Source organism: Melitaea cinxia, chromosome 19 (genome assembly GCF_905220565.1).
Source record: "Melitaea cinxia chromosome 19, ilMelCinx1.1, whole genome shotgun sequence".
NCBI lineage: Eukaryota > Metazoa > Arthropoda > Insecta > Lepidoptera > Nymphalidae > Melitaea > Melitaea cinxia.
Genome location: NC_059412.1, coordinates 3,600,936 through 3,673,024, shown reverse-complemented (window position 1 = coordinate 3,673,024; position 72,089 = coordinate 3,600,936). Strand labels below are relative to the sequence as shown.

At 37.3% G+C, this 72,089-nt stretch overlaps 4 protein-coding genes across 4 annotated transcripts; 3 read left to right on the top strand and 1 right to left on the bottom strand.

Annotated features, from left to right (window-relative positions):
• Positions 1-3,031: 3,031 nt before the first annotated feature.
• Positions 3,032-3,765, bottom strand: LOC123662956. Its single transcript, XM_045597721.1, has 3 exons — positions 3,546-3,765; positions 3,234-3,446; positions 3,032-3,116 (listed from the first exon to the last, which is right to left on the bottom strand). Exons 1-3 carry the CDS (start codon positions 3,715-3,717, stop codon positions 3,088-3,090), a joined length of 414 nt encoding a protein of 137 aa, XP_045453677.1. The 5' UTR covers positions 3,718-3,765; the 3' UTR covers positions 3,032-3,087.
• A 5,455-nt stretch (positions 3,766-9,220) lies between these two features.
• Positions 9,221-10,568, top strand: LOC123663082. Its single transcript, XM_045597821.1, has 4 exons — positions 9,221-9,263; positions 9,607-9,707; positions 9,822-10,115; positions 10,350-10,568. The coding sequence occupies exons 1-4, from the start codon at positions 9,221-9,223 to the stop codon at positions 10,368-10,370; spliced, it is 459 nt and encodes a 152-aa protein (XP_045453777.1). The 3' UTR covers positions 10,371-10,568.
• Positions 10,569-33,063: 22,495 nt separating this feature from the next.
• LOC123663081 (E3 SUMO-protein ligase ZBED1-like) lies at positions 33,064-33,720 on the top strand. The gene has a single exon (XM_045597820.1). It carries the CDS (start codon positions 33,064-33,066, stop codon positions 33,718-33,720), a length of 657 nt encoding a protein of 218 aa, XP_045453776.1.
• A 6,419-nt stretch (positions 33,721-40,139) lies between these two features.
• Positions 40,140-42,912, top strand: LOC123662589. The gene is made up of 3 exons (XM_045597410.1): positions 40,140-40,575; positions 40,879-41,181; positions 42,833-42,912. The coding sequence occupies exons 1-3, from the start codon at positions 40,140-40,142 to the stop codon at positions 42,910-42,912; spliced, it is 819 nt and encodes a 272-aa protein (XP_045453366.1).
• Positions 42,913-72,089: the final 29,177 nt, after the last annotated feature.

The following is a 72,089-nucleotide window of genomic DNA, read 5'->3' as shown; positions in this document are numbered from 1 at the left end:
ATTCATCTTGTTGTTGTTGTTGTTGTTGTTGTGCACGGGCTATTTTCCGCAACTCGACGTCTTGATGCGCCTTTTTTGCGTGATCGGCTGGTGGGCACTATTCGTGCCAGCCAAGCTCCTTGAGGAAGCCTAGCAGACCCTTCACGTTGCCGACGACTTCCTGGAGCAACCTCGGTGTCCCAAGGTGTAGTGCCCTGTAGTTCGCCACACCACCGCATTCCAGCAGGATATGTGAGGCCGTTTCCTCTGCCTCCAGGCACGCTCTGCACAGGGGGCTGTCTGTAACACCTAGATTGTGTAAGTGCTTGTTAAGCAAGGCATGTCCCGTAAGCGCCCCGACCAGTAGTCGGAGCTGGGCTCTTCCATAACCGCGAAGTTTGCGGGACAATCCTGGGTTGATCGTCGGAAGAGCTTCCTTGGTCTGCCTGCAGGTAGTTAGGTTTGTCCAATATTCTTGGTGCATTACCTTGGTGTTGTGTCGCAGCTGGCTGCGCAGCCATCCGAATGGCAGAGGCAGAATGGGTTCGGGTCCGTGGACCCTCATCTCCGATCCATTCCTCGCCAGTCGGTCGGCCGCGTCATTGCCTCGCGATCCACTGTGTCCCTTTATCCATTGAAGGGTAATGGTGTTTGTTTCACTTATCTTCGTCAGAGCTCGATGGCACTCGTATATTAGCCCTGATGTCATAATGTCGCTCTGTAGGGCTTGCAGGACCGATCTGCTATCGGAAAGTATACGGATTGGAAAACCCTGTACCTCTCTAGACTTGATCGCTGTTGCTGCCATTATGATTCCCATACATTCCGCCTGGAAGACGGTGTTGTGGATTCCTAATGGCGATGAGATGTGGATATTCAGGTCTTCTGAGTAGACCCCAGAACCTGTACCTGTTGATGTTTTCGACCCGTCTGTGAAGATTCTTAACTCTCTAGGGTTGAGGCCTTCACCTGGGTCTTCGTGTAATTGTATTCTGTATCTTTTGTCGAATACGTACTGTTTGGGTATCCTGTCGGTAACCGCTTCGACGAGCGGTTCCCTGTTTGCCAGTTCGCCAAGTATTCCTGTATGTGCTACCTTTACGTTCCTCCAAAGGTTTAGCTTCCTGAGTCTTACCGCAGCCGCTCCCGCCTCCTGTTGGATAAACAGGTGCAGCGGCGGCAGGTTCAGTAGGGCTTCCAGGGCGGCTGTCGGAGTAGTCCTCATGCAGCCCGTAGTCGCCATGCAAGCTAGCCTTTGAAGTCGTTGTAATTTTGCTTCACCGGTGATTAGTCTGGTTCTCGGCCACCAAACCACAGCACCGTAGCTGATAATTGGCCTGATGACGGACTGGTACAGCCACAGAGTGACTTTTGGGGATAGACCCCATTTCTTACCTATCATTCTGCGGCACTGCCAGAAGGCTATTGTAGCCTTGCAATTTTGCTGTTGAGATGCTTGCTCCAGTTCAGTTTACTATCTAGAATAATTCCTAGATACTTTACCTCCGAGCTGAACTGTAGCTCCGTACCGAACAGTCTAGGGGGTTTGTAGCTCACCAATTGCCGTTTGTTAGTGAACATTACCTGTTCCGTCTTTCCAGGATTGACGGTGAGTTCGTTATCTATGCACCATCTCTCCACAATTCGTAGCGCCTGCTGTGTGACATTGCACACGGTACTGCTGACTCTGCCGCTGATTAGAATAGCGATATCATCAGCGTACCCGATCGTGAAGTAGTTGTGCTGGTTCAGTCTGGTTATAAGGTCGTTTACCACTAGGTTCCACAGTAGTGGGGAAAGCACCCCTCCTTGTGGACATCCTCTGGCTACCAGTGCATGTTGTGCCTCAGTTGATGTAAGTTTGATGACTCTTTTTCTGAGCATGTTACCTATCCAGTCAATCATCATCGGGTGTACCCCGTGCTTAACTAGGGCCGACGAGATGCTGTTGAAGTTAGTCTTGTCAAAGGCTCCTTCTATGTCGATGAAGGTGCCAAGACACATAGCCTTGTTTTCAATGGCCTCTTCTATTTTACTGACCACTGCATGTAGAGCTGACTCTGTTGATTTACCTTGGCTGTACGCGTGTTGGTTTGGATGTAGGCGTACTGTAGCTAGGGCGTTTTCTCTCAGATCCCGTTCGCACAACCTTTCCAGAGTCTTCAACAGAAAAGATGTAAGACTTATAGGTCTGTGGGATTTGGGTTCAGAGTAGTCACTTTTTCCCGGTTTTGGGATGAAGATTACCTTTACCTCCCTCCACTGCCTCGGCACGTAGCTGTGAGCTAAACAGGCCGCCAAAACAGTGGTAAGCCTCTGGATCAGTCGGTTACTTCCCCACTTTAGAAGTGCCGGGAAGACCCCGTCCAACCCTGGGGATTTGAAGGAGTCAAAGCTGTTGATAGCCCATCTGACTTTTGATGGGCTTACTACCTTGAGTGCATATTCCCAATGCTCCTCTGTTGGGGCTACGTCCTCCTCGGGCCAGTCCACCGACTGCATGATGTGGCACCCTGGGAAATGTGTCTGAACCAGGATGCACTCTGCTTCTTCCGGCGTGCTCGTGAAGGTGTTGTCAGGCTTTCTTAGGGAGCCCTTCAGCTGGCTGGATTGGTTTGCTAGGACCTTCCTTACCCTATTGGCCTGTTCGCAGGTTTCCACGCTGCTGCAGAATTTGCGCCACGAGTCGGTGCTTCTGTACCTTAGTCGTTTCTTGTATCTGGACTTGGCTTTCTTATCCCTGTCCCAGTCCAGATCGGCGCATGTATTCATTGCTCTGTTTAGAAGTCGCCTTACCTTTTTCCTGAGTCTTTCCAGTTCAGGCCCCCACCAGATTACTTTATTCTCCGGTGGCAATGATAAGGGACATGCAGTTTGGTAGGAGTCTATAATGTTGCTAGTCAACGTATCTACCTGCTGTTCTATATGTTCTGTTCCCACAAGCCGGTCTGGGCATGCCTGCTCACTGAGCAGCTGCTCCAGTCTCTCAGCGTAGTGCACGCGGTCAGTTTTGCGTGGGTTACGCCTAGGGGTTGCTGGAACTGTATTTACCTGCACATCGAAGCGTATCCATCTGTGATCTGAGCACGATGCCTCATCGGATACGTGCTAGTTGGAGATGGTCTCGGAGGCCGCTTCTGTGGCAAGAGTTAGGTCGATGATTGTCCTGCTACGTCTGTTCACGAAAGTGGGTTCAGAGCCCACATTCATGATCTGTAGGTTTGTCGTCATCAGATATTCAACTAAGAGCTTACCTCTTTCGTTTGTTGTTTTCATTCCCCATAGGGTGTGATGTGCGTTGGAGTCAGTGCCTATAATTAGTTGCAGCCTGGCCTCTTCGCAGTATGTTATCAGCCGTGCCATGTCGTGCGGCGGTGGCGCATCAGCCTCCGGCATGTAGGCCGACGCGATCACCATCTCCGGCAGGCTGTGGTCTTGCGTACTATGCAGCTGTATGGCGCACACATCTCTAGAACAGAATCTCGTTAATGTTTGCGCCTGTATATTGTTGGTGATGTAAATACAGGCCCTGCTGTTTTCCGAGCCTGTATGTGGAATTAGCTTACCTCCAGAGTTCCGGAGTCCGCATACAGTGCCATTCCTGACCCACGGCTCCTGGATCAGTGCAATGGCTGTTGTGTTAACCTCCAACCATTTTCGCATTTGAGCCGTTGCTGTCATGCTATGGTGGAGGTTTGCTTGGAGGACTTTACAGGATGGGTGAGCTGGGTAAGCCATCGTCAGACAGCATCCCTGCCTCCTCCATCACTGTCTCCCCTATGGCCAGGTTGTCCAGGCTTGCCAGACAAGCCCCCTCCTCCGACTCCAGAAGCAGCTCCTCCACGACCACTGCCTCTTCGGTCTGGGGTTTTGGGCTCGACCGCCTCACAGGGGGTGGCTCGGGGATAGCCGGGATTGCTCCCGACCCTTCACCCTTCGCCTGTTCTCCGCTGTTTTGATCCTCCATGAGGTCGTCATGCTCCGTTGGCAGGTGCTCGGTAAATTTACCTTTCGGACCCTGGAACTTCACGTACACCGACCCCAGCAAATAGCAGAGTCGGCGCTCACGTTCCACCAGGGTCTGCACCACGTCCTCAGGAGCGCTGAAGATCAGGAACGTGTTACCGTCCTGTCTGTCAACCTTATGGAGGATCCAGCTGTCTACCTTGGCCCACACATTCTGGAGCCGCAGCGCGCGTCCCACCTTCCAGATGTCCGGTTGTTCACCCGGAAGGAGGACGCCGCAGCGGACCAGCCTGACAAGGTCGCACTGCCGTTTGACCATTAATTTGGTGCCCGTGGGCAGGGCGAGCTCCGAAACTATACGTGTGAGGTACCCCACGGTTTCGCGGTTCTCACACCACAGTTTCAGAGCTCCGTCGGCGTATATCGGTTTACCCTGAAAAACGGTTCACCGGTTCATCATCGGTCGCTTCTACAAGATCCTTGAGAAGGCGCTCTTGTAGAAGAACCTGTACTTCATGTGCGGCCTGTGCAGTCAGGTGCTCTCCGGTCACAGTTGTCACCGCAACCAGTAAGTCCGACTGCACTGCCGCTGAGTAGGGGACATGGGTACCATCAGCCAGCCTCGGCTTTTTGGGACCACCCCTCGGCGACTGAGAGTCGTCGAGGCGAGCCCTTTTACCTGGTACTGGCTTTTATTTGGTACCTGGGATGCACATCCATTGCCCGCTTTACCCTTCGCCTGCGCCTTGCCGCGTTGGGCGCGACCGGTTGCCTGGTTACCCTGGCCACCTGCCGCCCCCTTCGCGAACTTGACGGACCCCTTGGTTTTGGGTTCCTCGGCTTGGGTTGTTATATCGCGCTTGGGGGCTCCCGCCTCCGATGCATGCCTCCTCTGACGTTGGCGTAGCTTCCTGTTCATGCGCCGGGGCTTAGGTTCACTCCCTGGTTGGGAGGACCCTGTACCCCCTGCGCGTCCCGCCGACTTGCCGGGTTTCCCCTTGGCTTGTCGGCGGTCGACCAGGGTCCACGCCTCGTCAAAGCGTTTTAGGGCAGCCACCTCTCCTGCCGACCGGGCTCCGGGTTGCCCCAGTGCCCTGTCGGCGTCGAGGATAGCGCCTGTTGAAGGCGCCGTCGACGTGGACGGCCTCGGTTCCTCCGGTTTCCCGGTTTCCCCTCGGCCACCCACGGACCTGCGCTTTGTGTGTGGTGGCGCCACCTTGGCGACACCACCCCCGCGTGTGTGTGTGTTTGCTGAGGTCAAGGTCGACTTCGCTGCCTTGCCTCCGCTAGTGAAAGAGGGCTGTCCCAACTTCATGGTGCCGCACCCCTGTTGTGTTTGTTTGACCCGTAATGGGTGTTTGGTAGACGGCCCCGCATTCGCGGTACCCGCCACCAGTAAGGTACCATCCGGTTTCCCTTCAGGTCCCTGTGAGGGTTTGGATCTATTGTTGTCCATGTTTAATAAGAAAGAAATTTCATCCACTGCGCTCCCTACCCTCCATGGAGCCCGCAACGTTGGGGATGCCGTATCGACACCGGGGCTACGCAGTAGATATAGATGTGGTAGGTTGGATTCCAAACGCGACATCGGGAGCTACAGATGCCCGGCTGGTGACCGCGATCCCACGGCCCCCAGTGGTTCCGAACACCCTTGCCCCGTCAGCATGGCCGGTCTCCGCGTCCTCCCAGAGGACCCCCCCCCATCTCGCCAGCGTAAAGCACCCGGCTCATCCGTGCAGTTACGCATGTCCATTTCCCCGCAGTGGCTAGCTACGGGGCTACCGTTTAGCCTGAAATCCGGACCAAAGAGGGCGTGTTGTCTCCCGCGGTAACTAACCCAGACCCCGTTCGACTCAGCCCCCCAGGACTCCTTCATCCTTGCGTACGGCGATCAACTGCGCAGGACACACGCAGGTAGGCAATTGTAGTTGATCTACCGGGTCACCTACTATACCCGGCAGATGGCCTGTCATACTTGGCTACAGCAGTCCGGGGTAGATGGTAGTTGCGGCGCCCGTTATGACTGCTGCATTTCCAGGGTGTGCGACCCACTCCAGAGGAGCTGACGCCCCAGGAATGGGTTCGCCCCCAAGCCCGTACGTCGGCGAGCTGAGGGCGACGTGGACGCGTATGACAGACTTGACAGGGGCAAGCCAGCTTATCGCCGCACCCTTAAGCCTACTCACTCCCTGCCCTACACCCCAAATATTATTCATCTTATATTAAATATTATTTATCTGCAGATCTTTCTGTTAAAAAAAAATGCATTCCCTTTTCAAAATTAAATACCCTGATTTAGATGTTAAATATCACTTTTACTGGCAATATTTTGTTACTAATTTTAACTTATCTTTCGGACGGCCAACTGTATATGCTTGTACTAGCTGTGAAGCAATAAAAACTAAGTTGCATAATAAAAGCTTGAATGATAATGCTAAAAGAACCTATAATGGTGAGCTTATGGTTCACTTAAATAGGGCTAAAAAGCAGATACAAAATTGTACAAAATTATCTAAAGAGAATAATAAAATTCTTTCAATAAGCATAGATTTTATGGCTGTCACTGATTTGCCACGTATACCTGTACAGGATATTTACTACTACAGACAGCTTTCTGTAAATACATTTGGCATTTATAATTTCGCAAATGATAAAATACATACATACGTATATCATGAAGGTACAGGCCACAAAGGTCCTGATGAAGTTTGTTCTATGCTGCTGCATTACTTTAACAATTTTTTGGACCAAGACTATGATGAACTAAACCTTTTTTGCGATAACTGTGCTGGGCAGAACAAAAATCATTCAATGATAAGGTTCATGATGGCTCTGGTTGAAACAAAGGTTTTCAAAAAAAATAATTTATACTCTCCGATCCGGGGCCACTCCTTTTTGCCCTGTGATCGTGGATTTGGTATAATAAAAAGAAAGCTTAAAACTATTGACAGAATCTACACAATAAATGATTATGTTGAAAAAATAATATTAAAATGCTCTAATATTCATGAAAAATTTATTGTATATTTAATGAGTCAAAATGACATTTTGAATTTTCAAAGTTGGTATCAAAAATTCTTTTATAAAACTAAAGTGGCAAACAATACTTTGCCTGGTCAAATTAAAGAAAAGTTTAGCATTTCCAAGTATCATGAATTTAATTTTAATTCTGATGAGCCCCATTGTGTGACAGTTAAAGAATTTATTAATGGTTTTATATCATTTCAATTTATCTTAAGAAAAACCAATGTACCTGATCTTCAATTACCAACAGAAAAACTGTATTCTGAAACTGTACCAATAAAAAAGAATAAAATGGATGATCTAAAAAAGCTTAAAGATTACATTCCAGATGAAGCAATGGAATTTTGGGGTGCTATTTATGATTGGTCAGTGGAATAATGTAATAAAAATTTAATTCGGTGATTAACTGTTGTTTTATTTTAAATTAATTTTTGTATGAAAATAATAGTGTTAGTTGTTAAAAGGGCACAATGTCATGTTTATTTCAAAAAGGACACTTGTCCTTGATTTTGTAATACATATTTCTCAAAAACTATTTATCAAAATGATTTTTTTTTCAGACAGTTTTAGGATTATAAGTATTCTATCTCATGTGCGAAAACTATTATCCTCTTCTATGTATTTAAAAAAATATAATGTTTTTTGTGTCTCCTGTAAAATTTTAACCTAGAGAATACAGTGTGACAAGTGCCCTTTTAGAAATCATCGATTCATATTGGGTTAGTACAACAAGACAAGACAACATTCAGAATAAAAAACAAAACAAAATTTTATTAAAAAAATCAATAACTAAAAATAAAATTAAATAGAATAAAAGTAAAATCAATAATCAAAAAAAAAAAAATTCAAAAATTCAAAATATTTTAAAAACTAAAAAAAAAAAAAAAAAAAAAACAATGCGTGATAGAATTACAATTATCTAATGTGCGACAAGATATAAAGCACAACACGAGCATATTGTTTTACATATATAATTAAATTCATTTACTTACGCCGTTTTATTTTCCATATTAGATTTTTTAAATTAGATATACACTTTTTATCTTAGCCAAAAGGCCGAGAACATTGTTAAATAAAACATGTGTCACTCGTTTGAAATTATACAAACGTTGGCTCATCCCGGTTTGGCACGATTGGTCAATAACCTTGTAAATTCAACTTTACGACATAAGAAATAAGAATGATATTCAGTTGTGATTATGGTTGATAATGTTTCTCTACTCGACAAGGCGAAGTCTTCGGAAGAGAATTTTGTCTCTCGTAGTGCGCATGTTAGGGTAATCGAGAAAATACTCGATGTAGACATTATCTCTCTCTCTCGTTAAGAGATATCTCGTTGTATGCATGCTAGGCCGGCTGGTTAAGTAGATAGCAAGTAAAATATTCTTATAATAGGCATCAAATATACCTTGTTGGCATGAAAATAAATGCCATTACAATTACACCGAACCCAATTTTTAAAATAATGTGTAGGTATAGTGATATTCACATCTGAAGTAGGACAAAAATCGAAGAAAAGGATGTCCGCGTTTAGTTAATATTCAACGTCTAATAGTCAAAAAAATATTTTAAGTTTGAATCAATCAATTTAGCAAAGTTTACACTACAGTTTGACCGCATTACATTTTGGATGTTTTCTTACATTTATTTATTGCGATTTTTTTAAAAAGTGGCTGTTTTTTCCCATATTTTATTACTATGGGCGCGCGCAATCGCAATTAATTCATGACGCGCGCTCCTAAAAATTCAGTCGCCCAGCGGAGCTCAAGGAGTGGTCACGTCAGTTTGCCGAGCGACGCTTCTTAAATATTCATCGCGATCTAGCGTGTGCGTATACAGCGGCACAAAGCCAAAGGGATGTATGTATACTTTTTAAAATTTTGATTTACTAGATCATATTTATTGATGTTCGAAAGAATTTAATATTACATAGTTTTTTTTTTTTGTTTTAGTGAAAATGGGGAAGCGAAAAGACAAATATTTTACGAAAAAGTGTAAAACTCGATTTAAGAAAAAAAGAATTTCACCTAAAAAGTAAGTACTAACTTAGTAAATTTAGAATTGGGTTTCATCATCATCATCATAATTAGCCTTCCGTCACAAATTTTTATAACTTTTAATTATTTTTAAATTGCGTTTAATCTATACTTTGAATAGGCTCCGAAACTATCGGACCGATTTAAAAAATTCTTTTACCATTAGAAGCCGGCATTATGCCTAATGCACACAAGCTGCCTTTTACCGCGGGAAAATGCTTAATTCTTATGGGAAAACGGGTAATAGGGCAACGGATAGTAAGAATTATCCTTCTGTACTTATCTTTTTACATAACTTCTAAACAGCAGAACCGATTGGGTTGAAATTTTATATGGGTATTTCGATGGTTTCCTGGATAATTTAAAAATATAGTTGGACCCGGTAGGTGGCGCTGCTATCGGTATGTCAACTACTAAACGGCTTGACCGTTAAAGTTGAAATTTTGCATGTGTATTTCTATGGTTTCACAGACACGAATGTATTATGCCTATATAATAATCATCATCAATTCGTATATGGCTGTAAATCTAAGTTCACGCGTTCGAATTTGTGGGCAACAGCTAGTATTATAATATATAGCTTTGCCATCTCTACTTTTAGATAGGTACTATATTTTCTCTATTATACCCACTTATCCTTTATTTCTTTACAGTGTCACTGAAAACAACCTGCAGTCGATTAGCGAAACTGCAAAAGACGATGTAAGTTATAAGTTCGTCCATGGTATTATATTAAATTATTGTTCTGGTTACCTATACAGTATACACTCTTCATGTGAGATGTAAAAGAAAATAACATTATGTTTTTATTTGCAGGTGGTATTGAAGAATACAGAATGCGATCATGAGTCTGTAATTGGTGATAAAGAATTTGCGATCGATGGAAATAGGATCGTGGATTTTGGTTATCTTTTTACTCAACTTCTTGATATTTCAAATCACAACTCTGCCTTTGGCTGTAACTTGAGCTGTTTGAAAATGACAAAAGAAATAAAGAAAGGTTTTCTTTCGAAATTTTGTTTTAGTTGCCGAATGTGCAACGAAAATTTTGAACTGAACAACTGTAAAGATCCAGATAGCTCCACAGAATTAAATATAAATGATTTTGCGGTGAGTGCTTTTATCTCCATAGGCGCAGGATATTCAGGCTTAGGACAAGTATCAGCTTCTCTTAATATACATACAATATTATAACATGCATGTCCGATAAATTGTACGCAAAGTGTATATTTGCTGTTTGGACGGACGTTGATATGAAAATTGAAATAATTCAGGAAGATAAAGCGTTTTGGAATGAAATGGAAAAAAAATTAACAAGGTTTTATTTTGATTGTTTGCTTCCAGAAATCATTGACTCTAGGTTAGATAGACAAATGGAAATTAAAGAACCAGACTATATTCTTAATGCAATAAAGAAAAGGGAAATACTAAAAAAAACGAAAAGCAACTAAAGAACAAGTACAAATAACTAAAAGAAATAAGAAGTAAAGAATCACAAATAACATACCGAAAAATATAATATATAAAAATGATATTGATAGTAAATAAATACTTGATTTTAAATCTTGTTTCATTATTTAATATTTCTACATATATAACCTTCGTTTGAAGAAGTTATCAAGCACTAATTTCTGGTTTAATAACAAAAAATATTTATTATTAAACTGATAAAAAGTTATTTTATTTTAATCTCTATAAATAATATTATTCACTATTGTATAAAGAATTTAAAAAAATAGAAGAATTTATATTTTATTTATTTTTTTAATGTATTTTTCATGGGTCAAAGGTACCCAAATTTGAGATTTTTCGAACATTTAAAAATCCATATCTCTAAAAATATTAACTTTATCGTAAATAGTCAGGACCTTTTTTATTTGTATTTCAATAAAGAATATTTAAAAAAATCCGATTGAATCCGTTCAGTAGTTTTGTCGTGACCTATTTTTTTCTTTGTTGAGGTGCGTTTGATACAATAATAATGATTTTAAAGTGAATTAAATACGATATTAAATTGTTTTCTTGAGAGTAACTTCATTTTTTAATTAATAATTTAATTTGTAAAATGGCGTTCCGAGGTGCTTTAGAAGCCTCTTTGAATGAAGTTATTTTTGATTTTCTACACAAACCTACTTGTACAATATAGAAGATGAAAGATAGGGGGTGGATCTTAAATCTGTGGGGCCCGGGGTTAATACTACTCGGGGCTTTATTATTCATTGCCATTTTTTGTCAAAAAACTATTTTCTGTAGTGATGTAAGTATATAATAACGTAAAAAAGTTATTAAAGATGTTACTAATTTTACAGTTGGTATATATTTATAGCTTGCTTGCAAGCAAGCAGCAATGCTTGAAGACAAAAGTCTTCAAGCAATGCGTCCTGCCTGTGTTAACATACGGAGCCGAGACGTGGACAGTGACCAAGGGACTGGTCCACAAATTTAAAGTCGCTCAACGTGCAATGGAACGGGCTATGCTTGGCAAACGCAGTATGAGCTACGTAAGATTGCCGGTGTAGGCTGGATGAGGATTGCGGAAAATCGGGATGTCTGGCGCAGACTTGGGGAGGCCTATATCTAGTAGTGGACTGCCATAGGCTGAAGTGATGAGTGATATATTTATATATCAGTAATTCTACGATAAGAGTTCGTAGAGGGTACGGCCAAAGAGAAAAGTTGATATTTTTTCATTGAATACTTAATTGTATAATCTTTGTCCCGTTTATGTACCTTCTCACGTAAGATCAAGTCACTTTATACATAATTTGTTACTTTTTAGAAGGCCAGTGTAAATACATCAAGATCAGGTTAGATACGTATTTGACCAGGGGAGGTAATTTAACGCAATAAAAAAATGAACACAATTTATAAAATCAACTTTTATTAAAAATTGTTTGACTTATCGCACCACTAGATGAAAACTCCAGGAATTCAAAAAACCTATTTTTTTTCAGAAATGACTTAAAACTGATTTCGGATTTTACTTGAGATATTTACTTGAGATATCGAGATAATAGTAATACATACATAATAGTCATATGTTCTAAAGCCTGTTTAATGACGTATTTTTAATGCTATACTACAAAAATTTAAAAAAGACATTTTTTTAGTTAATTGAGTTTTCCTTAGGTAATAAGAAACTTTCTTGTGTCATATTTAGAATTACCTTACTTTATCTGAAATAGAAATGCGTTACATTACTTTGCACGTTAAAAATATACGACCTACTGGTAGCGTTAAAAACTCACTAAGTTGAAAACAGGCTTTATAACATAGGTAAAACATGATGTCACCAATCCGCCTGCCCAGCGTGGTGACTATGGGCAACATATGAGTTCATACCATTTTTGGCGTGAACTTGTGGAGGCCTATGTCCACCAGTGGACTGCGATAGGCTGCAATGATGATGAAGAAAACATGATTAAGAATTGAAATAAAAGTATTTTGTAATAAAATTAAAACGATTGTATATTTTACTTAACAACAAAAAAAATCACTATTTTAGTGACTTACATCCAACTAGATCGACGGGTGCAAAGTAAAAAGAGTTATATACAAAACAGCAACTTTTCAGGAGAGCGCAAAATAGGAAAAAGTGCTCCCATTTTATCAATTTCAAACCAAATTTGTTGAAATTTTCATCACTGCTATATTTTTTAGAAAGACAAACAATTGTATATTTCATTTCTTCTAATTATGTTTAATTTACGAGATATTGCAGTTGTCTGCCTCTACATTGTGCTTAAAAATATGACAACTGAGTTAACTACCACTTGGTCGTTTCTACATAGGAATTAATAAATCTGGCTTTAATAAAGATGTTTCATATATTTATAAGTATGACTTTTCCAATTCCAAAAATTTCCAAAAACATCTTTCCATGTCCATTGTGATGTATTCAAATGGTTTATTATTAGGATAACACTTTCAACAAACCATAATACGTAAAAAGCCAAAACTAACTAACATTGTTGCCGGCCGGCGAAGCACATGACATCTGACTGATGACACAATAGGAATGAACGTGCGTCCCACGCGCGGACTGCGTAAAAGCGGCCAGGCGGTAGTTGAACGCATGTACGTCGTGTAATTTTACAAAACAGCAGTAGTTGTCTTCTTTTACTTGACAAAAGTACAAGAAATGAGGCGATATTTATATTTTTTATTTTGCCATGTTGTAGAATATAAAGTTTTTAGTTAGTTACTGCAATAAAAAAAAAATCTCAAAATTGTAGTTAACTTTTTTTACTTTGCACCCGTCGAGATAGTACTTATAGGTAATTATTATATTATTTATTACTTTTATAATCACAGTTGTTATTAGAAGTTATTTTATACGTAACTAGAATATAATTTTTGTTATTTTAATGAACAGCGATATACTTAGTATTAATATAACTTAAATAATCATATTAAATTAGTATTCTGTACAATAATAATCTTTAAAACTCAACTTTTATCTTTGAGCTATATAATTCAATCTTTGTCTTTTATTCTATATAATTCTAAGCCAGTCTTTTTTCAAGCTATCACTTCAAGAATTAATGATAATTCCGATAGTTTTAAATCACAGTTAAAATCATTTGTATAAGTTCTTTCTTACTACTAATAGAAATACGTTTGTTAGTAGCACTTACAATAATTAGTTCTTAAAATAGACAATCATTTAAAAATATCAGTTCAGTTAAGTACAAATTATCAAAAATATTTCAGAAAACATTTTTATAAAAAATATCGTAATAAGACTTTAGAATGACATTTTTGTCCACGAGTTCTTTCATTTGGCATCTGACAAAGGAATCTTTTCTGTGTGCTCTACTCAAACTCGATGGGATATCAGATGTAGACAGTCCTGGATTTATAAATAGGTCGTATAGGCCGCGGCCTAGGCGGCAGATTTCAGAGGAAAAGTCAAACACGTCCACTGGTTTTCTAATGGTTTTTTATAATTTCAATAAATCCCTATAGAAAGAAACTTATTCCTATCGAAACCTATATTATCGCTTTACTACAAATGGAAAATTATTATTTTAGAAAGGTATGTACATGGGCCCGCAGAAATAAAGTGGCCTACACTCATAAAAAATATAAATCCGGCACTAGATAGATAGATAGATAGATACTCTTTATTGTACACAACAACAATCAACACAATAACATTACAAATAAAAAAAATAAAAATAAAACAGTGTACAAAGGCGGTCTTATCGCTAGAGTAGCGATCTCTTCCAGACAACCTTTGGGCATATAGGACACAGCGTAGTGAAAAAGCGGTAGGGAAGTGTATACAGAGAAGTGACAATTAGTGTCACCTAGAACAATATCAACTATCGAGTACAAATACACATACATATACAGCACAATACATACATACATAGATACATACATACAAACATATATATATACACATATATATATATATATATATATATATATATATATATATATATATATACGCACATATATATATACACAGACATACATACACATATATATGCATACGCATAAAAAATACTATACCTACATATAAACGAAATACATATAATATGAATAATAGCATAGAATACAAAATACAAGTGAAGCGATACTCCTACAATTTGTTATGCAGAGATAAAAACAATTATGACGTACAAGTGACAAATAGTGCGCCTTGAGGTATTTTTTAAAGCAAGACAGGGGTTGGGCTTGTTTTATAGGAAGAGGTAGAGCGTTCCAAAGTTGAACAGCTTTAACTGAAAAGGAATTGGAGTAAAAAAAAGTAGTGTGAGCTGGAGTTTCGAGCATCAAAGTAGACTCAGATCTAAGGGTGCGTTCGTGCGTATTACAAAGATACTTGAAACGCTCCTTAAGGTACAGAGGTGTATCAGAATGAAAAAGTATACAATATAGTAGCGAGAGTATGTGAGTATTCCTGCGAAAGCGAATCGGAAGCCACTTGAGACAACTGCGAAATTCGGAAACGTGATCATATTTGCGAAGACCAAATATGAACCGTATGCAAAGATTTTGAAGGCGCTCAAGCTTATTTAATTGCTCCTCTTTAAGATCAAGATAGCAAGTGTCAGCATAGTCAAGAATTGGTAGAAGGAGTGTCTGTGCTAATGTAATTTTGGTAGGCAAAGGAAGGAAATATTGCAGTCGTCGTAGTGATCCCTAGAAAGATGTCTATCGAAGATAATTCCGAGGTTTTTGACTGTGTCGCTGTAACTGATTACGGCGTTGTTATAAACGACTGGTGGTATAAGTGACCAATCTATTCGACACACAAGTTTAGGACTACCGATAATAATGACTTGACATTTTGAAGGATTTATGTTTAATCCGTAGGAGTTACTCCATCTATATATGTTCTTCAAGTCATTATTTAAATTGCTTATTGATGTAGGTAAATCTGTCAACTTAGCGTGAGAATAAATTTGAAGATCATCGGCATACAAGTGGTAGAGAGAAGATATGCGGAGAGTTATTGAATTTATGAAAATCGAAAATAAGAGCGGGGACAACACGCCACCTTGCGGAACTCCAGCATTAACGTTGGACCAGTCTGAATAAGAATCCTGGACACGAACGCGCTGCCGACGACCAAACAAGTAACTATGAAACCAATCAATTGCTGATGGAGATATGTTAAGTGAGCACAAAACAGCCAGCAGTAAATCAAAATCCACCGCGTTAAACGCATTGCTAAAGTCCAGCAAGGTCAACACGGTGAGATTCTGACCGTCCATTGCCCGCCTAATGTCGTCAGTGATTTTCACAAGGGCCGTTGCCGTACTATGACCTTTACGGAAACCGGACTGATAAGGATTTAGGAGATCATTGGAAGAAAGAAATAAAGTTAGCTGTTGATGGACAAGACGCTCTAAAACTTTGGACAGGAAAGGGAGAATGGCTATCGGGCGAAGATCGGAAAACGTAGAGGAATTAGGTTTTTTAGGTAGGGGAATGATTTGAGCGTCTTTCCAGCTAGTAGGGAATGTATTGGAACTTAGGGATTCGTTGAAAATATGGGTTATGACAGGAAGGACTGAGTCTATTATAGGAATGATCATATTACGGCTGATGTTATCGAAGCCCACTGCATTAGAACTAACAGCTAATATGCTCTTCTTAACATCACATTCAGACAATTGTGTGAAGGTAAAAGTCGACGAAGAGTCAGGAGTTTCAATGGCAGAGAGATGACTAAGGGTATCGGCTTTAGTCGCACTGTCTATAGTGACAGAAGAAGTAAAATGTTTATTGAGATTATTGAGATCAAAGGAATTTGAAGGCACGTATTGTTTGACTTTGCCAACTCCAAGTGTTTTTAGAAATTTCCAGATTTTTCCAGGATCTGCTTCCTCTGATATAGATGTGTGGATATGGCGTCGTTGTGCATCTCTACAAGCCTTGTTGCAACGATTTCGATGAGTTTTATACTTCTCCTCATTAGATGGGCTCAGACTAGATTTATAACGAGCTTTAGCTTTATTTTTTAACTGCTGCAGTGCTCTTATTTCAGCTGTTAACCAGGGAGCAGGAGCATGCTTAATACGCACAGGTCGAACAGGAGCGTGTATATCGAATAGCTGGGTCAGGAGAGAATTAAAAGCTGCCAATTTTTCGTCCACCGCAGACGCGACAAATACTCTATCCCAATCAATCCCAGCAGCATCTTCACGTAAACGGCTCAAGTCCATGCCTCCAAAACTACGCTGCAGAAAAATTCTTGACTTTGCCTTTGGGGGCCTAATTTTATAGGAAAGATATAAGAGATCATGGTAAGAGAATGCATCAGCTGGACACTGACCATGCTTTTCAACATGATCAGATGAAGAGACAAGGATCAAGTCAAGAAGAGAGGGAGAGCAGCAGAAGTTAGGGATAAGAGTGAGTAGGATTCAGGGGAAGGATGGACAAATTTGTGGAGTTCACAAGAGAGCCTAAGCGTGAAGCTCTGCAGTCTTGCTTAAGCAGGCACGTGTTAAAGTCACCCATCACTACCGTATGGCTATATTGAGGAGTATATAGTTCTAATAGATTTTCGAAGGATGCAAAATAGTCAATAGTAAGTGATGGGTTATAATAAACACCTAGAAGGAGCTTTGTGCTAAATAAAAGGAGTTCAAGGAAGAGGTGATCAGGGCCATATCCATCGTGAGACATGGATTTGCTGATGATGTTAAAGGAAATGTGTGAGCGAAGATAGATGGCAACGCCACCACCAGTTCGCCCAACACGGTCGTTACGGATTAATTGGAACCCTGGAAGGGAATAGGAAGATGATGGCAGACAGGGTTTTAGCCAAGATTCACTTACCAAGATCGCATGAATGTTTTTATTTTGAAAAGATGACAGAATATCGGGATAGTGTGCAGGAATACTCTGCGCGTTAATGTGGATGATATTAAACTTTTTTGAAACATCTTTGAATTGAAAGTCAAGAGTTTCGCTAAGAGAGGGAATGCTAAAAAAACTGGAGTCATTACTCCGAATTGCAGAAGAGGAAGAGGAAATAGAATGGAACGAATCATCATTGTCACTTGTCATAGATTTAGAAATAGTATGTTAGTAATATAAATATATAAATAACAGACCTATAATATACTAAATAAGTATTACTAACTAAAAATAATTATATTAAAATAAAATTAAAAAATAAATATATAAATGGAATATAATAAAATAGTATAAAGCTGTGTCTATAATGTGGTCCATACACCTGCCGGCTGTAGTGGAAACGGTGAAATATCTTTAAGTTATGCAAATAATTAATAACAAAAGAAAAAAACATTTAAAAAAAAATAACAACATGATAATGACATACAATAAGAGGAGAAATAAAAAGAGAAAAAAAAAGGAAAGAAAAGTGAGCAGGTAAACAAAGTATTAGATCGTTCGTCTTAAGTTATAAAAAACAGAATTAAAAATATAGAAAATTAACATTAAGGCAGAAGCTAAGAGAATCTATAGTTACTATTCTTAGTTGACAATAGTTGTATCCGAACGAGCGACATTGACAATAAAATCTTTACAAAGATATACACTATGGAATTTCAATGTCAGTACAAAAAGCATAGTGTCAAAGTCAATCAACGAGTACGCTGTCAGTTGTCACCAATGTGGCAAATGTTTAATGTAAACAAATTTGTAAATATAAGAAGTATAATGAAATACTTATGTACCCTTCAAGTAAAACAAAAAGAAAAAAAAAATATTAAATTTACAACAAGGTAACAAGGTACAGGTAAGAGATATAAAGGTGAGTAAAAAGAAAAGTGAGAATAACTTAATATAGTAATATAAACTAGCTATACCCACGCGAAATAATTCGCACTAGATGAGTATAGTAGTTATCACTTCACAAAATTATAAAAACAAAAGTATTTAAACATAAGTTGATTTGAAATTGAACGAAAATAAAATAAAAAGATAATTTACCGACCGTCAAACATGTTGAAGCTGTATCAAAATTAAAGCCTAAATTTGTAATTTTAATAATAATTAATATAAAATTTTAGAAATTAATTATTTTACAAAAAAAAAAGCAATAATAAATCCTTCAGCTGTTTATGCCGGTAGCAAGCAATTAACTATAAAATGATAAATAATTTATATGGAGTTATTGTGAGGCTTCTTCTAAGAAGTGAGGCAAACAAACTTAGCGTATTAATAAATATGATGTTACTACGAGGAGATAACTAATGAACAATATACTTAAATTACTTATTTTTTTAAGACCCTTTTCGTGCGCGACGTTAATGGTTTTTGCTCAACACTTTTACTTGCTGTAGTCTTCTCCGGTGTTGGGAGCTTCTGGGTTGTTGAGCTTGGGATGCCCTGGAGGTCCAACAAGCACTCCGCTCTATGACGCTGACCGTCTGACGTCACAATGTGAATGTAGCCATCTCGCGTCCAGCAATTCCCTATGCCAAACCGCTGCCTTACCTCCAAGAAGACTTGATGACGGGTCCGAGTTAGAAACTCGGACTGGGTGTATCCCGTACCCTTGAGTTTTGTCTTTGCGAACCAAACCCTATCACGAACAGCATTATCTGTAAATTTGATCACAATGGGTCGAGGTTTTTTATCTAAAGGTCGACCCAGCCGGTATGATGATTTGATACTGCTGCTCGAGATATTGGCGAGGTTGAGGTGGTCCGCAACAATGGTGGTGACTCTTGCTGATGTGTCCTCAGATTTCTCCTCGGGCAGACCATGTAGCAACAGCATCTTGCGTCTCCTTCGCATCTCATGGCGGTCAAACTCCCTGTCCAGAAAATCAACCTGGCGTTGCAATGCACTAAGGGCAGAGAATACAAAGGATCTAAATTTGCAGAAATCAGAAGTCAGTGATGTTGTAGAAGCTGGAGAGGTAGCTGTAGGTCTCTCTGGAACTCGTTCATAGTATTGATGAGCATATCGACGCCCCCGGGGAATAAAGTCGTAAAGTGCTATTACCACTGTTTTAATGTTTTTGCATTTTCGGCATCTATAGGTAGTAATACATCTTCTGATTTTTTTTTAGATTTTTTTTTTTAAATCCATTAAGTTATAACAATTTACATTTTTATTCTTCGGAAATCAAATCACAATTATAACCCATAATAATATCGTAGTCATATAATACGGAACGAACATCTGTCTCAATAAGCTGGTAAGACGTTTTACCATTTTATTCCCGTAAATAAGTTGATGATTAATTTCTGTAACACACGTTACCGCAAAATGTTCGGTAAGTGTTGGTCGGTAAACGTACATTACTACTTTATTATTAGCTTAATTTTCGATACAATTTCACGTAAACATGATTTACAAATTTCATTACGAATTTTAAGTGATGTATTCGTGTGATACTATTTTTTTCTCTTTCTAGTAGTAGAGTAATTGGCTATTATTGTCTTTTTTACTCAGAATGCGACAGGTTCTTTCATGTTACAGTGCGTGAGCGACTTGGCCATACATTTTAGTCAATCATTACATAATTTGATGTTGTCGTGAGCGTTGGGTTATAATATTATAAATTGTTTATAAACATTATTAATTACTCGATCTTAATAAAATTGAAGATTGTGTGACACTGAATTGCTTGAGATATTATATACAATGGCAACTTGGCGTAAAGGATCACGAGCCAAAAGGATTCTTAAAATGGTTGACGAATGGGAAAGTGGTAAGTATTTTTTTTAATTCTAAATATTTATTGAAATAGTGACGAAATTATCCTTTCACAAATTACCAAGTACTTACGTGTTTTTAGGTACAGTCAATACATTGCAGTTCAAAAACCGCCCTTATTGCTTACGTAATAAAGATACTATCAATGTTAAAATGTTTCTACTGACGTGACGTTAACTGTACTATTATGACCATTGATTCATTCTATGAATGCAAAAACGAAAGCGTTTCAGATGAATACAATATTTATTAGCATAGGGATCATAATTATTTGCATTGAATTTAGCAGAAAATCTGTCTGACGTCTGACTTGTATTGGTTGCGGGTTCGATTCTCACACGAGACAAAATTTTGTGTGAGTCATAAAAGGTTGCTCTTAGTTTGGGCGTAATTCATATCCGTGATTTAATAATTGTTTGTATAATCCTCCACAGGATTATAATTTTCCTAGAGTCGATTTAATTAAGCATATATTGTTGACTCGATGTGAATTGACTAATTAACCGCAATAGTAGCGTAGTGTTACTTTTAAGGTAGTAGGATCGCGCATTGTAGGTATTGGGTTTTACAGTAGAGGAGGACCGAAGGAAGGTTAGGTACTGGGCCTCTGGTAGCCCACTCACCGATTAATTTTATTTCGATATGGTGTGATGGTATCCCCAGTCGAGCTGCCCCATTCATGGTAGCATTCCAGCCTGACTTTAATACCATTATGAATTTGTTAATAACGATTTAAATTTATTCATTTCAGAGGATGAACATAATAATCTTGAAAAAAATGACATTCTTCCTCGTGATGATAAAGCAGCAAAAGATTTAAAAAGTATACCTGCTCAATTTGAATAAAATTGGTAAGTTGGTTGTATTTTATGATTTTAATTTTTATATCTTCATTTTATTTATTTTAGATAAACCAACGACTTCTTATACTGGAAAAGGTGACAATAAACAAGAACCATCTCTTGATATATTTGAACTACGAACAGTAAACCTTAATCTTGAAAATTCCGCTGAAAAAGACTTGCCATCGAGTTCAGGAAGAAATGATTATAATATAGACATCATTAATGAACGGGTTATAAGAACACCATCATCAATCTCGAACTTTTCACATATTTTAGACAATATTGATTTTATTGCTTCGCCAGATGGTTACATTATTCACGCTAATTGTGATTTCAATGTCACTACTTTAGACTCAGTTGAAAGAAACTTTGATGAAACTTTGAAACCCATTGAAAATAATGAAGATATTGTTATACAATCACCTTATAAATCCGTTGAAGATTCCACCATTATTGCAGAGTCTCGAGTCGATGAAAGTAATGACAATATTAATCTGAGTAAGACTTTAACGCCCCAGGATAGATCTATATTAAGCCCTTATGATATAGTTATAACTTTAAGTAGAGATGGAAGCCCAACGCAATATGATTTATTCGAGAATGATGATTCTGAGAAAACGCAAATATTAGTTACATCTGAACCAGAATCACGAACATTATCTACAGTTTCAGTATCAGGATCTTTACCAAGTAGTTCCGTGGAATCTATTGATGATGATGATGGTTCTCTCTGTATAAAAAAATTAACCCGTAAGCGATGTCGAAATAAAAAAGATTGGATAGCCAATAAATGTAAAAGATTAAAAAATTCTGGCCAAGCTTATGTTGGATGTCATTCTAAAAAGCAGTACCCTGCAAAATCAGTAGGGCCTTCTTGTAAATGTAAATTGAAATGTGGTGAAACCTTTTCTTTTGAAATTAGGAATGATATTATGCGAAAATTTTATAAACTTGGTAACCGTGAGCTTCAATGGCAGTATATCAGTAAATATGTAACTTCAGAATCTGTGAAAAAACTTCAAATTATTCGGAATAATAATCGTACTCAAACTATTAGTTATTATTTGCCATTAGAAAGTGACAAAGTACGTGTATGTAAGGTATTTTTCCTTAATACTTTACAAATATCCGAAAAAACTGTTTATACTGCTATAGAAAAGAACGGTAGTGATTTTGACAAAATGGACAATAGGGGTAAACATAACAATCGACCACGCAAAATGTCAGTTCCAACAGAAGAGAGTATAATTTCACACATAAAATTATTTCCAACAAAAGAATCACACTATCTCAGAAAATCTTCTAAAAGAAAATATTTATGTGAAACCTTAAACATTTCAAAAATGTACCGTTTATATACAGATTGGTTTAAAAAACAGACAGACGAACATTATAGTGATGTTCAGATGGCTACTAAAAGACAGTACGAGACTATATTTAATACAAAATTTAATTATTCTTTTTTTCATCCTAAGAAAGATTTATGTAGTACTTGCACGCTTTATGAACAAGCTGAAGGCGAGATCAAAAAATCTTTAACAGATAAATACATAAAACATATCAATAATAAAGAAAGGATTCGTGAAATCAAAAATTCTGAAAAGGAAAATTTTGGTGCTAACTCTACTCTGGCTATATTTGATTTAGAAAAGGTTTTGGGCGTACCTCAGTCAGAAGTAGGGATATTTCACTATAAGCGGAAGTATCCCGTTTATAACTTCACCGTTTTTGATGCGACAAGAAAAAAGGGATACTGTTACATGTGGCATGCGCAAATTGCTAAAAGAGGATCAATAGAGATAGGTAGCTGTCTATACAATTTCATTGAGGAACAACACAATAAACAAATAAATAAAATTTCATTTTATTCCGATGGCTGCGCAGGACAAAATAAAAATCGATTCGTGTTTGCACTTTATCTGTATGCTGCTATTAAATTCAAGTTGGAGATTACTCATAGGTTTTTTGAATCAGGTCACAGCCAAAACGAAGGTGATTCTATGCACGCATGCATAGAACGAGCCCTAAAAAATAAAAAAATTTATACACCTGACCAACTTTATGGTTTAGTAATGAATGCTAAACAAACTGGTGAAAAATACAATGTGAAAGAAATGAGACAAACTGACTTTTACGACTTAAAAAAATTAATTACCGGACAAAATTGGTTAAAGGATTCAAATGGAATAAAAATATATTGGTCAAAGATCAAACAAATAAAAGTATGTTACACAAACCCGCATTCACTTTACTATAAATATGAATATGATGGAGATTTTAACGAATTAATAGTTACAACATCAATATCTACTAAAAACACACGAAAACGAAAAACTAACGCAACAACTTCATCTGTCGCCGATGTGATTTTAGAACCAGCATATACCGGTCCAGTTCCAATTTCCAAAGCTCTGCACGAAGATCTGCAGAGTCTTTGTAGGATTAACGCCATACCTCACAATTATCACAGTTTTTACAACTCATTGTTAAGTACAATTACTGAAGTAGTTCCTGATGAAGATGACTCTGAAAATGAATGACTGTAATGATGTCTCATTAAAGTTATTCCGGTTGATTGGGTATTATTACAAAAATAATAATTATTATTAATTTCCTAAAATAAAGATTATGTTGATTATGTTTATTATTTTTTTATTATACACAATAAGTACAGCTGACTATGAAAACTTTACCTAGAAGTACGATGACAGAGGCCAACAGTAACAAGTAACAATAATAACAGTCAAAATTAATGAAAGTTACAATATATTACGATGTTCAGGTTCAGTATATTCATACAAAAACATAGTCGTTATAGAGCTATACTAAAAAAGTTGGTGGTAACTTTTACAAGAACAAAGTTGTATTAGTTTATTACAATTTCATTTCATTCGTGTAAATACTGTAGAAGAGTATCGTAATGCATGCAAATAGTTTTCATTACATTACAACTTCACGGGAATAAAATGGTTATGTGCCGTTACTTAGTAAATATTTAATATAAAAATCAGTATTACACATTTTTGGCGATAACTTTAAAAGTACACGTGATACTTAATTTATTTTTATAGCTACATGTTACATAAAAAATGCTGAAAATAATGATGTATAATACAATATTATAGCCCATTTAGGAGACGCGATATAACAGAAAAACTGTTTTTTGCTCGTCCTGTAAAATTTAATTTTCTCTATTACCACTTTATTCCCCGGGGGCGTCGATATCTGACATAGCAGAGATAGACTCCTTCACTGATTCCATTTTTAGTTGTCTGGTGATACGTATTAGTTCTGAATTTTACGTTTAAATTTAGGAATGAAATAGCCAGCAGGTAGTATGAACTGTTACTATTAAATCTTCATAAAAAAACTAGCGAAACTTTTGGAATATGAATTAAAATTCAATTAAAAATATAGCACTAGCAAAAAATGTGTATTGTCACTTTCACAACTACCCTCGAAAAAAAAAAAAAAAAAAAAAGGTGACTTTTATGATTTGAAAGCCTTGCAAGAAGCTTGGGAATTTTAATTTAGATGAAAATGGCGATCAAGTAAAATGGCAGGAAATTAAAGTCCTCAAAGTTGAAAACGATAACCCCATGACATTTTCTATAAAAAATCTTTTTGGATACTGAATTTAAAAAGTGCTGGGTTAATAAGAGGAATACCAGACGTACTTACAGGAGTACTCGTAGTACCTACATCTAGTGCTTGGCAATGTATGTCATCGCATACATAATGTTATTGCCCCAAATAGAATCATTTCATGTGAGTAAAGATTCAAAATTATTACCAAAATTATAGTATCATAATGTCATGCATAGAATTCGTTGTGTGGGTAACACAAAAATAAAATCGTACATATTGAAAATAGCATGGTGTCGTCTCCTGTCAAAGATTTTCATTGTAATATGAAACTTTGAATAGTTACGGGTCTCTGTAAAGAACTCACTATAGACGGCGCCACGGTTCGCTTAAACCGAAAATAAAAATCATCATATCAAAAATTTCGCTCTAGCGGGTACATCGTTCCGTAGCTTAATTGGCTAGAGCGCCGACACGGTCAGTCGGAGACGCGGGTTCGAATCCCGCTGGAGCGGTCAATTTTTGATATGATATTCAAAAATGTCATGCATAGAATTTAGTAATAATACATACCCTAAACCGCGAAATACATACAATTTAAATTTATTTACCTTGGATAGCACAGCTGACTGCCGCCGGGTCGCCATTTTCGTCGACTAATGTCAAAACGAGTGTTGTCAGACATCTGTTTTATATTTTCTTCTAAAAATAGATAGTGTTGCAAGTAGATAAAAATATTAAACCATGTTATTTTTGCAAAATATTTTTTCAAATTTCATGTATGCCATACATTGTCAAATGCCTACCAGTTATTGCAACAAAAAGATGACAATTCTTATTCCTTTTGCTTTGACTTGCAGCAAGTCATGCCTTTACCGAAAACACCCATTCAAGATAGTTTTTATGCGCGGCAAATAAGTTTTTATAATTTTTGAGTTGTGAATGTGGATGGAAAGTACACAGATGTTTATTGTTGGACTGAAGACGTGGCTGAAAGAGGTTCAGCGGAAGTAGGTTCTGCCTTGTTCAATCATTTAAATAGTCTCAAGCAGAATGGTTCTTTTTGAAAACATAGCATCCGCATGTTTTGTGACGTATGTGGTGGTCAAAACAAAAATTCATTTATTATTGATACACTTATGTTCTGGTTAGCCAAAGAGTCACCTCCATCTATTGAAGAAATTTTGATTATATATCCTGTTCGGGGACATAGTTTTTTGGCCAGCCGATCGTGTTTTTGGGCGAATAGAAAAAGATCTCAGAAAAGTGACAATGATAAACACTAAAGAACATTATCAAAAAATAATATCTCAGCATGGCAGAGTTCGTTTTTTAGGTAAAGATTGGAAGTAGGTACTATGATATAAAAAAGCCTTGATAAATATTTAAAAAAAATGATGGTATTAGAGATATAAAACGCATATACATACAAAAGCAGGTTACAATAAATGGAACTAGAGCCATAGTTAAAACTTTTCAAAACTATAAATTTCAAAGTAGCACAGAAGAACGTGGAATAAATCTCTTAAAGCGGAAAATCAACCTGAGTAATGTTAATTTAGTTGAGAAAGAATTGGGACACTATCAAAGGTGCTAAAAAGAAGGATGTTGAAAATTTATTAAAAAAGCAGTTTCTAGAAGACTGGACAAACGAGCCTTCATTAAAATGGTATTGTGATATTTTGTATGAAAGTAATGTCGGTAAAAATGACAATGTAGATAATGTAAATCGTTGTGATTGTTTGGAACCTCATTGTGGAGAATTACATGTATAAGGAATAAAAATGTTTTGTGTGAATCTATTTTTATTTTTATTTTCATACGGAATGTTTCATAAGGTGACATTTTTTACACAGCGAGTTTCAAAAGGTGACATTTTACAAAATTATTGAATCAAATAGTGACATTTACAAACTATTGGATCAAAGGTGTCATTTGAATTGTATTTTTTTTCAAACTTCAAAACCTGCAAGATAACCTTATAGTACATCAAATTTTATACGACAATTGACACATAAATGGTTAATAAAAAATAATAAAAATTGCTTAGATAAACTTGAATATTTATTTTCTCAATTTACTCAAAAAGTTAAAAACTGTAAATGACACTTTTTGTTCCTAACCTCCTCAATCATTAATTAGACTATCCTAAGTATTACAGCATTTTTTAATCTGAAAAAAAAAGTGCTTTTAATGTCATTTACAAAATATATGTAAATTAACATGCCGTACCTAGTACTAATAATAAAATATTCTTTCATTAATACTAATAAATAAATAAATAAATATCTTATATCATACACACACGGTCGTCTGTTTCTATGGTAAGCAATTTAATAATAATTATAATAAATAACTTTATTGCACACAGTAACATATAACAATTATATAAGTATAAAGCTTAAAGGGAAAGAAAAAATAATAATTACGTCGCATGCAACGGGCGGTCTTATCACTAGATAGTGATCTCTTCCAGACAACCCACAATGCTTGTTTTACAGGCAACAGGCGACTGTTATAACTACATGTATATTTTTTTTGATAAATAATCATAGAAATAATACATATATAAATATACCAATACAAATATTAAACCCAGACTCGGGCGGGAATCGAACCCGCAATCCGCAAAACAGAAAGCAGGGCAAAGCACTACAAACTGCGCCAACGGGCCAGTAAAAAAAATATTAATGTTTTAATTTAAGTAGACTAGCGCCTTTTTAGTGATAATTTTCATTTTAATAAAATAACGTAACAAATTAAAGGCACTATCTTGCCTACATGGACAAAAAATAAAATACTTAAACTTTCTCAAACACATTCATAGACTTTTTGAAGGAGTGAAACATTCTCTGCCCTTTTAAAATAAGATTTGGTGTAGGGATTGTCTGGGCAATCTGATCTAAGATAAATGAAATATCTTGATCATCAACTTTAAATAATTTTCCAGTTTTGACCCCAATTTTACAGGAAACTACCTGTTTCTCGTCATCTTCCAACCCTGTACACATACCCGCGTAACGGTAGGGGGAAGTCCCGTAACGCCGGACGGCACCTAGCGCCGGACACTCGTACTATCTCGGCAAGTTAAAACGTTTGCGATTCAAAGATAGGTGAAAGGGGTGCGGGGGAGTGTAGCAATGCAGGGTCATGCGAAACGGCTGGCCAGTGACACAAAAGCCCACGGTGGGAGCGGACGATTTCTGTTTTCGGTGAGACAACGCTGTGTCACTTAAGATCCAAGTAAGTGTTACTATTAAGTTTTAGTGTGTACGAGGTTATGGTTATTATTAATAAAGATAGTATTCCATTATTATTTATAGATTATGACAGTTTTTACTGATTTCCAAACTAGTTTTAATACTAAACACATAATTTTTGTAAGTTAAAGTAAGTAAAGTTTTTTTTTTCTCGTATGAATGTACACTTTTTACAATATTTGTTGTTCTTTTTCAGAGATTAGAATAACTGAGTGAAATTGTGATGGAGGGGACCAAAAAGAAAGGAAAATGGGACCAACAAAGTCTACAAACTGCGATAGACAAAGTTTTGTGCAAAGAAATGAGCGTGAGAGAAGCTTCGTCGCGCTTTAAGATCCCAAAAAGCACTCTACACGACAAGACATCGGCATTGAGCCGTGGAGAAGAAGTGACGCTGCAACCAAAAATGGGTAGATTCACTAAAACTTTTTCACCGGAGTACGAACAAGTTCTATTGAACCATGTAAAAGATTTATCCAATAGATGTCTGCCGCTGATGAAAAAAAAATTCCTGAAGTTAGCCTTCGACTGGGCTGAAGCTATGAAGATCCCTCATCGATTTAATAAACAGAAGACTACTGCTGGGAAGCATTTTTATTACGATTTCATGCAGAGACATCCTGGTGTTTCGCTGTCCTGTGATCCTGTGATGAAACTGGAGTAAGCTGCGTGCAAAAACATCGAAAAGTTCTGGCTCCAAAGACTGTCCGTCAAGTAGGGAAGCTCACTTCTGCTGAGAGGGGCAAAAATATAACAGTTTTGTTTTGTATGAGCGCTGACAGCCACTTCATACCGCCATTTTTTGTTTTCCCTCGACAAAGAATGAATGATCGGCTCATGATTAACGCTCCAGCCGGAAGCGTAGGCGTGGCTCAACCAAAAGGTTGGATGAACAATGTTTTTTTTTACAATGGTTACAGCTATTTGTGAAACACTCACACCCGACAAAAGAGAGCCAAGTGCTCCTTTTACTGGATGGTCACAGCAGCCACAAGACACTGGCAGTCATCAATTTTTGCCGAGATAACAATATTCATTTGATAAGCACACCACCACACACTACCCATAAACTCCAACCACTGGACAGGACATTCATGAAGCCGTTCAAAGATGCTTATAATCAACGATGCGACATGTGGATGAGAGCAAATGCTGAATCTCGGATTACTGACTACGATATTGCTGGTTTGGTCAGTGAAGCGTTCACAAAAGTAGCTCGGCTAAATATTGCGGCGTCTGGGTCCAAATGCACAGGAATTTTCCCATTTGACAGACATTTATTTTTTGACTTGGATTATATGGCTGTAGACATGACCAATGTTTCACTAGAAGAGCCAGAAACATTCTCAATCGCACCGGGTTGCAGCGGGGAAGTTTCCGAACAGTGCAACGATTTGGTCGTAGTGGAGTCCACTGACCCTACTAAAGAATCTACCAACGAACCCAGAATCAGTAGTCCCAAGCCATCGACGAGCTTTAATCCAGATGTTATTCAGGTTGTCCATAAATTGTCGCCATCGCCAGATGCCAAGAGGCAAAATTTTTTTAGACTGTTTAGACTAGGCCATACCAGTTTATCCTAAAGTGTGCGTATTTATATCATGATCAACTAGTTTGGCCTGGCCTAAACTGATCTATCCTATCGGGCTTAGGACAAATTAGTTTGGACTAGCCTAAACTGGTTTATCCTATCGGGCTAAGGACAAACTAGTTTTGCCTAGACTATACTAGTTAATCCTAACACGTATAGGAAGAACTAGTTTAGCCTAGGCAAAACTAGTTTGTCCTGAAATCTGGTTTATCCGGTAACATATACAATGTGTCCGGGATACCTTCAGTGTTATTTTAAGGGCATGTTGTACAATTTCATCATTAAAAAACCCCCGTTTGGGGGACTTTACTCCCTGCCCTTAGAATGGCAGCCATTTTAATTTTCAACCCTTTAACCGCCATGTCATAATTCGCGTGAAGTGCCTGTAGCGCCAGCAATCTTTAGGTACAACTTTGCATAGTATTGTAAAATATAGTTATCGATAAACAAAGTAATGAAATAATTAAAAATTACAAAATTTTAATAAAAGGTTGGATTTCTTTATTAAGTATAGTACCGCACATAAATTAATCTTCAAACATACGTTAATCAGTGTTTAAACATACTTAATCAGTCTTGTTATTTCTTCATAAAAAAATTAATACCCTGGAGATGGACACAGGCTGAAAGTCTCTTGATTTTGTGTTAATTTGTGTTAAGTCTTTTGCATGAGCATTACGTATTAAAATGATGTTCATAATTATACCTACACCTATGACAGACATGGAAAAAACCTATCGATTCAATATCACTCTCTGTTGAATTGCCACTACTACAAATAGCATTTTTTGTTTTCTGAAATATATCTCATTTTAAGTGAATGTTAAATTCTTATGAGAAATAAAGTTCTTTAAACCTATATTTATTTGTTCTTCGTTATACGACATAACATCATCGACAACTACTAGACACTACTAGCAAAGAACTAATCATAAAGTGTGCACGTGTTATCGCGGCGACGGCGCTAGCGCAACTGACGTTTATTCAAAATATAACTAGTTGATCTTGAGCCGCACGTAAAATTACGGTGACCCGTTCTCGGATCGCCTGCACTAGTGACGTTCGGTTATAAGTCGATAATTTATATTTCTTTGTTGATTTCTGTATATTATTTCACATTAGCTTATTGGATTTTTAATAAAAAAATTATTTATTACCTACTTTCTTATTCATTTCACAATAATATTTTAAATTATTATTATTATAATTGTTATTTATATATTTTGTTAAATGCCGTCCCACAATAATAGCATAGACAGTGAATTATTCTTATCTCTATGTTCAAGCAATTCTTCTAGTAGTGATAATAGTTTTTGCAGCTCATCAAATCAACCACTTAATGTTACTCTCGACTCATATTTCTCGGACTGTAAACAACATTTTAACGTCGCACATATCAATTGCACAAAGCATTCCGGCACACTATCCCGATATGCTTGCGTTGTTTGATTCAACTAAAATTCATGCAATTATGGTATCTGAAACCTTGTTTAAACCTTTTTTACCTTCAACTTTTTTTCCCTTCCAGGCTTTCAATTAATTCGCAATGATCGCACCGGTAAGGGGGGTGGCGGCGTAGCTATTTATCTCCGTTCCTATATTCCTTTTTCTATAATCAGCTCGTCCAGCCAGCCCCCTCCTGTGGATTCTGCAGAACATTTACTAATTGAAGTGACTATGTCCCTTACTAAAATCCTTCTTGGAGTCTTCTATAACCCATCACTTCTCGTAAACTATTTTCACACCTTTGAATCAACTTTAGAAAATTTTTCTACAGCTTATGACCATACAATAATTATGGGTGACTTTAACACCTGCTTACTCAAAGACGATACTCGTAGTAAACGTTTGTTATCTGCAGTTGAGTCTTGCAACATGCATATCTTGCCACTAGCAGCCACCCATAATTTTCCAAATTCCACGCCATCACTTTTGGATTTGATCATGGTTTCTTCATTAGATCGTGTTTATAGGTTTGGTCAGTGTCCTGCTGATGCCTTCTCTTATCACGATCTTATCTTTCTTTCCTACAAAGTTCGTCCCGCCAAGGCAAAGTCGAAAATACTTATGCAGCGTAGTTTTGGTGGAATGGATAATAACCGTCTCTGTGATGATGCTCGTCAGGTTGATTGGTCGGTCGCTGAAGCTACTTCAGTTAATAATAAGATCGATATTTTTAATTCACTTTTGATTAAATTGTATGATAAACATGCGCCTGTAAGACCAGTTAAAATTTATTTATTTATTTATTTCAATCATAACTTACAACTATCATTACAGGTACTACCCAATTCGATAGTGAAGCAAACATAAATTAACTTAAATAACAAATAACATATAACGCTATCCTTGTGAACTCATTCAGTGTACACGTAAAAATATCTGTCTCCTCTGCTACAAGGTTGAGAGTGCGAAGCGCCCGCGTCAGAGGCGCCTCGTTCAATAAATTAGTGCGACCACGAGGTACAGCCAGCAGGTGAGACCGACGTCGTCGCCACACATACCTATCCGGCACGTACAAACACAGTAAACGTAATATGTCTGCGTGATGTACCTTACCCCTAATTAACCTAAATAAATATAAAACAAGTGCAAGCTCCCGCCTGACTCGTAACTCGTTGTATCCCACCATGCCCAATACAAAAAAAAGTTGGAGCACACATTGTCACATCGCAGTTTTCGGAAAGCTTTAGTTACTGATTTGTTGGCAGCGCATAAAACGCCTGCACCAAATTCACCCACCTCAGTATCAGTACACTGTCCCGCACAGTATGACTTCATCAAACCCGGAAAGCCAGACCGACTTAAGCGCCAATGCGCCGTCTGTAAGAAGCGGACGGTGTCATACTGTAAAGTTTGCAATGTGGCAATGTGTGTTTTTACTTGCTACGAGTCATACCACACTTTGCTTAAATAGGGCCCAGCAGTGGGACACAAACGGGTGAATAAGATACCATTCATATTGTTGTAAGTACTAGACAAAATGCTGCATTGTGGTGTTGAAAAGACCATGGAAGTTTAGCAACAATTATCATGAACAGTGAACCATTACTGACAGCAGAACAAAAAATTATTTATGATCGGATTATGCTGGCTGTTGCTGCTGAACAAGGCGGTTTTTTTTTATTTCAGAATATAATGGCGCCTAAAAAGAAAAGCTTAGTCTGGAATTTTTACGACAGAATTGATGACAATAAATCTAAATGTAAGTTATGTCAAAAAGTTATCAAGTGTTCTGGAAATGCAACAAACTTATTTGGGCATGTTCGTAATGTCCACAGGGCTGCTTACATTGAAATTTTTCCGTTTTAAAGGACTACATCGGAGAAGGAAAGTATCACGCAATCAGTTCTAGAGCCAGCTGCTTCAAGTTCCAATGAGACACCTTGCATTGGTATTGTTGATGAACTTAAATCAGTTCAATCTGATTCCAAAACCGTTATTCCTTCGACGAGTAGTTCTCAAAGTACGTCAAAACCGTTGGTTAAAGCTTTAGATTCTGACTCGGAAGTAATCCCTATAAAAGTTAAAAATCTATCAAGACCAGTTTTCAAGAAATCTCCTCTTATTCAGAATCCGGCATGAAAACAAGAAAAGTTAACAATTGCTTGTTATATATGATTTGTAAAGATTACCAGCCTTTCTCAATAGTCGAGAATGAAGGTTTCAAAAATCTTATGAAAGCAGTTGCTCCTCAATATAAAATACCAAGTAGAACAAGTCTAAGACGATGGTTGGATAATAAATATGAGGTTGTTTCAGAAACTTTTAAAAATAAATTGTCTTCGATAGAAAACTTAACCTTGACGACTGATATTTGGTCTGATACATTAAATATGAAAAGTTTTATAGGCGTAACTGCTCATTTTGGAATAGAAATTGAACTCATTTCAGTTACTCTCGGCGTGTACGAACTCGATGAAAGACATACGTCACAATATATTTCTGAAATGTTTTTAAAAACTTGTGCAGAATGGGGTATTAAAAAAGATAATGTGACGGCTGTTGTAACCGATAATGCTGCCAATATGGTGAAAGCTGTAGAATTGACGTTTGGTAAGAAGAAACACATTCCATGTTTGGCTCATACGTTAAATTTGGTGGCTGAGGGCACAATGGCATGTACTGAGTGGCAAATAATTGTTACTAAAATTAAAGCAATTGTGACCTGGTTCAAACAAAGTTGCGTTGCTAGTGACGAATCGCGCAAAGCTACTTCTACTGAGACTAAACTTATACAAAGCGTACCGACGCGCTGGAATAGTACTTACTAGTTACTACTTACTACATGGTACAAAGATTTTTAGAACTGCGGAGTGTCATAAATGATATTCTTTTTCGACTCGCCACCGCACCGCCAATGCTCAGCAGTTCAGAAATATCCATTGCCTCGTCCGTTCTCCTGATATTGCGGCCTTTGGAGGTAGCCACAAAAGAAATTTCTGCAGATAAATATTGCACAACCGGCAAAATGTTGTCGCAGAAGAACCTGTGGCACGAGAAGTGCAAAAACTGGCTCTGCAAGAAATTACGAAAATAATGGGTTCCATTGAACATGTAACTCCTCTTGCTATAGCAACCATTTTAGACCCACGTTTTAAAAAAATTCACTTTAACGATGCAATAGCTTGTAGCAATGCTGTATCGAAAATCAAAGATTTAATGAGGATTCATTTGCGTCAAATTGAAGAAATCGAGTCAGACTTCTGATAAGTCTGATAAAAGTGAAGAGGCATTTTCATTAGGGAGTGATCATTACAAACTGGTACATCGCAATTGGAAGAGTAATAAATCTGAAGATAGCTTGTCGGATGAACTTTCAGTTTACCTGACAAGTCCTGTTGGAAGACTTAACGACAATCCTCTAGAAATTTGGAAAGATTACAAAATACAGTTTCCATCCAATATTGCATAAAATTGCCTTTAAATATCTAACAATGGTGGGCACATCAGTGCCATCAGAGAGACTGTTTTCACAAGCGGTGCAGGTAATGACTCAACAAAGGAATAGATTAAAGGGTAAAAAAAGATTGGGTAAAATTTTGTTTTTACAAAGTATAGATAAAAACTATTGGGATATGTATTAAAAATAAATGTAAAGGTAATAAAGTTTTTTTAATAGATGCTTGCTTTTTATTTCTAAACCACATACATATTTAACTTATAGAAAAACAATCGATGTATAGAAAACATCGATGTAGTTTTTGATACACATAAAAAGATTTTAAAGATTCTAGCATTAAAACAAAAAAGCGACGAATCCATCAACTCCTTAGAACATCAAGCTAGGAAGAGTTATCAATGGCAACCGAAGTACAACTTCGCCAAGCTGGAAAACGGAATTCAGCAGCATTTGAAAAAAAAAAAACTGTCTCAGTTCACCTCAACGAGGTACAAATATAAAGAAAAGACGGCTAGGAAGAGTCAGCTATGATAGAGGCGACGTATCAGATAGGTACGGCTGCTAATGGCCTCCAAGAACAGTGAGGTCATTGTGTACGAAGAAGACATTGGGGAGGATCTAAGTTACTTAAGACAGAAATCCAAAACACCTTCATGCCGCCACACACACACAACACAAACAACGCCGACTCTCGACGAAATCGCACAGAGCGACTCAGAGCGCCTACAACTAAAGGTCGAGGCCCAGAAGGTAGAACAACGTAGGGCAATGGCCGCACCAGAATCTAAGCCGAGCTCGATGTCATTGGCGACATTTATCCAGGCAACCATTTCCCCGAAGCAAGGTAAGCTCCCCCGTCACCCCTCTTCCAAAAAGGCTGGATAGAGAGAGCGACTATCAGAGGCGCTGAGCAGGTTCACCAAAGACGATAGTCCGAGGCACCCAGAGGCGTCACCGGCCGCTCGAACTAGGGCCGACATGGGAAAAATAGCACCACCGAGACTTCGACCAGCGTCCACACCACTTCAACATACGGAAAACGCCCTAATCCAGTTCCTGGCCATAATAAAAGCAAACCGCGAGGTAAGCCTGGCCACCTGCAAAAAGATCATGCCAGTACGATCACCAAAGATTAATGGAGGCGGAACTTGAAGAAGCCAAAGCAGCCATATACAAAAGTGATTACTGACAAATACTCAAGGGCAAGGTGTCGGATGGCCGCATATAACAACACAGCAGGCTTCGTGAGCGCGGTCGAGTCTGAGGCGAATGACGAGGAGTCACAAACTTTCGAAACACCCGAAGGGGACTCGGTGGTGGTAGTGGCTAGATGCACGAAAGTAATGCTGGGGGACCGGATGCTACGATGGCAAAAACCATCACGGGCGACCAAGCCGAAGCCGGCTTACCGTACGTGACCAGGGAACTACCATCGCTGGAGTGGATAAACAGGGTACCAGGATGCCGCAAGAAAACTCGCATAGCAGAGACTACGATGAGGACACGGAGGTCGTGATTACGACCACAGTCGAGGCGGCCAAAGAAACAAAACAAACAAAGCCAAGCAGAAGGTGCGTACTATGGCCTCCGTTCTGGTAAATGGCTTATCCGATCTTTCTGAGTGGAGAGCCTCACAGGCGCGCGCATCCCTGTAGGAAGGGACTGAACCCTATACCTGGTATTTACGCAAGAGGAGAAGAGATTGCTGACTGACCAGGGACACGGGTCCGGTGAGGGATCGCGCGTCTTAACCATCCATGAGGCGCAGGGCCAGACCTATGAGGACGTCATCGTTCTCCAGACAAATACAAGGAGGCTCAAGATCCACGACAGCGTTTCGCACGCTGTAGTCGCGGTAACTAGACACACCTGTGTCTATTACACCGCAGCGCAGACAACGGACAAGAAAATCCTTGAGCATAATCTCAAGATGGCCATTCACCATAGAGATGCCGCCGTCATTGAGAATGTTGCCGAAATGTTGGAAAATGTAGTGGTGTGAAGACATTTTACTATTGTAAGTATAAATTGTGCGTAGATCAAAGTGTAATGTATGTAATATAATATAATTGGATTTATAGGATAATGTAATTGTAACGATAAGGCTTTATATATGTACTTAATAAGATAGGATTAGTCATATAATATATTAATAAAAATTTAAAAAAAAGTAAAATGGATGAAAAGATTTTCTAAGAACACAAAAACAAGTACCTACTAACAATAACATAGGTTAAATGTACATTGTAAGTAGCAAATAAGTGTACATATATTGTAGCTAGAAAATAAGTGTACATATATTGTAGTTAGCAAATAAGTGTAAATATAATAAAAATAATAACTATAAAAAAATATGTAGAATAGTCTTGATCAGTGGACTCACGTCAATTTTTAGAGATTCTAAGGCTAGCTATTAAGTTATCTAAAGTTGCGGTGAAGTACCGATGCATGTTTAAATAAAAAAATAAATAAATATGGAATGACAAAAGCATGGGCATTATAAGCCCGTGGATATATCACTAACATAAAAAAATATATATAAAAAAGGGCGGGAGTATTTAGCACGCCCAAAACTAGACGGTCTTTCAAAAGACCAAGCGCTCTCTTTAATAATTGACGCCATTCTCTCGACACATCAGTATAATGTTATACGTCAACAACCAAAAGAAATCAATAAAAAGCTATAGCCAGCTTACTACAAAGTTAAAGCGGCAAAACAAAAGTGCTACCCTAGTGACATTATTGTCACAGAAACGCACGCTGAAATAAAGCTACAGTCTTTAATGGATTATACAGTCTATCGTCTATGCAAGGTTCATGAAGACGTCTTGAAGACTATACTCTATAGGTGACTTGAGAAGTCTGGATATAATAGTAAAGTGGGGTTGTGATGGAGCAGAACAAACCAGATACAAGCAAAACATAGCAGCGATGCCAGCTTATTCAGCATTTCAATGGTGCCTATCAACATGTATGCAGTGTATCAAAACCATGTGTGACAAAATCCTTCCACATCTTCCACTAGATATTGTAGACCATAAATTGTGTAACCATTTGTGTTTGTAAAGGAAACTGCGGATGTGATTGTTAGGGAAGTTGACAAAATTAAGAAGCAGGTAACTTCATTGTTGCCTACTAAGTTTATTATAAATGACTCGGAGGTATTGGTAAAGCCAACATAGATTTTTTGTATGATTGATGGCAAAATTTGTATTGCTGTAGCTTCATGTGCGTCCACACAAACTTGTTATTTATGTGGAGCAAAGCCTAGAGAAATGAATGACGAAAGGCTAATATTAGAAAAAAACTGTAAATAGCGAGTTTCTCTCTTTGGGTCTGTCTTCTCTTCATTCTTGGATAAGGTTTTTTGAGTGCTTCGTGCACATATCTTATCGTCTCGATATGAAAATATGGCAGGCTCGTGGAAAAATAAATTAGAAGCAAAAAAGAAAATCGTCCAAGAAAAGTTTAGGCGTGAGTATAGCTTGTTAATAGATATGCCTAAGCAACAAACGGGGAATACAAATGACGGGAATACGGCCCGTAAGTTTTTCAGAAAGGCTGAAATAACAGGTGTCAACGTTGAACTTATCAAGCGCTTCCGAGTCGTATTAGAGTGTATAAATAGCGGGTTTCCTATTAATATAGATAAATTCGAGGAATACGCTAAGGGAACAAGGGAGTTGTACATAAAGGAGTATTCTTGGTACCCAATGCCTGTAAGTGTACATAAAATTCTTTTTCACGGAAGAGATATAATTGCCACATGTGTTCTTCCAATCGGACAACTGTCCGAAGAAGAACAGAGAAGAGAAAGAAGAATAAAGAAAAAAGAGAAGAAGAAATTCAGAGAATTATTTACGAGAAAGACATCGAGAATAGATACCAACACAGATTTGATAAATAGATTGTTGGTGTCATCTGACCCAGTAATTTCAAATATACGTGCACCCCCAAAAACTAAATATAGACAAATTACTCGTGAGGTATGCGAGCTTCTAGAGGCAATAATTTCAGCTGGGCATGGTGAATTACGACGTTTTCCATCCGATTCTTTAGAGTCTGATGAAGATTCTTTAGAGTCTGATAAAAATTCTTTAGAGTCTGATGAAGATTCTTCAGAGTCTGATGAAGATTCTGAAGAATCTGATAGAGAATCTGAAAATTCTGATTAATGATTACCACTGATAAATTCATCACTGACCTAGTTCTCTGAATTCCCCATTGCTTTTTTATATATTTAATTATTAAAGTGTAATTAAGTGATTGTTATTAATAATTAAGTTATAACTAAGTACCTATAGTATTTGTATTAGGTTAATTATATTTGATTTATATTTTTTTGTAATTGTGTTGAAATAAATAATATGTAAAACCTTGTAAGTGTGTTTAAATGTCATGAAATACATATTTGATTAACTATTAGGGTATTTCACATATACAGATTGGTGTAAACAATATTGTCCCACTAGATCGCGAAAATATTACACTATGCGTAGTGAGATCTAGATGTGAGACATACCTTAATAAAAATGTACCTACGAATTCTTCGGATTTTAATATTGTCATCGTACGCTGGCGTCGGCGACGCTGACGTAGATCGCGCGCTGTGCGCGATTGGTGTGACTAAGTGTTCACATCCAATGGTGTCGATTGTCGTCGCGAATAGGGAAGGCACTGGGGCTACGTGTAGTATTGCTAATCCCATGTTACACGATATTTTACGTTCGAGTGGGATACAATTTCATGAGTCAGAACGCACCATTGGGCTTGCGAATGGCTTTCGACAGCTGAAGGTAGTGTTGACCGCTACGGTGCCAGTAACGTTAGAGGGTAAAGAAGTAACAACCACGTTTGTGGTCTTCCCCAGCGAAGACACCCGAACTCTTTTAGGCCGAAGTTTTATTAGTGAGGCGGGCTTAGTACTAGACTTAGCCCAAGAGTCGTGGTATTTTTCGGACAATCCCGATGTTGTATTCCCATTTGTTCAATGCTTTATTTTGAACAGCGCAGACCTGATGCGAGCGGACATCTCCGATGTAACCTTGCGTGATGATGAGGGGACGAAGCTGCCGCCAGAGCACAGGGACGCCCTTAATGCATTTTTATGTCGTAGGACAGACCAGTTTGCTACCGAAGGGCCTCCTACCCTCTTCACCACGCAGAGGATCAAGGTAAGTGAGAACCAAAAACCTATCGCTTCACCACCGTATAAGACTGTCATCTTCCAAGAAGGAAGCCTTGGAGAAAAAGCTGCAAGACCTATAGGCTTAAGGGCGTCACACACGGTGAAGATACTATTGATGTAAACTTCTTACTTAAAACTATCAGCTATAAGTTAATGTCATTGTCAATCTGTTTTGTCAATGTATCTAATGTAACTGAAACAAATTTTACTGTTAATTTTAGCTTATTAAAACCTTATATTCATTAAAGGTTTTCTCTTATTTCAATTTAATAAGCTAAAATAAAAAAAGCAATATGGATAAATATCTTCGCCCTGAAAGGTTTGATATCGACCCGTCAGATAGCTCTAGTACGAGAGCTTGGATACATTGGCGTAAGACTTTCGAAAGCTTCATTTCCGTCCAAAAACCGACCGCTCGAGAAACAGATGCACAGTCGGTTCCTTCACCAGAAAAATGGGACGGCATAAAGTTTCAGCTTTTGGTAAATCATATATCACCTAATATCTACACATATATAAGCGAAGCCACGAACTACGAAGAAGCAATCACAATACTGCAAAAACTGTATATAAAACCAAAAAATCTGATTTTTGCTAGACATATGTTAGCAACAAGGAAACAACGACCAGAAGAAAGTATTGACACGTATTTACAAGCTTTGAAACTACTTTCTAAAGATTGTGACTTTGCGGCTGTTGATGCAGAAACAAATAAAAACGATAACATACGTGATGCTTTCATAGCCGGTATATCATCGCATAAAATCAGACAAAGGCTTTTAGAAAACTTAACTCTAACACTTGATCAAGCTTACAACCAAGCGCTCTCTCTAGAAACTGCAGAGATCAACTCTCAAAGCTTCAATACTGTGTCTTTAAATGCTGTTGCCGCAAAAGAACCAACATTAATCTCTCCGAAACCACAAACTGTTCACGACGAGACCTGCTTTTCTGTTAATAATCCTCGACGACGAAAATGTTTCTTTTGTGGGGGACAAATACATCCTCGTAAAAATTGCCCTGCATTCGAAAAGACTTGTCAGCTCTGCAACAAGAAGGGGCACTTCGCCACTGTCTGCAGAAGCTCTTCTAAACCTACAAATTCTGTGGTAGTAGGTACTGAAGATATTTCCGCTTGTATCACAGCTGCATCACCTTCTTCATTACGTAAAGCTACTGTACCTGCTTATATTCGAGGAGTAAGAGCAGAAGCACTTCTCGACACCGGCAGCTCCATCAGTTTTATAAATGACAGCTTTGCAAGATTATGTGGGTTAAAACGAAAATCCTGCAAACAGACTATTTCTATGGCCTCTCTTAATCATACTTCACAAGTAGAAGGTCAAACTTGGCAAACCCTAAAAATTGGAAATCATAAATATGATAATGTGAATCTTCTTATTGTGAAAAATCTTTGTGCTGATATAATTATCGGCCATGACATCCTCGAAGAACATTCATCACTAGAGTTCTCTTTCGGTGGGCCAAAACATCCACTTCAAGTATATAACGTAACTGAAGCATCAGAACATCCATTTCAAGTATGTAACGTAGCTGAAGCATCAGTACCAGCTGTATCGCTTTTTGCGAATGTACCTCCCAACTGCAAACCTATTGCTATCAAGTCTCGAAGGCACAGCAAAGAGGATAGTGAATTTATTAAAGAAGAGATCAGAAACCTTATAGCAGAGGGCGTGATTGAAGAAAGTAAATCACCGTGGAGGGCCCAAGTACTAATAACAAAAAGCGAAACTCATAGAAAACGCCTTGTAATTGATTACTCTCAGACAATTAATCGTTACACAGAACTCGATGCGTACCTTTTACCGAACATTGAGGACTTAGTTTCAAAAGTGGCAAAGGACACATTTTTCAGCCTAATAGACCTGAAAAACGCGTACCATCAAGTACCTATACTACCCGAAGAAAGGAAATTTACCGCTTTTGAAGCTCTGGGAAATTTGTACCAGTTCAGGCGCATTCCTTTTGGGGTAACAAACGGTGTTTCAAGCTTCCAACGAACAATCGATTGGATTATAAGAAAAGAGAAGCTTAAAAAAACATATGCGTATCTTGATGATATAACTATTTCTGGCCGCACTCTTGAAGAACACGATCATAACTTAGAAAGTTTTATAAATGTCGCAAAGAAATACGGTTTAACACTGAGTATACAAAAATGCAAATTTTCTCAAGAGTCAATTAATATTCTAGGCTATAATATTCAAAACCACATAATTAAACCTGACAGTGAGCGACTCAAGCCACTGATTAATTTACCTCCACCAAGCGATTTACCGACCTTAAGGAGGACACTCGGCATGTTCGCACATTATTCTAAGTGGATTCCAAACTTTTCTGAACGGATCCACTCACTTGCTAATACGACAACTTTTCCACTCACAAGCGAGGAAATTAAATGTTTCGAAGGTCTGAAAAATGATATCGCAAAGTCTTCTGTACATGCAATTGATGAAAATATACCTTTTACAGTTGAAACTGACGCTTCCGATCATTCAATTGCAGCAGTACTTACGCAAAATTCTAGACCAGTGGCGTTTTTCTCAAGAACTTTGAATTCAAGCGAACAAAAACATTCTGCCATTGAAAAAGAAGCGTACGCCATTGTGGAATCATTGAAGAAATGGAGACATTTCCTTATTGGTCGACACTTCAAATTAGTAACTGACCAACGCTCGGTTTCTTTTATGTTTAATATGAAACATTCAAGTAAAATAAAGAACGAAAAGATTCAAAGATGGCGACTGGAACTTGCTGTTTTCAAATACGATATTATATACAGACCGGGGAAAGAGAACTATGCTGCTGATGCACTATCCCGAGTTTGTGCCACCGTAGAAACACGTACTACAAAACTTTTCTCACTACATGAGGCTCTTTGTCACCCAGGAGTAACGAGAATGTTTCACTGGGTTCGCTCTAAAAACCTTCCCTATTCCATTGAAGAAGTCAGAACAATGACAAAATCTTGTCGAACCTGCTCTGAAGTAAAACCTAGATTCCTCCGAAATACCTTTGATGACCAGAGAAAACTTGTTAAAGCGACGGCTGCTTTTGAACGCCTTAGCATAGATTTTAAAGGACCAGTTCCAACAAACAATAATAACAAATTCATACTTACTGTGATTGACGAATTTTCACGTTTTCCATTTGCTTTCCCATGCTCAGATGTAAGCTCGAAAACAGTAATTAAACACCTTAACAACTTGTTTATGATATTCGGCATGCCTTCTTACGTTCATTCAGATCGCGGAACAGCATTTCTTTCTGCCGAAGTACAGGAATTTTTACATGTTCGAGGTATTGCCACTAGTAGAACTACAGCTTATAACCCTCAAGGTAACGGTCAAGTAGAAAAATTGAATTCTACTCTTTGGAGGACAATTCTTTTGGCGCTGAAGACGAAGAATCTTTCGGTAGAAGATTGGGAGCAAGTATTACCACAAGCCTTACATTCAATTCGATCATTACTTTGTACAGCCATAAATTGCACTCCACATGAAAGAATGTTTAGACACCCACGAAGATCTACTAACGGCACTTCTGTTCCATCGTGGCTTACAAATTCTGGACAAGTCTTGGTGAAGAAATTTAATCGTACAAATAAATATCAGCCATTAGTAGAAGAGGTTGAATTGATACACAGCAATCCTGACTTTTCATACATTCGGTTCCCAGACGGCCGAGAAACAACGGTGTCAAATCGTCATCTAGCACCATTGGGTTCAGAAGGGGTAGATCTGCGAATAGATAATGAACACACTACTGATAACCATGACGTCGCAGAACCACTTCCGGATACACAAGATCAAAACTTGGAGATTCCTTCATCTAATGAGACGGAATCTGTGGTACTTGATAATAACAAAGAGCTAGAGACTGAGTCATCATCATCATTACCGCCGGAGCCAACACTTCGTAGATCTGGCCGCGTCCGTAAAACACCAGAATTTTTAAAAGATTATGTTTTAAATAGTGCGGGAGAATGATGTAAACTTCTTACTTAAAACTATCAGCTATAAGTTAATGTCATTGTCAATCTGTTTTGTCAATGTATCTAATGTAACTGAAACAAATTTTACTGTTAATTTTAGCTTATTAAAACCTTATATTCATTAAAGGTTTTCTCTTATTTCAACTATAATATTTTGTCATAAGATACCTGGAAATAAAATATTATAGTATCTTAAGGTATCACACACGGTTAAGTTACGATAATATATCCGCTCGAATCATTCTCTCGTCACTAGGGGAGGAGTCCACACGTACCTTTCTTCACTGCATATATGTATATACTATTCGATTTATTAGATAGCTCATCGAATGATAATTCTGACTTCGAATATGACTTAAAAATTTCTGCCGCACATTCTAAGTGCCGAAAAATTTGGGTAGAAAATCATATTAAGTATAGGAAAGACCGCGATGGATACAATCTCTACGAAGAACTTTCATCAAAAATGTTTCAAATATATTTTAAGAAATCAAAGGAGATTTTTATTACTATTCATAATTTGATTAAAAACAATACTAAAAAACAAAATACGAAAAAGCGACAGAAACACGCCCCGCACCCCGCATTCTGGGCACACTCTGTGTAAGGATCTTGCGATATATTTTGTGTCTTAAGATACCATGTTAAGATAACATTTCGCATATTAAGATAATATGTGGCGTGTACACGCACTGTATATAAAACGGTAGTTTAAGTTATGAACGGAGATTTATCTGTCATATGTCATTGATTGATATAGCCTGTTAATCTGTCACAAGAAAAAAAACGTTAATGGAAGAAAATACAACACCTTTGTCAATATTTTAAGTTCTTCATAATTAAATCACATAATATTAGTTATGTACGGATTTCATTTGGCCAACTTAACCGACACTCACACAACATCAAGCCCGGTGCTTTTCTCTTCCAAAAATATTTTACCATGTTAAGACATATCTCGTATCATAATATAATATTTCTATATCGCTCGATAGGTAAAGATACTGTAATATGAAAACATATATTATCTTAACCATGTGTGATGGACCATGAACCATGGTTCATACAAAATGTACAAATGTACCGAGCGATATTGTATGTTAAGATAAAATATTATAGTATCTGCACCGTGTGTGACGCCCTGTACTCTTGAAACTCAAACCAATTTGAAATTTAGGATTGGGATCGAAAACTTGTCAATCGGTACTCTTGAACACTATACTAGCGCACGATTTGACTCAATTACAGTGGAATGTGTAATTAATAGAAATTTGGATTTTTCGATCTTATACATTTTTTGGACTCTTGACAATATTTTGACGTTGACATATCGACTTGGAAATCGTGTCTGGGATCGAATTTACTAATTTCAATAAAGTTAACTTTTTAGTGTTCGATTGTGTATCTTAAAGTGTTTTTTTTTTATTGAGATAATAGCAAAACTGGCGCTTATTTTTAACATATTAGAGATAAATATAAGACAAAGGCGGAATTTTAGAAGAATAAAAATAAAACAAATGTTATCGTTAAATAATAACGTAATAGGAGTTGTTTGAAATCATTCATAACGATTTGGTGCCGCTGTTACCAAGAACTACCCGTCGTAGCAATATATCTACGCGTTATAAGGTTTGTCAATAGAAATATTGACCTATCTTCTCCTATAGTTGATCTTCTCTCTTTATCATTGTTAGCGCCGAGCTGTGCACATTAGTCACAGCTCACAGCGCGCTCCACGCGTCGCGCTGCGCAGTGCCCTGCGCGGTGCGGATTACGTCATGCGGGGCGGGGAACCGCGCCGGCGACGCTCGCGCCCCGCGGATCTCCGCAGTCGCCCGAGAACAACCAAGACGGCAGGACGCAACACTTAAGTCGAGACTCAAGATCGCAGAGCGAGAAGACGCCGCGGCGTGCTCCGATCGAAGACAATATTATAATAATATATTATATTTAAAACCAAGGACTCCAGACTTATTTCCCGCATCCCCGCTCGTACATTTCTGGTCCTTGAGCTGGATGAAATTGAAGATAGAAACGAAAAAGGATCGCGGCCACGTGTCTGGAAAATTCCACGAAGAAAGGAACTAGGAAGACGACCACACCTACACCACAGTCACATCAGGGAATTAGCGTAGACCTGAAGGAGTAGCGTTATTGTGAGTTCGTTCCAATTTTATTCCTATTCCATCAACTTCTGGATCTTTATATGTCCATGCATACACGCATCCATGCGTGATTTATAATTTATTTTTAAAACAATATTATTTTTTCATTATTACATTATTCTTATAACATTATAAACATGATATACGTGTACATTAACGTATCTACGTGTAATAATTACTTGTCCCGATCATTTAGGTACCTATTCTCAGATTCATAAAAGAATTTAAACAGCCATTTTGTGCAAGTGCAGTGTTCATAGTATTAATTTAACATCAAATTCATCTTTTTTTTCTTAGATAAAACCACGCGGTCGGGCGTGGCGCGGCGGCGGCTCGCTGGCGCTCGGCTCGGCTTAAGCTACCGCGTGTCGCTTACAACGTGCACGTGCTTGTTTTTAAGTTGCCTGCACACGCTTTTGCAAATCTTCAGCTAATTTAAGTATTGCACATTTGCTTTTATACCGTTAACCAAATTATTGCTGATTCTGTGTGTATTTATAATTTATTTAATTAATTAGGTATCTATTCGCTGACACGGGCGCCATTTTGTTAAGCATAGCTTTGCTTAATACTAACATAATTTATAACCTACATTATTGTCGCTTTTTTTGCATTATTATAAGTTTATTATTAGTTAAAAATGGATATTAAAATCCTTATTAAGAAAAGGGCTTCCTTTAAAGCCAAGTTGACTCAATTTAAAAACTATTTAAGCGGATTAGAGAATTTAAAGAAATTAAGCACGATTCAACATAATGAGCTCACTGTTAGATTAGATAAGATTCTAGAATTTTATGTAGAATTTGATAACGTTCAGTCTGAAATAGAAGTTAATTGTGACATTCCAGAGGATCAGTTTGGTGAGCGTGAATTGTACGAGGCTCAATACTTCGGCTCTATCGCGCTTGCTAAAGAATTGCTGGTACGTGGTGACAACTCTGCGGGCACCGGGGACTGCTTCAACTCAGTCACAGGTTCTTGTAGGGCACACGAATCGGTCTCTCAGTTAAAATTACCTACAATTCATTTACCCACATTTACGGGACAATATCGTGACTGGCTGGAATTTCATGACACATTTTGTTCACTCATACATAATGACAAATCTATGCCTAAAATTAACAAATTTCATTATTTGAGAGCAGCATTAAAAGATAGTGCCGCTGTGATTATACGTTCTCTTGAGTTTTCATCTGATAATTATGAAGTAGCATGGGATTTACTTTGTGATCGTTTTAGTAATAAAAGACTGTTAGTTAATAATCATATTCAGGCGTTATTTAATATCGAACCATTGGTTAAGGAATCTGCTAAGTCTTTACGTCATCTTATTGACATGGTGAATAAAAACTTAAGAGCTTTAAATTCATTGGGTCTACAGACTGAACACTGGGACATGCTCATTATACATATTATTTCAAATAAATTAGATTCAGTAACTAATCGTGAGTGGGAGACACACCGTTGTAAATTTAAAGAATTACCTTCACTTGACAATTTCAATGAATTCTTAAGGCATCGCTCAGATTTGTTGGAAACATTAGAAACAACTAATATCAAACACAAACAAGGTGAAGCTTCAAATAATCGTTATAAGTCGTTGGTAGTAAACTCTCATTCTGGTAAATCATTTACTTGTCCATTATGTCAAAATAATCATGCTATTTATAATTGTTCCAAATTCAAGTCTTTCTCTATAGAGGCACGATTAGAGAAAGCCAAAGCACTCAAATTATGCTTAAATTGTTTACGTCAAGGTCACACTTCTAACAGTTGTAGATTAAGAGTGTGTCGATTTTGTAAAAAGTCTTTAAATAGCTTGTTACATAAATGCATTAATAGTTCCTCATCCTTTAGTGAGGATCAAACTGCTTCCAGCAGTAACATTACATTCTGTGCTCCATTGGCTACATTATCAGAAATGGAGAACACAAACATTAATAATAAAAAAAATCAGGTGGCTTTATCGGCTGTACAAAATGTTAAATCCTTTGTACTTTTGTCAACAGCACTAATCCAAGTCGAAGATGTTGCTGGCAATAAACACATTATACGTGCATTATTAGATAACGGTAGTACATCAAGTTTCATGACCGAGGAACTATGTACTAAACTTAAGTTACCTATTACCTCAACATCGTCATTAGTTGAAGGGTTAAATTCACAGAGCTCACGCTTGACTAGGTGTTGTGATGTCGTTATATCATCACGCACAAGCAAATATAAAAGAAATATTAATTGCTTTATAATTCCAAACATCACACAAATACTACCGACCACTAGTATCAATCATACATTACTAAATATTCCACAAGACATTACACTTGCGGATCCAACATATTATGCTCCTGCTAAAGTAGATATGTTGCTCGGAGCAGACATCTTTTGGCAAGTGCTTTGCTCTAATAAGATATTCTTGGGCAAAAACAAGCCCACATTAAGTAAAACAAAGTTAGGTTGGTTGATTTCAGGTTTAATACAAACTCCACATAGCATAAATACAGTCCACTGCAATCACACTATAACTTCGCATGATACTCAACTCCAAAATCAATTGACAAAATTTTTTGAGTTAGAAACCATTCCTCCACGTGAACCAATGTCAAAGGAGGAGCAGGATTGCGAGCAGAGCTTTATAGAAAATACCACTCGTGAATCCAATGGACGTTTTGTCGTTACTATTCCATTAAAGGAAAATCCTAATAAATTAGGTGGTTCTTATGAACAAGCTCTCACTAGATTTTTGTCTTTAGAACGCAGATTTCATAGAGATCCATTATTCAAAGAACAATACTGTAACTTTATGAATGAATACATTGCTTTAGGTCACATGAGTGAAAACACTAGCCCTAAAAATGACACACCTCATTACATATTGCCACACCATGGGGTTCTTCGCGAGACTAGTTTGTCGACTAAATTACGTGTTGTTTTCGATGCCTCTGCGGTCACGACAACAGGTATATCATTCAATAATATTCAGATGGTTGGTCCGACTGTGCAGGATGACCTGATTAGTATTCTCATTAGAATGCGTCAACACAAGTTTGTCGCGACTGCGGACGTTGAAAAAATGTATAGAGCTATAAAGGTTACCGAAAATCAATGTTCATTGCAGCAGGTTTTATGGAGATGTGAGCCTCATGAAGAACTCAAAGTATACAAGCTTAAAACTGTCACATATGGAACAGCGTCAGCCCCTTATCTTGCGACTAGATGTTTAAAACAGTTAGGATTGGAATGTTCTAGTAGGGTTGTTTCTGAAGTAATTCAGCACGACTTTTACGTCGACGATTTAATCACTGGGGGGTCCACTGAGGCTGAATTAGTGGAGATTTGTAAGGGTGTCATTGGTCAGTTAAAGAAGGGTCAATTTTATTTACGAAAGTGGTATTCAAATCAACCACAAATTCTTGACAAGGTTATTGATGGAAACAGTAGTGATGGTTTACTTAATTTGAGTAACAATGAATATTCAAAAACATTAGGATTACTATGGTCTTGTAAAGAAGATAAATTATTATTTGCTGTAAACATTAAGTTAAGTACACAAATTACAAAACGAATTATATTATCCATTGTGTCACAAATTTTTGACCCATTAGGTTTAGTTAATCCGTGTTTACTTGCAGCAAAGTTAATTTTACAAAAATTATGGTCATCTAAAATTACATGGGATGAAGTAGTTCCTGCTGATACTCAGATTATTTGGAATAAATTTATTGAATCACTTCTTTATTTAAATAATATAAAAATTCCAAGACATGTTATTTGTACCAACCCTTTAAAAATTGAGCTTCATACATTTAGTGATGCATCAATGCATGCTTATTCAGCTTGTGTCTATATTAAGTCAGTGTCTGTCAACAATGATGTTTCAGTACACTTGGTCACAGCAAAGAGTCGTGTGGCTCCTATAAAGCCAACAACAGTACCACGGCTAGAACTATGTGGCGCTTTACTTGCCGCTAGACTAGCAGAAAAGGTAGTTTCTTCTCTTAGATTGCATATTAATAGCTATACATATTGGTGTGATTCAACTATTGTTTTAGGATGGATAAAATCCCCAAATAATCATTTACTTAAGCCATTTGTCTTTAACAGAATTCGGGAGATTCTTGATAGAACTCAGCCGTTAATGTGGCGGTATGTGCCTACCATTATGAACCCAGCTGATGTAGGTTCACGAGGGGCAGATGCTAAGCAATTAAATAATTCTAGTTTATGGTGGTCAGGTCCACCCTTTCTCAGGTTTGAAAGTTCTGAGTGGCCTGTTCAACCCAATCATATTAATGACAAGGACTTGCCCGAATTTAAAGTACAATGTCACATAGTAAGTGAAAGAAATGATTACTTTACTTATTATTCAAATTTTATAAAGAGATTTTCTAATTTTAATAAGTTACAGCGAGTTATAGCTTATGTTCATCGTTTCATTCATAATATTTGTCGTCGTAAGTCTGCTAAGCGTACTGGTCATTTAAAATTACAAGAATTAAATTCGGCATTATTATGTAGATTTGCACAACGTGAAATGTATCATAAAGAATATAACTTACTAAAAAATGGTAAACAGTTACCCATTAAGAATTCATTAAGTAGTTTAAGTCCATTTTTTAATATAAAACAAGATTTATTACGTGTTGGGGGCAGATTATTAAATTCATTTTATGATTATGACATAAAACATCCCATATTACTTCACTCATCCCATCACATTACAAATCTTATCTTTATTCATTATCATATATTATTAAAGCATGCAGGTCCACAATTATTATTAGCAACTATAAGACATAAATTTTGGGTTGTTGGTGGTAGGAATCTTGCGCGAAAGGTTGTACATAATTGTGTTAAATGTTGTAGATTTTCAGGAAAAACTATACAACCAATCATGGGGAATTTGCCACCACAACGAATACATTCTGATTATCCATTTTTAAACACGGCTGTGGATTATGCAGGGCCAGTCATGATATTGAATCGTAAGGGCAGAGGTAGCCAATTAATTAAGTCATACATATGCATATTTGTCTGTTTAGCCATTAAAGCAGTGCACATTGAACTTGTAACTGATTTGAGTAGTGAAACCTTTCTGTCCGCTTTACATAGATTCATAGCCCGCAGAGGGAAACCAGCCAGCATCTACTCTGATAATGGTAGATGTTTTGTAGGTGCATCCAAAGAATTAGCTAAATTTTTAAGAGAAAATTCACACACAATCAGTGATAGGGTATCGGATATGGCAATCGAGTTTAAATTTTCACCGGCTTATAGTCCTCATTTCAACGGACTTGCTGAAGGTTCGGTAAAGGCAGTAAAATTCCACTTAAAACGGGTTTTATCATTAGCTAATTTAACATATGAGGAAATGAACACGGTGCTCGTACAGATTGAGGCTATCTTAAATTCCAGGCCCCTCACCCCAATGTCTTCAGATCCTTCCGATCTAATCGCTATCACTCCCTCTCACTTTCTAATTGGACGAACTCCACTACTTCCTTCGTCTGAGGTCAATAATGATGATGACGCTGCAAGAATACATTCATTATCTCGCTACATGAGAATTCAAACTCTGAAGGGTCACTTCTGGAAACGTTATAAATCAGAATACATTGCAGAACTCCAAAAAAGGCAAAAATGGCGCAGACAAGGAGAGCAGCTGCGTCTTGGAGAAATGGTGCTGGTCAAAGATGATCAGGCGCCTCCTACTAGATGGGTGCTGGGCCGAGTAACGCGCCTGTACCCTGGTACCGACGGCGTGTCACGGGTCGCCGACGTGCTCACTACGTCAGGCACGATACGTCGAGCCTATAATAAACTGTGTCCGCTTCCTGTTATAGCGGATCAGTCCACTACAAACGCTGCTGCTGCTGCTGCTGCTGTGGAGGCGGCAGGATGTTAGCGCCGAGCTGTGCACATTAGTCACAGCTCACAGCGCGCTCCACGCGTCGCGCTGCGCAGTGCCCTGCGCGGTGCGGATTACGTCATGCGGGGCGGGGAACCGCGCCGGCGACGCTCGCGCCCCGCGGATCTCCGCAGTCGCCCGAGAACAATCAAGACGGCAGGACGCAACACTTAAGTCGAGACTCAAGATCGCAGAGCGAGAAGACGCCGCGGCGTGCTCCGATCGAAGACAATATTATAATAATATATTATATTTAAAACCAAGGACTCCAGACTTATTTCCCGCATCCCCGCTCGTACAATCATTCTTCTTTTACGGCCTCTGCGGGATACTTATAAAATATATCTCTATAGGTTTTAGTGGCACTTTCATTTTACGCCATGGGAAGCTATCGGCGTTTGGTGGAAGCTACGCACGGAACGCTGATGTCACAACAATCTGTGTCACGAGCCATCAAAGAGGTCACAAATGCCCTCAATACAGATGTGATTGTAAATAAATGGCTCAAATTCCCACAAACCCGTCGAGAAAGAGACCATATTAAACAAAGGTAATAAAAATGATTATTATTATTTATTGGTTCTACATTATTCTTCACAATATGTGATATCTATTCATAAAAATCAAATAGGTGCTTATTGTAATCTATTTGACTTATAGAGTAACAAGTATTTGCATTGATTTCAGATTTTATGAAAAGTTCCAAATACCATCCGTAGTTGGTACTATTGATGGTACTCATGTAGCTATCATTCGTCCAGCTCAAAATGAGGAGAGGTTTTACAATAGAAAAGGATTTCACTCAAGAACTGTTTTAATTATAAAGTTGAATGTTGGGTTCTATAACTGCATAATTTAGTTTTAGTAATGATTTTTCTTCTATCTTTACTTTTGACTAAGTAAATAACATAAACGTAAAAAAGAAATTTTGAATTATGATAAAAAATTTGTTCTTTCCTTTTTAGATATGTGATACAGATATGAATATTTTAAATGTTTATTCATCTTTAGGTAGAGCCACTCACGACAGTTTTTAACCGACTTCCAAAAAAGGAGGAGGTTCTCAATTCGTGTATTTTTTTTAATTTTTTTTATGTATGTTACATCAGAACTTTTGACCGGGTGGACCGATTTCGACAATTTTTTTTAATCGAAAGGTGGTATGTGTCAATTGGTCCCATTTAAATTTATTTCAGATCTAACAAGTACTTTTCGAGTTATATCGAATAATGCGTTTTTACTTGACGCTTTTTTCGTCGACCTACGTTGTATTATACCGCATAACTTTCTACTGGATATACCGATTTGGATAATTATTTTTTTTGTTAGAAAGGGGATATTTCTAGTTTAGTACCATGATAAGAAAACCAGGATTAGATGATGGAATCCGAGAGAAATCAAGGGAAACTCTCGAAAATCCGCAATAACTTTTTACTGGATGTACCGATTTTGATATTTTTTTATTTAATCGAAAGCTGATGTTTATCATGTGGTCACATTTAAATTTCATCGAGATATGATATCTACTTTTTGAGTAATCTTTGATAACGCGTAGTTACTTGACTATTTTTTCGTCGATCTATGTTATATCTATATGTCGTCTATTGATCGTCGATGTAATTGAAGTCGGTTTTTTTTCGTTTGCGAGCAAACACAATTATATTTTAAATCAACACCCTGTCAAAAGCTACCTAATAAATTTATTAAATTCAGGGGAATTTGTTTATTTACTAGGTAAGTCTAAGTTAACATCATAAGATAATTGATCAATTGTTTCATACAGAAATATTAAATTGCAATAATTATATGTTTTTAGGTGACTCTGGCTATCCCCAAAGAAAATTTTTAATGACACCTATTTTGGATGCTCCGGCTGGCTCACCAGAAGAACACTATACCAACATGCATTGTGTGGCACGCAGTATAGTGGAGCGTACTGTAGGTGTATTGAAAAATAGGTGGAGATGTCTTCTCGGCCACAGGGTCCTTCACTATCATCCTGACACAGGTGCTAGAACTATAAGAGCATGTCATCCTTACGATATGAGCGATCAAACACAAAGAAAAACAGATTTGAAAGAAAAAAAAATAGTTTCGATAGCATTTGTAAAAATAAAATAGGCAACTGCACAAAAATGACACGATACATTTGATAATATAACTATTCAAGTCTAATAAATAAAAATCTGATAGAGGTAATTCATGTTTTTGCGACTGTGACAACAAAATTAGTGAACAAGGGTGTCATTTTTATAGATTTTTAAAAAATGGCCGATAAATAAAAAACCATGATACTTTTACTAAACATGAATTGTACTTTTCTGATCCGTTATGATATTCTCCAGCTGCAGGTGAAGAATTATCCATTAATTACGCCACACCTGTATATGATAAAGTTAAATTTTCTATTCTAACCCAAATTGCGTCAACTTGATTTAAACCTTGAATATCACTTACCAACTAACAATAAGTATGGAAAGAGAACTGACGACTACTTAATACCCGAATATGTTAACGAACTACCCAGAGAACTGCAATAATGTATAAGAATACCACGTAACGTGACGTAATCACGTTTAAAAAAATATTTTTTACTAAAACAAACGGAATTAATTGAGTGACTCTTAGTACCCAGATAAACCCGCGAGGTTTTCGTGGTACTTAAATTGCAAATTATAATGTATTTGTTATGTATTGAAAATTCGTGGACCCAAGCTACTTTACCAATTAGAGATGGTGGCATCGGCGTGAGAAAAATTTCTAGTGTCGCTCTTCCTGCGTTTCTTGTTTCTGTGCATAGTATCAAGGGTTTATGTTCTGACATCTTAAAATCAAATTCAGTCCAAATTACAGATGCTACAGGTGCAATAGAAAACTGGAAGTTAAGGTGTTCTAATGGCGATATCCCGAAGGACGTTACAAAACAAAAACTTTGGGATATGCCAATAGTTCACAATACTGATATAAGTGTGACGCAAAATCTTACAAGTGACAAAAACCGTGCCAGGCTTCTAGCTGTGTCAAATTAAGAGTCACTGGTTACACGCAATGCCGTCAAAAAACCTTGGGACACTTTTAGACAATAAAAGTTTTCGAATTGCTCTCGGTCTCCGGTTAGGAGCTCCACTGTCTTTTGAACACAGACGTCCGTGAGGAAAAGAGGTTGATTCTTTCGGACTACACGGGCTTTCCTGTAACAAGAGTCCTGGTAGGTTTTCCCGCCACGACCCCTAAACGATATCATAAAAAGAGCTCTTGTCACCATCGACGTTCCTGCTCTTATCGAGCCTACTGGAATTAGTCGCGATGATGGCAAAAGACCTGATGGATTGACGTTGGTTCCCTGGGAAAGGGGACGGACGCTTTTGTAGGACGCAACCTGCGTTGACACACTTGCTCCGTCTGGTGTCAGAGAAGCAGCCTTAAAAGCGGGAGCCGCAGCGGAAAACGCTGAAACGACTAAGCGGCACAAATATTCGTCCCTAACAATTCCAAATTACATCTTTGTGCAGTTTACAATCGAAACACTTAGACCTTGGAGTAGAAGTGCTAAAAAAATTTAAATGAGGTAACTCCTCGCCTTATTACCTCCACAAGAGGGTTGGTGCAATTTTCGATCGGCATAGCCATTCAAAGGGAAAATGCTGCCAGCATTCTTGGCACAATTTCACGCTGACATGATTTATACCAAAACTAATAAGTATATATTTAGTTCTTAAGTTGTGAATTGTAAATATGTATAATGTGTAATAAAATAAAATTGTAAAAAAAATTGTATGAACAACGATCAAAATTGGCCTAAATTTGTAGGGGAGCGGGGGGCACGTTGTTACAGGGGTAAGAAGTTACACGCCTTTTTTACCGGAATTTTAAATTCTTTGCTGGACATAATTGGACTCATTTGTTCTCTTATAACATCGTGCATTACATAAAAACGATCAGTGAATCTCCAAGCGCCAAGCTGCTAGGTTGTGTGCATTTGTCTCGATTTCAACCAAGTAAAAAATCCTTTACGAAATTTTTGATTCCTGGTGTCTATATTTTTTATTTTCTCAAAATTTTTAACCTTGAACGTTCATAATATAATACATTACATGTAACAATTTACCCCAAAAAATTACCATACCTTGTATTGTACCGTTCGTCTTCATATTTTAATGAAACCAGCCAAGTGCGAGTCGGACTCGCGTACGAAGGGTTCCCGTACCATTGACTAGGAAAAATATTTAGACAATTTTTTTTTGTCTAAATATTTTCTTATTTTAATTGTATTATTTATTATTAAAGTAAATATACAATTAAGTATTTTGTGAATATTTTAAGTGCGTACCTGTTACCATTTATTGATATCGAGCAAAAACAGGGAAAAAATAACATTTGTTTGTATGGGAAAAATACTTATTTTATTTTGTTTTTAGTATTAGTTGTTATAGCGGCAACAGAAATAAATAATTTATGGAAATTTCAAGTGACAGACAGACGGACGGACGGACGAACGAATGGACGGACATACAGACAGCGAAGTCCTCTTTGGGTACGGAACCTTAAAAATTCTAATTATTCTGTTTTTATTTTCAGAATGCGAAACTATAAAGGAAAAACAGAAAGAGGTACAACTAGTCGAGAAGTTTATGAATCAGCTGCAGCATAAGTACTGTAGAATAAAACGAGCATTCGTAAAGCAAGCGAAATGTTTAATTTGTGTCCGATGTCCTTATCCAGGTATGTCAGCAAAAACAAAAACAATGAAAGTTGTTCATTGGGCTACGTTAAACCTAGATTGGTATTCTCGCAAGAAACAGAACATAAATAATAATAGCATAATAATAGCTTCTTATTTACTTAAAAGTTCAGAAATATATTTCGGTTTACTACCAACAGAAGTCGAAAACTAGCTTATCAATGTGCTATAAAACTCGACATAAAATATACTCTTCCCAGCTGGTTTAAAAATAATATGGCTGGGCCGGACTGATTTGAAAGTTTTATGGATAGAAATCCTCAACTATCTCTATGAACCCCAGAAGCTACATCTTTGAGTAGAGCAACGTCGTTCAACAGAACAAACGTTAAAGATTTTTTTGATAAACTGCAAGGTTTAGTCCAAAAATATGAGTTCACTGCTTCGCGCATATGGAACGTTGACGAATTAGACGCATCACGACGGTAAGCCTAAAAAATAGTTGCTGCCCGTAATCAAAAACAGGTCGGTGCAATCACATCTACCGAAAGAGGAAAACTTATAACACTTGATGTCCCATAAATGCTGCCGGAAATTCAGTTCCGCCGATGTTCGTGTTTCCCAGAATGAGATACACGGATCTTTTTCTTCGTGCTGGACCATCAGATGCGATTGGAGCAGGCAATTCTTCGGGATGGATGACGGAAGCATAATTTTTAATATTTATGGATCATTTCATTCAGCATGGCAAGCCTTCCACTGAACAGCCTGTTCTTCTTCTGCTGGATAACCACAGCTCACATGTAAATTTTCACGTCGCTGAGAAAGCCAAAGTAAACAACATAATCATGCTGTCATTTTTCTGCTCTCACAATTTGCAACCATTAGATGTAGGAATTTATGGTCCTTTTAAAAACCACCTTAATCGAGCACAGAATGCCTGGATATATCATCATCCAGGAAAAGCAATGACGATTCATGATCTCCCTGCCCTGGTGAAAGATTCACTGCTTTTGGCCCTAAATCCTCCAAATGTCATGAGTGGATTTAGATCAACAGGGATATGGCCCTTCAATATTGTTTTTTTTATGTCACTAGGTCGGCAAACAAGCGTACGGCTCACCTGATGGTAAGCGATTACCGTAGCTTATAGACACCTGCAACACCAGAAGCATTGCATGCGCGTTGCCGACCCAATCCCCAATCCCCCCAGGAGCTCTTGGTCACCTTACTCACCAACAGGAACACAATACTGCTTGAAAACAGTATTATTTTGCTGTGATCTTCTGTAAGGTCGAGGTACTACCCCAGTCGGGCTGCTCCATATTTTGAGCAGGGAATTCCTGCTGTGCCCTACCTCAGTTATAATATTTTTCAAGACAGTGACTATGCACCTTCTTATGTCACTGATCGCCCCAATCCAGAAACAGATTGTCCCACGTCCTGCAGAACATCTCTAATTTGACACTGGACCTGGAAAATCCAGTTGTTAAATACTGCACCTCAACTGAACATAAGCACGACTGAAATCATAGAGGCTATCGAAACAGCAACAAATCCAATACCTGACACCCAAAAATATTACTGTTTCACCTTCTTCAAATCGTGTTTGTTCGCAAGATTTAACTATATTTCCGACTTCAGATTCCCAAAGTTTTCAAAAAGAAAATGAAATAGAACTATCGATACCATCTGGTATACAAAGTAAATTTGAAACTTTTTTACCTTCAAAAATAAGACCCTTATCCAAGGCACACCTGAAAAACTTGAAACCGACACACCTGAAAAAGACTCATAAAAAAAGAGTATGAAGAAAAACTGCCCGAGACCAAAAAAACGTGTGACAAAATTAAACAAAAAGGCAAAGGAAAAGGTAAAGGAAAGTCGTCGAAAATGAGCGAAGAAGAAAAAGAGAAAGTGAAAAAAAAAATTAGTTTCAGATTCAGATTCTGAGACTGATGAATGGTTTTGTTTAGTGTGTAGTGTAAGTTACAGCACATCTAAAATGAAGATTGGGTTCAAGAATGTTTAGGAAGCAAAATGTGGGCACATGTCATGTGTGTAACGGGAAACGTTCACTCCTTCATTTGCATTAATTGCAATTTTGATGAAGACTAATTTAATATTAGTATGTGATATTGTTACCTACCTCTATATAAACAACTATATATTTTTCTATAATATAAGAGCCTTAAAAATGTTAGAATCTAAAGTATTTTAGTTTTCTAAAAGTTTATTAAAATAACTAATAAGTATAAATAAATAATGTAATAGATAATAATAATTATATTTCGTTATTTCATTCGAAGCTATACTTATAACTATGTAGTACCTTTATCTTACAAGGCAGCTCGCACTATTTAAAAGACTTAAATCAATTAACGTGTCATTGCTGACAGTTTTGACAATTGAATGCAATTGTCAAAACTGTCATCGGATCCACTCGGCCAATACCGTCACATTAACTCATTCTTTTCAGTATGGCGACACTCGTTTTATTTTATTTTATTTATGAAGAAAACATACAGCTTGTAATCTATCTATCTATACATATATAAAAGCGAAAGGTCACTCATCACGAAATCTCCGAAACTATACCACCTACGAACTTGAAATTTGGCAGGTAGACTCCTTATAGAACGTCGACATCCGCTAAGAAGGGATTTTACGAAACTCGACCCTTAAGGGGGTAAAACGGGGTTGGAAGTTTGTATGAAAGTCCTATGTTTTTGAAGTAAGAGACTTGAAAATTAAAATGTATGCTCTATATAAGATGAGAAGGTGTCCAAATAATTTATCTTTAGAAATCAACTCCCCTTTGGGGTTAAAACGGGGGATGGTAGGTTGACTCACTCATCACGAAATCTCCGAGACTATAAAACCTACAAACTTGAAATTTAGCAGGTAGGCTCCTTATAGATGGTAGACATTCGCTAAGAACGGATTTTACGAAATTCGACCCCTAAGGGGATAAAACGGGGGTTGGAAGTTTGTATGAAAATCCTATGTTTTTAAAGTAAGAGACTTGAAATTTAAAATGTATGCTCTATAGATGGTGAGAAGGTGTCCAAATAATGTATCTTTAGAAAATAAATCCATTTTGGGGTTACAACGGGGGATGGTAGGTTGACTTAGTCATCACGAAATTTCCGAAACTATAACACCTACAAGCTTGAAATTTGGCAGCTAGGCTCCTTATAGGGCTGAAACATCCCTAAGAAGGGATTTTACAAAACTCAATCCCTAAGGGGGTAAAACAGGGGTTGGTAGTTTGTATGAAAGTCTTATGTTTTTGAAGTAAGAGACTTGAAATTTGAACAAAACTAAACAGAATAAAGAACAAAATAGAACAGAACAGAATAGAACAGAATAGAATAGAACAGAATAGAATAGAACAGAATAGAATAGAACAGAATAGAATAGAACAGAATAGAATAGAACAGAATAAGAACAGAACAGAATTGAACAGAACAGAATTGAACAGAATAGAACAGAACAGAATAGAACAGAATAAGAACAGAATAGAATAGAACAGAACAGAATAAGAACAGAACAGAAGAGTACAGAATAGAACAGAATAGAATAGAACAGAATAGAACAGCATAGAACAGAATAGAACAGAATAAGAACAGAACTTGTGGAGGCCTGTGTCCAGCAGTGGACTGTATAGGCTGTAATGATGGGCAGGTAGGTTTCTTATAGGACGTAGACATCCCCTAAGAAGGAATTTTACGAAACTCGACCCCTAAGGGGGTAAAACGGGGGTTGGAAGTTTGTATGAAAGTCCTATGTTTTTGAAGTAAGAGACTTGAAATTTGAAATTTATACTCTATAGATGGTGAAAAGGTGTCCAAATAATGTATTTTTAGAAAACAAATCGAAATTAAAATATTATAAACGAAATTAATATATACTATTTAGAAACCATGAGGGTCATTTTAAAATGTTTAAATTTTGTTTACAGAATTTTCTTTTGAAAAAAAGCACCCCCTGATTGACATAACTAACCATAACTAACCTTTGAATATTCCTCTTGCTACATCTTCAACATCAGCAGGCATAGCATGCACGCCACGACAAAATTTTGTCTACCCCTTTTCTCGTATTATCTCTCTATGTCTACAGTAGCTAACATGCGTGCATGTGATACTCTTCTCGTTACGTCAATAGAAGAGATAATCATTAAATTTTAGTGATCTGTGATATTTATCTCTACGGAAGCTAACATGACATCGTAATTTTGTCGAATTTTGCCGTTTTAGGAACAGAAACTTCTCGTCTTCAATATTATCGACGAGAAAGACGATAAATAAAAAATAAATAAAATTGGGTGCCTATTTTTTGTATACCATGGCGTTTCCCTATTATAATTATATAATTTCGGTATACGAAGAGCGGGAAGCGCGAAAAGTCGAGTGAAGTGTGCCATATAATGGCACAAAAAACGTATTTGCGCCCTGTTGCTTCTTATTCTAAAACAATGCGTGATAGAATTACAATTATCTAATGTGCGACAAGATATAAAGCACAACACGAGCATATTGTTTTACATATATAATTAAATTCATTTATTTACGCCGTTTTATTTTCCATGTTAGATTTTTTAAATTAGATATACACTTTTTATCTTAGCCAAAAGGCCGAGAACATTGTTAAATAAAACATGTGTCACTCGTTTGAAATTATACTGTGAATCCAAACGTTGGTTCATCCCGGTTTGGCACGATTGGTCAATAACCTTGTAAATTCAACTTTACGACATAAGAAATAAGAATGATATTCAGTTGTGATTATGGTTGATAATGTTTAATTTTTGAAATTCCTTCTTTATTAAAATTTCATAATCGAACGAATTACAAAGTGTTTTGAATTTTGGAAGTGATAGGCGAAATTTTAAGATTCTTGTATTTCTTGTTTTTTAAATTAGTTTAATAGTTAGTTAGTCAGTAATATTTAGTGTTTATATTTTTCATTATAAAAAAATGGTATATTTTTTTGTAAGGGCAGCACAATTTTCTCTACTCGACAAGGCGAAGTCTTCGGAAGAGAATTTTGTCTCTCGTAGTGCGCATGTTAGGGTAATCGAGAAAATACTCGATGTAGACATTATCTCTCTCTCTCGTCAAGAGATATCTCGTTGTACGCATGCTAGGCCTGCAGGTAAACTTTCATTTTGTAGTGATTTGGTTTTAAAATAAAATAGGTGGATCTAGCTAGCTATTTTAATTTAATAATTTATTATATTAAGAAATCTCAGAAATAATTAATTTAGCTTAAATGGTTTTCCATAAAAAGTAACACAGCCATAATGCTGTAATTATTTGTTGTAGTATACCTAACACTAAAATATGAGGAGCATTTAAAAATATAATAAATTTTGTTTACAGGTCTTTCTTATGCTGAAAAACGCTCTCAGATAGACATAACTGATACACCTCTGAATAATCCTACTGCTACTCCTACAACATCAGGTAATATTTGCTTCCATAGTTAATACTAGATGATGCCTGCGACTTTATCCGCGTGGATTTATGCTTTTTAAAAATCCCATTGGAACTCTCATTATCCGGAACATAAAGTTGCCTATTTCAATTTCTGGGATGCAAACTACCTATATACCAAATATCATCAAAATTGGTTACTGCTTTGTCATTAAAAGCTAGCAGACAGACAGACGGACCCTGTTATATTTATAATATTTATTGATTAAAACTACTCTATTTTCTGCTTTTTATAACCTTTAATTTATTAATTAACTATTTTATTGGACCACCTAAACTAACAAAATTGTTAAAAAAAAGGTTATGAATATAAAACACCTAACCTATATATATATATATATCCAGCTGAGTTTTTTGTGGGCTCTTCTCAGACTTGGGCACGTTAGGAACCCTCGTAATTTTAGTTTTAAGTTTACGTTATTAAATATCACCACTAAATCATCTTACGAATCCAACAACTCTGACCATCAAAAGATGTTCAACTTTGAACAAACAATTTATTTTTTTGAGGAAATCAGCGAGATGTTACCATGAAAATTTGTTGATCCGATTCTTTAATCCTGCAGGTTAGCTGCCCACCGTTATAAACATACATTCATATTTTATAATATGTGTAGTGATGACTATATTATAATTTATAAATAACCTTTAAAAAAAATTACTTTGTTTAATTTACAGGTCAACTATTCCAAAAACAAGATGAGCCAATGGATGTTGATGATTTACCAGTGAAAACTGCTCAATCTGTGAAATCAAGGAAGTTTAAAAAATTTGTAGAGTTCTATTATAGATATTACCGCCAATGTATATGATTTCTATGTTTAGGTTTTGGCAAAGTATAAAATATGTAATCTACTGTTTACTATTTCATATTACATTTTCTAGGCATTTATACAAATTCTAAATTCTCCTAGGAAATGTATAAAATGTAACAATATAACTGTAGAATTACTGATGAATAAATAAATAAATATAAATAAATATCTACACAATACACACACGGTCGTCTGTTCCTAAAGTAAGCAACTTAATGCTTGTGTTATAGGTAACAGCCGACTGGTATATAGCTACATATTTTTTTTTCGATAAATATACTTATAAATAATACATATATAAATAAATATGTATATTACACCCAGACTCGGGGTGGGAATCGAACCCACAACCCTCGGAGCAGAAAGCAGGGTCACTACAAACTGCGCCAACGGGCTAGTCGGCTGCGCCAACGGGCTAAATAAAAATAAAACACAAAGACAAAACAATATTATGATCATGGTGATCATTATCATCAAAAGCATCATCATTATTCAGTTTATTACCTGTGTTTTATTTATCTTGACAATGATGATCATTATTATGCAATCTTATTCCTGTTATATTTTTACTTAATTTTTAATTTTAATAAATTTATTTTAGGCACCATCAAGAAGCGTCCAGGGATAAACAAGCAAAAGTTGTTGAAAGAAATAAAGAAATTGCAGAAAGACAAAGACTCTTATAAACGGCAGTTAAATAAAGGAAAAAAACTAGCAACAAATTCTTCATTTCAGAATACTTTGAAAAAGTTCAAAACCTTGGCTGCTATTTTTACAATGATGCAATTTAGAGAAGTATCTAAATCTAAAATGGGACGAAGATTCACGAAAGACGAAAAGATAATAGCACTATCTTTATACAAGCTGGGACCTCGAGCTTATAGGTGGCTCATCAAAAGCGGCTTTGTCTTGCCATCTCCAGTAACTCTAAGCAGACTAGTTAGCAAGGCTGGCTTGACGCCAGGGTTTAATGAAAATATATTTAACCAAGTGCATGAGAAAGTGAAAGGTATAAAAGAAGAAGCAAAATTATGTACCCTAATCTTCGACGAAATGGCAATCACTCCTCACTTTGACTATAATAGAAAAAAAGACAGAATAACGGGATTTGTAAACTACAAAGGAGAACCGTTAAGAAAAATTGCTGATCATGTGCTAGTTTTTATGATCAGGGGCATTGTAAAAAATTACAAGCAGCCAATTTATTATGCATTTTCAGCTGGAAGCACTCCAAAAATTGTTTTGGCATGTATGATAAAAAATATAATAAAAGAACTACAAAATAAAGGATTTACTGTTTTGGCTACCGTTTGTGACCAAAGGACATCAAATACGAGCGCTATCAATTATTTAATTGAAGAAACTAGACAAACATATTTAAGAAAAAATGAGACCTTGAAACACTCAGTATTTGAAATTGAAGGGAAGTGTATCATACCCTTATATGACATCCCGCATCTATTAAAAGGATTACGAAATAATCTTATCACAAAAAATTTAAAATACATAATGGATGGTGAAGAAAAAATTGCCAAGTGGGAACATATAAAAATTTTGTATGAAAATAACCCATCTTATAAAGGATTAAAACTTATAAAAAATTTGACTGAGAACCATTGTAATAAAGACAAAATACCAAAAATGAAAGTGAAATACGAGTATGCATTCCAAATTATACCTAGCTACCAATATTGAATATTAAATTGGTTTAATTAAACTTAGTAAACGTTGAAGAATAATAATTAGCTACGTTAATAATTTTCACATATTTTGGATTTTCAGAATTCAGATAGCTAATCTACATACACATCCGTGTTGCTCTTTGTACATACACATTTACCTAAGTCACTGCGACATACACACTGTGATACTGCCTACAAACCCACCAAGCAATTTATATTATTAACTAGAATTATTTTATTAACTAGAATTATCGGGCAGAGTAAGTGTTATTTATGGTTATTATTAGCAGTGCAAGCGCGCGCGAGCGTCGCGTCGTCCTTTCGACAATGAATGAATCAATGAAACATAGACTTACAAATGTCAGGACAGTACAATAAAAACTTAAAAAATCATATTGTTTTCTAATGTTTGCGCGAATTTTACTCATTTAATAAAACACTTTTTTCGGATTTTATCGCGGTTTATTGTTAACTTTTGATTCCCGACGTTTCGGATACTTTACAGCAACCATGGTCACGGGAGGACTGTCCCTCGTCATGTTTTTCACTTCATTACATTTTATTTATTTATTTATTTATTGTTATAAAATGAACTAAAATATTGAGTATTTTTCGTTTATAACAATAAATAAATAAAAATAAAATATATTTAATTAAAAAACATAACATGAAACAAGGCTGTATAGTCTAAGACCTTTGCCTTTACAGTTATTTAAACAAAAACAATGAATTTATGCTTACATTGTTTTGGAGCGAAACAATAAGTGACCTGTCATTTTTTATTAAAACATATATTTCTCAGTTGTTAAACATTAGTTGTATCGTTTTTTAATAAAACCGTGTGGAAATGTTAAATTAACGTGTAGAATGTTAAAATCAAATGCGAAATGTGAAAATCATCATCATCATCATCATTACAGCCTATCACAATCCACTGCTGGACATAGGCCTCCACAAGTTTACGCCAAAAATTGCGTGAACTCATGTGTTTTGCCCATAGTCACCACGCTGGGCAGGCGGGTTGGTGACCGCAGGGCTGGCTTTGTCGCACCGAAGACGCTGCTGCCCGTCTTCGGCCTGTGTATTTCAAAGCCAGCAGTTGGATGGTTATCCCGCCACCGATCGGCTTTTTAAGTTCCAATGTGGTAGCGGAACTGTGTTATCCCTTAGTCGCCTCTTACGACACCCACGGGAAGAGAGGGGTGGCTAAATTCTTTAGTACCGTAGCCACACAGTACAAATGTGAAAATAACATGTGAAAACTATGGAACGGAGCATGAGTAACGTAAGTTGTATTGTTTGTTGATCTTGGAGTCGAAATCGTTTTTATTTTGAAAATAGCTTATTATAAAACGTGAAAATAACGTGTGAAATGTGAAAAAACGCGTGTGAAATGTGAAAATAACGTGTGAAAGCTACGAAATTCTTCTTCTAACCTCAAAACTTTAGCCATGGATATCTCCATAACCGTGGGGTTCTGAGGTGTGACAGTGGCACCAGGGGTAGCGTTCTTCTTGTTCTTCGCGCTTCGATGGCGGAAAAGGCAGTGATGTACTCGCTTTTATTGATGCAATAGAAAAATATAAGGAATGTGTGAATATGGAGTTCGGATTATACTGGTTCTCGGTTTATTGTGCGAATAAAATAAAAAACGTTGATGTTTGCTAAATATTAGTACATAAATACAAAGTTTATAGTTCAGCACGCGGGCACAAGTGTTTGTAAGGAAATTATTGCTGTGAAAATCACAATATTTGATAAAATACGAACTTGCCATTGACAATCAGCTGTTGTGTTGTGAAGTGACACTTTAGTGAACTTGATAATAATTTGGTTTTAAATACCTATCTTTAATTACGTTTATTGTGAGTATAAATTAGCTGTTTTTTTTAAACTATTTTGTGCAAAGGGAAAAGTGAAGAAAATAGCGCAAAATAATATTATTAACATAAAAAGCCTAGACGGAGCCATCTAGTTGGTTTTTATCTGAACTACGGCTAGCGCAGCTGTTGTCTTATCGAATAATAAAAATGGCTAGCAAGTGCGGCAGCTGCGGAAAGTTCACCTCGGCAATAGATGGCACTAATTGTAGAAAATGTTCACTTGTTTTTCATCGTGGATGCTTAGTAAATACAAGTCCTAACGCATCTTTACCAAAATGGATGTGCAAGAGCTGTAAGTCCGGTGAGGCAGGCACGGATGCTTCTGTGGATGCCGATAGCTTGGGAAGCGTCGAGGCCATGATGAAGGCTATTGAGTTGCTCCGCACTGAGCTGTCGGCGTGTACGAGAGAAATGTCATCGTTTAGGCAGGAACTCAGCATAATAAGAACAACGTTAGTAGATTTTAATACTCGTATGGATTCCTTCGATGAGCGGCTGACTAAGCTGGAAAAAAGTGAGAAGCCGATCGAGTCTATCGAGGAAACGTTATCGCAGCTAAGGTCAGACCTCAATGACAGGGATCAAGAGCTCCTACTGAACGACGTCGAGATTACTGGTATATCGGAACGCGATGGAGAAAATTTGACGCATATAGTTGCGCTTATATCCAACAAGCTAGGCGTAAATATTGACGAACGAGAAGTCGTGAGTGTGCGGCGTGCGGGGCCCGTGCGTGCGCGTGCGCAGTCTTCGTCGGAGCGACCGCCGGCTCGCGCCATATGTGTTCGGCTGGCGAGGCGCGGCCTCCGTGACGAGTTGCTCCGTGCGGCGCGGGTGCGGCGCGGTGCGGACACTGCTGGATTCGACATTGACGCTCAACCACGTCGATTTTATGTGAACGAGCGACTTACACGCGTGAACCGACAGCTCTTCTACGCCGTTCGTGCGAAGGCCAAGGAGGTGGGTTGGCGGTATGTATGGACGCGTGATGGTCGCATATTCGCACGTCGTGACGCCAGCTCACATAACCATAAATATAGAATTAGGTCAATGAGCGATATAGATAAGGTTTTTTGTATATAAACTGTTTGTCTTGTGTCTTATCAATTCGAATGTTAATTATTTGTTTTTGTTATTGTAGTCTTAGTATTTTTTTTGAATCTATAAAATTAATATCTGTTAAGTATTTATGTACATTATATATGTTTTGCACCACTGGTGGTAGTGGATGCGGTGACAGTGTGACTCTCAAAACGGGCCTACGATCTGACACAGATATTTTAGTTCAGTATTATTTTATTATCATTTCAATTTATCAAACATACACTAAATCACATCTTATTATTATATATCTTCTATGTCATTATATAATTTCATCTATCTTATTTATCTATATCATTTTATATCTATCTCATATATTTATCTTTTGTGTAGTTAATTATCATTTAAAATTTATAAGTTGTATATTATGATGGCACCAAGAAAGATTAGGATTGGTTTAATTAATCCTCGATCATTGAGAACTGGGCATGAGGAGTTTGTTGTTACGCTGATGAAGCATGACATAGATATTCTCGCAGTGAACGAGACGTGGCTCAAGCAGGGAGAGGAGGAAACCGCTCCGATTTTATCGGGTTATCACCTTCGTCACGTACCTCGTCCTCCAGGGCTGCGTGCCCGTGGTGGAGGAGTGGGATTTTATATAAAGCGTGAAATATCCGTACGTGTACTGAAGCACCCTATTGCAGACTCTGTGGAGCAAATGTGGTTGGGTATAACTGTCCACTCTAAAAAGATGGCGATCGGTACTGCATACCGGCCGCCCTGGCTTAGCGTTCAGGTATTCATAAATGCGTTGAGTGATACAATCAGCTCGCTCTCATGGTACGACCATGTCATCCTATTGGGTGATTTCAATATAAATTGTCTAAACTCTCTAGATAACAGTTTTTTAGTGCTTGGAGATTTTTTATCTAACTTTGGCCTTCGTCAGCATGTTGCTGAGCCAACACATTTTACTTCAACCAGTGACACCTTGCTCGATCTCATTTGCACCGACGCAAATGTGGTCCGAGTCTGGGTTGATCACACACCTTCAGTAAGCGATCATGCGCTGGTTGCATGTGAGCTAAATATTCCGAAACTTAAAAGTCGACCTAAATCTGTATATTTTAGGCCTATCAAAGATATAGATCCAGTTCAGTTCAATGCTGTAATGTCATCTATTGATTGGAACGCTTTGAGTATGGGGAATGTCAATGAAATAGCAAATAACCTTACATATAATTTATTAGAAGTTTTTGATTACCTCGCACCGAAAAAACTAGTCTTTGTAAAACATAAAAGTTACCCATGGATTACACATAATATTCGTCTAATGATAAAACGTCGTGATGAAGCCTATCGCAAAGCTCGCTCAACTAAGCATCCCGCCAAGGTGGCGTACTACAATGAACTTAAGTCGATTGTTGGTCGTGCCATCCAAATTGAAAAAGACACATATTTTAAAACATATGTCAGCTCAAATGTACGAAACCCTAGAACTATGTGGAAACACATTAAAGAAAACGTTAATTTCAAACGAACCAATGATACACTGCCCACTAGTTTGTGTGATCCGGATAGGATGAATAGGCATTTTCTCAATGTACCGGGGGATAATTCCGTAGCAGACTCACTTTTAGACTATTTCAATAAAAACAAATTTGGTACATCTACATTTAAATTTCAATTTGTGACCGTAAGAGATGTAACTCAAGCTATACGAGAACTAAGATCTAATGCAATTGGTATTGATGACATCTCGCTAGATATGTTGACTCTATCGTTCGATTATATATCGGGTACACTAGCAACACTTATAAACAAGAGTATATCGTCCTCCATCTTTCCGAGTATGTGGCGTGATGCTGTGGTGCGTCCTATACCAAAAATTTCTAGCCCTTTAGAGTTTAAAGATTTAAGGCCTATAAGTATCTTACCATGTACCTCTAAGATACTGGAAAAGGTTATCTGTAGGCAATTAGTGGACTATCTAGAGCGTAACGACATATTGCCCAAACTGCAGTCGGGATTCAGGAGGCACCACAGTACCGCTACGGCTCTTGTGAGTGTGCTAGATGATGTAATTCACGCCCAAGATGATGGAAAGGTAACCATAATGGTATTACTCGATTTTTCTCGCGCCTTTGATGCCATTAATATAGGCTTGCTTCTAGCAAAACTACGATTTTATGGACTGGAGGAGGCCGTTGTCTCATGGTTCGCAAGCTATTTACAAGATAGACATCAAACCGTAGAAATTAGAAATGAGAGGGAGAATGTGATTTGGTCGCAGCGCAGCCCCCTTGTTAGAGGAGTTCCTCAGGGATCTATACTTGGATCCATATTGTTCAGCATATATTCGGGAGATGTAATTAAATCTATACGAAACTGTAGGTATCACATATATGCTGACGATATACAAATCTACCTATCGTTCAAGCCACATGAGTTGGAAAAATCATTGGAATTAATTAACAGTGACCTAGAACGCATTTTTGACTGGTCGAAATCCAATGCGCTGGTTTTGAACCCAAATAAAACAAAATACATAGTCCTTGGCACCCGTCACCAAGTGCAGTTAGTGAAGAGCAAAGCCCCTTCTCTCGAAATAAACGGTAGCAGGATTGATGGTGTATCTGAAGTACGGAACCTTGGACTATTGTTGGACGAGAATATGCGATTCGAATCGCACGTGTCTAATATAGTACGAACTTGTTTTTATAGGCTTAAAGTTTTATATCGCATCAGGGATTCTCTTGATGAAAAGCTGCGCATAGCACTATGTGAGACACTAGTACTCTCTAAGTTTAACTACATAGATGTCGTTATAGGGCCACGACTACTAGAGAGAACAAAAAAGTCCATACAAAGGGTTCAAAACGCCTGTGCACGCTACTGCTTCTACATACCGCGGCGAGATCATGTCACTTCTTACCTGAATCAGGCGTCCATTTTGAAAATGGAGAACCGTAGGCGATTACACCTAGCCACAATGTTATTTGGAGTCATTAAGCATGGCGTACCTACGTATCTGGTAGACAAACTTGAGTGGGCACGCAACGTTAACACCGCACACTGCACAAGGTCATCTCAGTATGCCCTGAGCTTGCCCATGCACCGTACAGCCGCTTTTCGCGGTAGCTTTAAATATGCTGCAACTAAGTGTTGGAATAACTTGCCACCACCGCTACGTAATTTAACAACCAAATCAAGTTTTAAAAAACTCTATAAAAGAATCTTACTTTTAGGGCAACAAAATATTTAAAATTATAGTCTGATCATGGCAAACGTGATAAATTATATATACTCATTATCAATTTAGCAGCATTCGTTGATTTGGTCACAAGTGCTCAGTACCATTGTGTGTCATCGTATTATATAATTGTATGTGTGTGTGTATGTGTTCATGTATATGTGTATTGTCATGTAGGTCATATTTTGTCTTTAATATGTCATATATTATAATTTATTGTTTTCCTTAGTGTATGTATTATATATTAGTATAATTATTAATAATTAATATTTGTTTAACTTTAATTTCGCATTATTATTTAATTATCCTTTTTACTATTGCCGCCAAAATGGGAAAACGAATGGTGGTCCTGAAAACCAGTGTCAGGGCTTTTAGTCCTGAGAATAGCTGAGGTCCCACCTTTTTGTGAGACACACTGTTGCCGCGCTACTATCTTCTTTTATCGTCTATTTTTTATTTTATTTTAATTTTTTTTTGTTTTTTTTATTACTCACATAATGTATTAGACTTAGACTAAGACTTTGATTGTAATGCCTGCCTCTGATGTTATATGTATATGCATATATTGTGTATGTTAGGAGCAGTGTGTTTTGCAAATAAAGTTATTATTATTATATTATTATTATTATTATTATTATTATAATATTGCCTTGCGAGCCCTTCCTATTCTGCTAACGGATCTTGCCGCAACGTGGTGGCAAGGTGTAAAACCCACCACGCAAAGTTGGCAAGAGGCAATAGAGCTCCTTAAACAAACATTTGGTCCACAATTACCACCACATAAAATTTATCGGAAAAATTTTAATAAAGAGCAAACTCAGGAGCCTATTGACATATTTATTTATAATATTAGAGCCTTATTTGCACAATTGCCTCCTTCGCATTTGACTGAAGAAGTTAAATTGGATAACGTATATGGTCTCCTTAGTAAACGGATTCGAGAAAAGGTACCACGAAGTTCTTTCACGTCTTTTTCCGAGTTATAGTCGCAGGCTAGACGGTTAGAAGAGTTAATGGATGAGAGTCGAGTCGAAGTCAATCGACCTAATCTGTCGCACAGTCAAAGATCAAATGTTGCGTACAGTCAGAGACAGGGTATTACACCTGCCTCTTCTTCTTCCGAGTCTAATGAACCAGTTAAGGTACCAGTGATAAATAGAAATAAGTGTTCCTATTGTAAACGATTTGGACATAATAAAGACGCTTGTGAGAAGCTGTCATATAAAAATCAGCAAAATAAAATGGAGTCGATACCCCAGTTGACTTATGAAGAATATGAGGACATATGTGGCCCAATATCTTAAGTCCTGTGATCTATGCCAGAAATATAAAGCTACCAATTTAAAGCCTGCAGGTTTGCTTCAAGCTCCAGTTCCTCAGCAGCGTTTTGAAGTTCTTGCTATGGACCTGTTTGGCCCTTTGCCAGAGGGGGCTAATGGCGAGAAATGAATTTTAGTAGTTGAAGACACGGCCAGTCGATGGATCGAGTTATTCGCATTGAAAAATGCCACCTCAGAAACATGTGCTAAGGTGCTCATCGAAGAAGTTTTCCTAAGATATGGCTTACCGCGTCGAGTAATATCCGATAATGGAACACAGTTCGTG

Coding starts and splice junctions, on each gene's coding strand:
- LOC123663082 (XM_045597821.1), top strand. CDS start 9,221: ATGCTTAATTCTTATGGGAAAACGGGTAATAGGGCAACGGATA. Junction 9,264..9,606: donor GGGTAATAGGGCAACGGATA/GTAAGAATTATC, acceptor CTCTACTTTTAG/ATAGGTACTATATTTTCTCT. Junction 9,708..9,821: donor GCGAAACTGCAAAAGACGAT/GTAAGTTATAAG, acceptor TTTTATTTGCAG/GTGGTATTGAAGAATACAGA.
- LOC123663081 (XM_045597820.1), top strand. CDS start 33,064: ATGATTTGTAAAGATTACCAGCCTTTCTCAATAGTCGAGAATGAAGGT.
- LOC123662956 (XM_045597721.1), bottom strand. CDS start 3,717: ATGGCTTACCCAGCTCACCCATCCTGTAAAGTCCTCCAAGCAAACCTC. Junction 3,447..3,545: donor CGGACTCCGGAACTCTGGAG/GTAAGCTAATTC, acceptor TCTGTTCTAGAG/ATGTGTGCGCCATACAGCTG. Junction 3,117..3,233: donor GAAAACAACAAACGAAAGAG/GTAAGCTCTTAG, acceptor CTCTTGCCACAG/AAGCGGCCTCCGAGACCATC.
- LOC123662589 (XM_045597410.1), top strand. CDS start 40,140: ATGTTAGCAACAAGGAAACAACGACCAGAAGAAAGTATTGACACGTAT. Junction 40,576..40,878: donor CCCTGCATTCGAAAAGACTT/GTCAGCTCTGCA, acceptor CACAAGTAGAAG/GTCAAACTTGGCAAACCCTA. Junction 41,182..42,832: donor GTCTCGAAGGCACAGCAAAG/AGGATAGTGAAT, acceptor TCTTTCTGCCGA/AGTACAGGAATTTTTACATG.